This window comes from Lepisosteus oculatus, chromosome 7, assembly GCF_040954835.1.
Source record: "Lepisosteus oculatus isolate fLepOcu1 chromosome 7, fLepOcu1.hap2, whole genome shotgun sequence".
NCBI lineage: Eukaryota > Metazoa > Chordata > Actinopteri > Semionotiformes > Lepisosteidae > Lepisosteus > Lepisosteus oculatus.
This window is the reverse complement of record NC_090702.1, coordinates 53,311,068-53,383,156: the sequence shown is the minus strand read 5'-3', so window position 1 is coordinate 53,383,156 and position 72,089 is coordinate 53,311,068. Positions and strand designations below refer to the sequence as shown.

At 38.3% G+C, this 72,089-nt stretch overlaps 1 protein-coding gene across 4 annotated transcripts; it reads right to left on the bottom strand.

Annotated features, from left to right (window-relative positions):
* Positions 1 to 14,754: 14,754 nt before the first annotated feature.
* On the bottom strand, positions 14,755 to 54,277 carry LOC102698485 (carbohydrate sulfotransferase 1). Of its 4 annotated transcripts, XR_001478935.2 has the most exons (5): positions 54,114 to 54,276; positions 49,959 to 50,124; positions 40,482 to 43,219; positions 20,928 to 20,998; positions 14,755 to 17,934 (listed from the first exon to the last, which is right to left on the bottom strand). XR_001478935.2 is itself a non-coding variant. In XM_015352007.2 (3 exons), the coding sequence occupies exons 2-3, from the start codon at positions 50,095 to 50,097 to the stop codon at positions 42,096 to 42,098; spliced, it is 1,263 nt and encodes a 420-aa protein (XP_015207493.1). In that variant the 5' UTR covers positions 50,098 to 50,117; positions 54,114 to 54,277; the 3' UTR covers positions 34,924 to 42,095. The 4 variants fall into 4 exon arrangements, 2 of the variants coding, with proteins under 2 accessions (XP_015207493.1, XP_015207492.1); XR_001478937.2 differs by lacking the exon at positions 20,928 to 20,998; XM_015352007.2 differs by lacking the exons at positions 14,755 to 17,934; positions 20,928 to 20,998 and having other exon boundaries at positions 34,924 to 43,219; positions 49,959 to 50,117; positions 54,114 to 54,277.
* Between the last annotated feature and the right edge of the window lie 17,812 nt (positions 54,278 to 72,089).

Below are 72,089 nucleotides of genomic sequence, written 5' to 3'. Positions count from 1 at the left end.
GTTGGGGTTAAGGGCCTTGCTCAGGGGCCCAACGGAGTAGGATTCCTCTGCTGGCCTTGGGATTTGAACTCCTCTCTTGATACATCTCAAAATGCTTGAAATCAGGGCACAGCCAAAAACAGTAGACAGGTATAAACCCATTAATGTGGTCAAATCAATAGAAGTAAATGTTAGAACAGTGGTTCTCTAACTGTATTCTGCAGAACATTTGCAGGGGTTCCGTGAGCTCTCACAGGCTACAAGAAAAATAAAAATTTGCTATCCAGAAAAAAAAAGTGAGTTCTGATGGCTTTGCATGGCTCCAAGAAGTCATAAAAATTAGGCACATCTTCTGAAACATCATCTTCAAATTAGCTCTCTGAATACATTTCTGTACTGTCGCTGCTAGAGCCAGAAAGTACCTCAAAGGTGTCGGACGACAATTTCTGAATCATATTGGAAAGATGTGAATTGACATGAGCAATGATACAAAAATGACAGAGGATACCTTCACAACATTGGGAACATGAGCTTCAAATGCAAGCCTTTTTATCAAAGGTGACATCAGCTTTCCTGACTTGGTTTAAAGTACAACAGATGCATTACAGTCAACAGTCAAAGTAAGGCTGACACATTTGCAGAGCTGAGAAGGAGAGGCAGCCAGGATAACATCAGTAGTGCCATCCTTCTGTCACGGGAGCTGGTCCTGACTCCCGTGAAGTGTGGAAAAAGAGTGTAGTAAGGACCCCATGTGGATGGTATAATCCAGAAGTGGCTGGAGAAGGACAAAAGGGAAGACATGGCAAGGAATGGATGGGAGGACGAACAGGGGACAGTGACGGCAGTGATCTTGTGCTCAGGGGGCATGGTGATCTAGTCCAGAGGAAAGCTCAAAAAGGGGAATTAGGGCGCAGTCCAGGGTCCAGGTATTGGGAGATCCATCCATATGAACGCAGGGAAAAGGGATCTAGGAACATGGTAAAATCATAATGGCGCAAGGCGCTCCGAGCCCCGGATTCAGATGGTCAGGACACCTGGGGAAGAGGCCTTGCCCTCAGGCTTCTCCTGAGCCCTGTGGATAGGCGGGGCTTCAGACGTCAGTCTTCCAATGCTGAGCCCAGAATAGCGGAGACGCCAGGCTTAAATAGTAAAAACGTCATTAAGACACAGGTGTAGGAACTTAAACTAACGAGAATACAAAAAGGGTAGGAGCCCCCTCTAGAGGATGGAAGATGATTGTGACACCTTCTAGTGAGCCCTCAATTTTCTAACCTCTTTATCCAACACAGGTTTGCCAAGAGAGCTAGAGTCTATCCCAACAAGCACCAGGTGCAAGGCAGGATACAACCAGGACAACAAACCGGTCCATCACAGGGCACACAGACGCATACACACTATCACCATGGCCAATTGGTCCAGAAGCCAATTACCCTACCAGTACGTTTCTGGACTGTGGGAGAAAACCAAAGCACATGGCAAAAACCCGAGTGAACACATGGAGAACACACAAACTCCACAGATAGCACCCAGAGCCCCAGCATTGCGAGGCAGAAATACTGACAACTGCACATGTGACTAATTTTTTAGAAGCAAAATATGATGAAACTAGCTGACAGTAAGTCCAGGTGTGGATGTCAGAGAAATTCTATAAACAAAACAGACACAAAAACAAGTAGAACAAGTGACTTTTTACTTGTGCTCTCATCCAGGGAAAACCATTTACAAAAGAAATAGACAAAACAAAAATTAAAGTAAGAAAATGTATCTATCATCCAGGTGGGGCTACACACTGGTGGTGGTGGATGGGAGTCCCCATTACCTGTAAAAGTGCTATGTGTAGTGTCCAGAAAAGTGTTGTGTAAGGATTAAAATTAGTAGTATTCATACATACAGATGGCAAAGGTAAATGTAATAGAGTCTGTAAAAACCAATTGTGCTTTAATAATCTATGTACTGTATATGTATATGAAATGCCTTTGTTGGAATGACTTATGTAGAGTATGTGAAATAGAAGTGATATGTAAGATTTTGTGATGTATTTAGATGTACAGAAGTGCTGTATATCCATAAAAATTGTCCCCTAGGGGAAAAATGAAAGTTGCAGTTTCTCCATGGAATTCACTACTAGCAACTTCAGGAATGCCAAGCCTACAGTGCCCTGTACCCTGACACACAATGGTGGATCCAATAGAAGACATTGTGGATTCACAATAGGTAAAAACCCAACACAACAACAAAAGGTAACATCTTACAATTCTTAATAACAATACTAGTAAATAATAATACAGAAAATACTGTGTAAATGATCTTTGCTTTTTTGTGTGTTGACAGATGATGGTAAAGTGAGTGAATAGTGAATGAGAAAGACTTCATAAAAGTTCATGCACTGAGGGTGTGCCACGGCTATGTAGCCATTTGTCACAAGAAACAATGACTGATTGGAACAAATTGTTTTCTAGCAGTTTGATAAGATGGTATGATCAACAGTATTTAATCAGCAGTGATGTCTAGCAAGACAAGAATGGATAAAAAAATCACAGTCAGTAGTCATCAATGGATCATGAGTAACATATCTATATAAAATTTTACTCCAATCTTAACCCAGACTGAAAGGCTCATACGGTTTATTTGCAGGTATGTGAGCTTGTATCTGAACAGTAACAGCTCATTCTAGAACCTTTGCCAAAAATGATAACTAATATTAGTTTATCATTACTGAGTTAATATGCTCAGAGTTAAAAGGCTCTGACTTCAGCTTTTTTTCTGGAACTGATGTTACAATTTAATCTTATTGATTCATTTGTGATATGTAAAATCTCATAAACTTGAAATCCTTATGAAATCGGGCAACAGGTATTACAAAAGATCCTTGAGAAACTGAATTCTATTTGGAGAGAGAAGTTAGAAATGAGCTTCGGTGCCATCCTTTCAAAGGGTTTTTAAAGTGGGACAGGCAATGCTTTCACAGCTGTGTCAAGTATGACTACCAGCCCACTGCCTACCAGACATACAGGGTTTCTCTAAACTAAGGGAGGTGTAAAGGTGTAATTGTGATTATGCCAAGTTGCAGATAAAAAAAAAAAATCCAAACCTGTCTCAGTAATAAATTCGTTCAACAGTAATGCTGTGTTGGTCAGAGAGCAAATATTAAATAAAGCCACTTTGCCAGTCAGCAGTACTGCATAATAACACGTTGGGAAGACTGCACAAACATCTTAATTGAAGACCAGGGAGTTTAGGTAAATGAGGTCATCTGGTTATTAAAGATAAACTGGTTTTGTTCTAAATACACCTACGAAAAGAGTCCCTGTAAAGATATTTGGGTCAGCGCAGTAATGCCTAACAAATGGTCAACAGCATTTACAGAATATATACTGTAACGCTCACGGGTTCATGTGGGTATACGCCCTCGCCTCTGCCGCCTAAGTCTTGTATTGTATTGTATGTATTGTACTATTATTATATAATTCGTTACACTGTGGCTGTGTTGTGTGTGTTAAGCTGCTGTTGCACTGCAATTTCCCTCACGGGATCAATAAAGTATCTATCTATCTAAGGTCAGCCCCCCATCATCAGGGACTCAAACCTGGGCCTCCGGCGTCATTCGACAGGGACCCAGCCTCTTGAAGGGAAGGGAAATCTCCCGTCAGCCCGGGGGCTGCGGTCCCTGCTATCCACAGGGAAGGGCGGTGACGTCACCGCTCTGGAAAGCCTGCTCTAACAACCCACAATGGTGGCCGTACGCGTTACAATACCATTCTCTACATTGAAAATGCAACAGCTGAGACAGTCAGAAAGACAGAATCAGTGCTAAGCCCGAAAAATAGGTCTGTGAATATCTGATGTACAGGTATCCTGGGTAACACTGTGATACAGGCAACAGGTCCACTCTGATATCTAGACAGTACAGCCAGAAATAAGATAAATAATTTATCTTATGTGTCCCAGTGATCTAGCACATACTATATAGTGCAGAACACAATCTGTTGATTCTCAGTAATTTTGGATAGCAGTAATGATAACTATGAAGACGTTCAAGAACATCAGATACTGTAGCTATGTCAGCATGCATAGGCTGCAAAGGAACAAGTAAAGGTTTATTCCCTGCTGTTAACTGATAATTGATAATTGATAATTGATAATTATGAAACCAGCCAGTGGCCAACATTTTCCAATCTTTATTACTACTTTATAGCATCTAAACAAAATATTGGCTTTCTTTGTTGAGCTGCGAGATATTGACCCTAGACTCTTCTCTTTCTCACAACAGTGAGAGACCCTGATGCTCAATACAGAAAACCAAAATGTTTTTCAGTGACTCATTTCAGTATGCAAAACACAATGGAATATAGCGTTTCACTTCAGAATGAGAATTTAATCAATGCAAACAATGCCACAGAAGAAGTTTTCTTTTGCAGCAGTGTTACATTCCTCTAGCCTGAATTCCTCAGATCCTATGTCACTGTCACCATAGGCACCACATGTTCAACATGACTGAGCACAACACTGATTCAGCTGCTATCCCTTCCACCAGCTGAACTATGAACAAAACAGGAACTATGTCTTACCTGCACACTTGTGACTGCATGAGTCAGTGGCACTGTCACCTTCCAGACTGATCTCCTCAGATCTCAATCTAATCAATTTCACTTTGGGATCAATAAAGTATCTCTCTATGTAAACCTTTTTTTGGAAAACCGAAAGGTTGCTGCGCTAAATGATGTTTTTGGATCAGTAGGTGGCGATTTTCCATTCAATTTTTCAAAGCATTGTCCCATTAGGGACGATGAGGGTGAGGGAGGACAGTATGCTTCTGGAGCAGCTGTCTTTCAGATGAGGCCATAAACCGAAATGGAATGACAACTTAGTCATAAAGAATCACACAGCACAGTTCATAAGAGTAAACATGTGAGACCCACTAGACCCTGGTGTCTTGGCTAAAGTCCTCTCTGAGTTCAAACATTCTGTCTTTCTGTAAAGCTCCCCCTGAATTTACTTAATGAATACTAATACTAATAATTAATGCTAATAGTAGTAGATAATACTACTACTAATAATAATAGTAAATCATTATTAAAAACAATACTAAATAGCATGCAGAACACAACACTATGTACAGTACATGTTATTTTTGTAATCATCCTACTGTACCTTCTTTACAGCTCACACTTACGTTTAGCTACAGCTAATTGCAAACTCAAATTTCCCCATAGAATGCTGTAGGGAATAGTAGAGATAATCATGCCAATTAGGCTAAACTAAATTTGTTTCAGAAAGCTTTATCTCTGTAAACAGGAAGCTGGGGAATTGATACAGATTTGCATTGGTAATATGTGCTTTGCATGTAGTACTGTCCTGTAATGAGTTACAAGGAGAGGATAGTTCTTCCCTGAAAAAATAAAAACATTTTATAGTTATGTAGTTGTCTCTTTCTTCTCAGTGTGAAATTACACTCTGCTTGTTCCTTTGCAATTGACACACTGATGAAGCTTCCCATATCAATCTCTGTAAAGACTGATGCTGTTAAAAACTCACAGTCTGCATGAAAAAATTGTGTTCTTTGCAAACCAGCATCTTATAAGTACTATAATTGTTAGTAGAAATTAATCTTTAGTGTGGTTTGGTTACAGACTGGGACACCTGTGAAATTATCTTTGTGCTTGCATGGGATTTCTCTGGGTGTCCCAGCTAAAATCCCATTTCAAAGGCATCCTAAGGTAACGGCTGTTTGCAAATGGTCCCTGTGTGATTTAGTGTGCTATCTGCAATGCACTGACTCTGCGTGCAGGACAGTGTGTCGTGACCCCTACCCTGAATAAGCAGCTTTCCGATAATGTGTAGAATTAAACATTTCTATCTCTTTTTCTCCAGTGGGTTTGTTTGAAATCTTGAATATTCTTTGATTATCATATTTGTCTGTGGAATGGATAAACTGTTAAGTTCAATGTGTTTTCATATTTATAGACACTGCTTGAGGAAGTGAATCTTTCTGTTTGAACGGAGCTCTACCAGGTTCACATTTAAGGAATAATATTTGCATAATCCGATCATAATTTTCAGATTCATTTACATTTATTTAAATTTTTGAAAGTTAGCCTCAGTTCTTGTTTCTGTTTAACATATATGATGTGGAAAAAGTCTTATGAGCTTTTAATATTCAGGGTAGGCATGACAAAAAACAATATCATCAATGCCATATTAGCAAAGCATGAGTGTTCTTAGTTACGATCCAGTAAAGCCCTCTTTCCAGGTTTCTGGAATGAATCATAGCAAAACAACAGAGCACAATCTCACTTGTGCTTACAAGGTAAAAACTTTTTCCTTTCACATAAGCACTGACATAAAAGATCGTGGGCTGCAGTTTATTGCCTTACCATACTGTATATTGAATGGTCCAGCAGCAAACTCTTAATAAAGATGCTGTTTGTTTCTGCCAGTCCCATGAGGTAGAGACTATAGATCTATAAAACCCATTCCCAATTCCCATGGTTTTCAGCACACAGACATGCAAACTTTGTTGTGCTAGAGCTTATGTAATTCTGTCTGTAATAATCTGCAAATACATGTAAAACTTTGTATGCATGGCTTAATGTGATGTTTGTGCAAGGGTGCAATATTGAACATAATGTTCTCTGCTGCATCAGAGCAAATTCCATGTGCACTTTGTGTCACTGAATGTACACAGTAAAAATGTTTGCTGACATGTGATTTCTGCAGAAATGTTCAATGGCTTTTATTAAAAAAGCAATCTAAGACACACTGGCATAAGCGATCATTATAACAAAATGGTTTCATTTGGTGGTTTGGTTATAAATGTTGATTTGACCAATTTGTAATTCATGGTACAAGGGTGCTTGAGGAAATGCATACAGTATTAACACTTCAACCATAAACTTGAACTCTTCAATGTTCATATGGAATCTGCGATGTGTATGAGAAAGTACATGACTGGTGGCACAATGGTTCAATGGTGAGCATTGCTGCATCGCAGCGCGGGGGCCCTGGGTTCCATTCCTGGGGTGCTGTCTGCCTGGAGTTTGTATGGTCGTATTTGAATGAGTTTCCTCCCACAGTCCCAGAACATACTGATATGTAAATTGGCTTCTGAGAAACGTGGTCCTATTGGTGAGACCTATTGGTGTGCATGCTTGTGTCGGTATGTTGTCCTACCTCACTGCTCCCAAGTTTCAGGGGCGGAGCGGTGGCACTGTGGCTCAGGATCTGTGCCTGTGGCTGGAAGGTTACCAGTTCAAATCCTGCGGCCGGAAGAGGAATCCTACTCTGTTGGGCCCCTGACCAAGGCCCTTCACCCCAGCTGCTCCAGGGGCGCTGTACAATGGCTGACCCTGCGCTCTGACTCCAAGCTTCTGTCCCTGTCTGTGTGTCTCATGGAGAGCAAGCTGGGGTATGTGAAAAGACAAATTCCTAATGCAAGAAATTGTATATGGCCAATAAAGTGATCTGATCTGTTCAGGTGTATCCTGCCTTTCTGCCCATTGCTTCCAAGGACAGACTCCAGCTCCCCTGTGACCCTGTATTGGATAAATCAGTTAGAAAATGGATGGATGGCGTGTAATCCATGTGGATAAGGAATTTGTTTTCAGAAAATAAAAATGATTAAGATTGCAAGTTTCAAGTTGCTTGTTGATAAGACCAATGCACTTTATTATTGTGACAGAATATGAGGCAGGGTGATTGAGGGAGTACATTTCAGACCATGAGTTCCCCAATGCCTCTGCATGTGGATTGTTCTCCCTCCTTGTAACAGTGAAACTAAATTTCCCAGTAAGCAAATGTACTACTGATTAGCTCATATCTTGTGTGATGTGGCTGTTTGTTCGCTTTTTTAGCTAGCCTCTCTGATTATAAAAAGAGCACAATCTTTTTTCGGTTTGGTTGGTAGTTGGTTGGAAAGAATTATGAGGTAGTGGAGCCTTGTGTGCTGTACAAGGAAACATGTAGAGAACAAATAACAGAGAAAAGGGAGAGATTGGGAATCTGTGGTGCAATTGATTATTAGTAAAAGATGGAAGACAAAGGCTTACCCAGCCAGCTTATTAGTGTGACAGATTAATTAATGCTCCAAAGAAGGAGGTAGGTTTTGTTTTGTTTGAGTCTAATAGTAGCCTGACAAACATCATATGCTGGAAGTTTGAAAAGAAAAAAACTGTTAGGAGGAAACCATTTTTGAGGCTAGTTCCCCATTAAAGAATGCAAATAAAAGAGTCTGGCTAGTGAAGATGGCACAAATGTCACAGTATTCAGAATGTACCATAAAATATTCAGTGTTTTATTATTAGTCTAAAATTCTACTTATACTGTATATAGATAGAACATAGGAGGCCATTTGGACAATATGTTAGCAGCTAATAGATCCAAGAGCCAGGGTCTCAGCTTCAATAGCATGGCTGGGCAGCCTGTTGCACATTCCCACCACCCTTGGGAAAATAAGTGCTTGTTCTCAGTTTAAAATGCACTCCCATGTACCCTTTATTAAAAATGCAGTAGCGTCTTGTACACAATATCCTAAATTGAGAATGAATAACCCATTGTACAATTTTAGTGTTTTGTGTTTTTTATTGCTTCCTATTGCTTTATTGAGTAAATGGTTAAAGGATAACTCATTGTAAATACTTAACAGTCTCTTCAAAGATCAGTTCATTTTTTCTCACACCCGAAGAAGGCTCCATGGCTGAAACGTTGCGTTTTCTTTCTTCTTTTTTTCAGCATAGAATAAACCTATTACTTGTTCCTTTGCAGCCTATGCATGCTGACACAGGCACCCACCTGAACTACGTTTTTGTATGTACTGTATACTTAACGTTTCTGCTACCTGTGTGTAATACTCTGCAGTTGCTCATATTATGCCAGCAGCTGTATCACTCTGCAACTCACAACTGGCAGCCCACTGAAGCTAAGAAGGTGGGAGCCTGGTCAGTACCTGGATGAGAGACCTCCTGGGAAAAACTAAGGTTGCTGCTGAAAGAGGTGTTAATGGGGTCAACAGGGGGCGCTCACCTTGCGGTCTATGTGGGTCCTAATGCCGCAGTATAGTGACGGGGACACTATACCGTAAACAGGCACTGTCCTTCAGATGAGATGTAAAACTGAGGTCCTGACTCTCTGTGGTCATTAAAAATCCCAGGGCGTTTCTCGAAAAGAGTAGGGGTATAACTCCCTTTGAGTGGAGTGTCCAAATAATAATAATTATAATTATTAGTGTGAGCGGACACTCCACTCAAAGGGGTTATACCTGGGATTACATTAAACAGCTTCCTGGTGTTTGCCCAGACTTGAATTTTATCTAAATCTTTTTAAATTTTGTTTGCTGCTTCTGCAATATTTGATATTCCACCTAATTTGGTATCATCATAACAGACTAGTTTAACCAGGAATTTAAACAACTCATATAAATTAGGAAAAACTGTGGTTCTAGTACAGATCCCAGTGGTACTCCACTAAGTACATCACTCCAATTTGAGTATTCACCCCTATCAATACTCTATTTTCTATTTCTTAACCATTTCTCATGCAAAACACACATACTGTATTTCCCAAAGTACTTACCGCCTGTAATTTGAGAATTAAATTATTTTACACATGACCTTCTTCATACAGAATTCCTTTTTTCTCTAGAGCAGTAGGCATTATGGAAGGTTTGCATAAATGACTGTGTGGAGCTTGTAATGTCCTTAAAGAGTGCACTTTTTGTCAGACATAAATGAATTATAGATTTATCTGAAGAACGATTGGGGCCTGTATTGCTGTTTCTGACAGAGGGAGTCTTACTGAAAGGCAACCTCTCTTCTAAGGGTCTCAAAAGGTTCAGAGATGTTTAATATCCTAAATATACTGTATGGTGAATAATTAAAAACTTAAAAGGGTTTCCTGATCAAAACTCTTTAGACTAAACTGATCATTTAACATACACAGAAATTTGATTAAATCTCACTAAATTTAAATTAGTTTAATGTTTTTAGCTTTATAGTTCTGAACACAGACACTCAGGCTGATAAAAGAGCTTGTGTGGGGATGCTCTGACCAATATTCAAGATAATACATTTCTCCCTCTTATTATGAACTTATCTATTTATGATTATTTTTTGCTTCTGTCACTATTTGTAATTTAGAGAATGCAGAGTAGCGTGTTGTGAATTTAATTTGTCAGCAGGCATCTGATTGGAATAATAGTAGTGGTCATCAAGCCTGAGGGTTGTAAATTCCAATAGCAGGATAGATTATGCTCTTGAGTGATATACTTCTCACAAATTGCTCCAGCAAATGTCCCGAAAAGGGCACAATCTAGTTAATGTCTCTTCTTCATAAGAAGCTATTTTAAAAAATTAAATTGCTTCAATTGTTAAGGTCCTCTGCATTATAAAACAGAAAACATGGGAACATGCAACAACTGACACACAAATCTCATTTTAACAAGATGGTTTGATAACAATGCCACTTTCCTCCCATTTCATTCCCCTGGATCAACAATAGCCCTGGAATTCACCTTGCAATTCAATTGGAAAAGCAATACCTTATACTCATCCATTTCCTAACTTCCTCATCAATAAAGGGTCATGGGGGAGCCCGAACCTATCCAGGCAGGATATACTTTAGTCAAGACAAGCAGTCCATCCCAGAGCAGACACACTCACACCAGGGCCAATTAACCCTCCAGCATGTTAATGGACAGTGGGAGGAAACTGAAGCTCCTGGAGGAAACACGCAACCAGGTGTGGAGAAAATACAAACTCCACACAGATAGCACCCCAGGAATTGAACCCAGAAATGCTAACCACTGTGCCACAGTCCCCAGAAATATATTTGTGATACATGGAATTGTGTTTTTCTTTTTAAAATACTGCTTTTTTGCCTTTTAAAATATTTTGTTAATTTTATTCCTAATATGCTATAAAATGTATTTTGTAAAATAATATACAGTTTTTACATATATACATTTCATTGTTCTCAGACAACTGAGCATCAAAAGTAACTTATCATTTATAACTGCAAGAAATTCACACTAATTAGGGAAATTGCAATCTTTTTTGTGCACTGATATTTTATAGAACAGACATGACAGAAGTTATATGTCTGTTGATTAACATTCATCTTCAACAGCATTGATCAACAGGGAGATCTGCTGTGACCACATCTGTAACACAGTAATATCCGTGGCCAGGCGGAAAAAATACAAGTGGGACATCTGCAAGGCATGCTTTGCATCAGGTAAGTCTGCTCCTAACCCAGCAGACAATGTGCACAAGGCAGGATAACCAGGGCACACAGATACACAAGGTACTTTTAGATATTCCAGTTACCCAGTTATGCTAGACTGCATTTCATCGGGGAATGGGAGGAAACTGGAGCAGGGCCAAGGAGAGAACATGTGAGCTCCATTCTAAGTGAGAATTGAACCCAGGGCACAAGAACTGTGAGGTCGAAGTGATCACTACTAATCCAACTTCTTGTGTATTTAATGCATATGTTTTCCATATATTTTATTATTATTTTATATGTTCTACCGCTACTCACAGTGTAACATTCAGTTCATGTAAAGCACAGTTTTTGGAAGCATCCCAATATATATAATCTTGCCCAGGATCATTTGGATTTTGTCCCTGCCTCAATTCTACCTTGGCATTGTACCTGTCTCTCTGTCTGTGTCAGCATCTGAATTATTTTGTCATCCCCTGGACCAGAAAGAACATTTTTTAGAAAATTATTTGTAGGTTAAGTATCGTGCACTCCATTTGTGTTTGTTTTCGCTTTCTTTAGACACAAAGAGGGCATCCATTAATAATGCATTAATCAATCAATCTAGAGAGTATGGTGTCCGTTCCTCTACGCATTTGATTTTCTGCTCCTGTCTTAAAAATGACTTAGTGCAGACAAATGTGAGTCTCATTCATTATCCTTTGGACACAAGAGTCACTAGTCCTTGATTGATTAACTCCCAGGCAGATAAGTGTTCTACATAAACGTGTTCTATCTTCAAACATCATTGTACATTCAGCCCATGCAGTGTCACACTTGGTAATCCAGTAAAATTATCTTTGGTGTTTTCTGAAGCTAGGTGCAGGAGCAAATCATGAAATCCCATCATAACAGACTCTGTGATTATATTTATGGAATTCAATTATTCTGACATAGATAGATGAGCTAATTTGCATTTCAAAAACTCATAATTTATAAGTGTCAATAGGCATGTCATGGGGGAAGAGCTGGAGTGTTAGAGGTAAAAAAAGGCAAAATGTGAAGATGGTCAAATTTGTAATCAATATGTAATTTGAGGTTAAAAGCAGATCGTTTATGGGCAGTCTGCTGGTTTGGAAGTAACTGTGTCAGAAATGCCTTCTCATGTTTAAGCTAGAAAAGGCCTTTTCAAAATTTCAGTTTTTAGTTTGAAGGAGATGATGACAGTTAATTGTATTTCTTCTACGTATTGTTCTCCACTGCTGACAATTTTTATCATTGTACAGTAATTTGTACTTCAAAAGGCTTGAGAACATTCCTGACAGACACAATGCTCTGAATGCATTGCTCTCATATTCAGCAGCTATTTTGGTACAATGAACACATTCCCCAAATCCATTTTCTGTTTCCTAGCTATGTTGTCCAAAACAGGGGTGCAGGGGAGCCAGAGCCTATCCCAGAAAGGATACACCCTGGCCAGGACACTCCATATATACAGTACAGTATATAATACCCCACATATTTTATAAAACTTAATCTATTATACATTATTTTTTGTAGAGTGTATAAATGTGTTAATGATTGTAAAAATCACTTTAAACACTTTAAAAAAAGTTCTCTTCACTTTATAAACTCTTAATGTTAATAACAATCTACTAAAATAAATGCTGATAGAGCTGATGTGATTTTTTTTATTATTTTGCTGCATCATTTAGAACTTTTATTGCTGATGACTTTTCATATATCCAGCAAGTGTCTTGAAGCCCAGTTAGTGAGATGTTTAATGCATGTAATACTCAGCTCTGGTCCACTTTAAACATCATCAGGTGTTTGCGCAGTCATTAATTTTATTCACTTCGTATGTAATTTCATTTGTTGCTTCAGACATGTTTGCTGATCCTCCTGATCCTTTGTACCATCTGCAAACTGGACTAGTTAACTAACCCGGAATCTAAACCATTAATACAAATTAATATCTTTATATTTTAAATAAAAACTAAAAGGTGGCTTTCCAAACCAAAGGTTGCTGTACACACTGTTAAAAAATACACAGAACTACAGCAAAAGGTAAAGAAAGAAGAAAAAAAAGCAATCATCATAAATTAAGAAGGGCAGTGGTCCTGGTACAGAGCCGTGAAGTACTAGATATGTCACTCCAATCTGAGAATTCACCTCTGCTCTGTATCCTCGAATTTCTATTTAATAACTAGCTCTCAATTCAAGCACATGCATTACTTTTAATTCCTATCATCTGCAATGCGAAACCTATTTTTTATGACGTATACTTAGTTCATATCCATTACTGCTGTTTCTTGGTTCAAGAACTCTACTGGATTCATTAAACCACAGCAATGGAAATCCACACACCAGCTGGATGTTTTTCCAGTTGAGATCTCAATTATATCTTTGAACCCTTAAATGACATAATACGGTTGATGTGGACTTCGATTAAACATGTTGGAGGGATCCTTTTATCTAATGTCTTTGAAGATCTACAGCACTTGAGTAGAAAGAAAACTTGCAAAGGTTATACATAAGGAGCCTATTACTGTAATTCTATTTGAAATTAATTTAGTTAAAAAAATATCCGGGAGGTGTGTGTTTTCCCAAGACGAGTGTTGGGAATCCCTTCCATCCTGTCTTGTCAGATGTAATACAAAGAATTCCCCTGTTAGATTTTTAAATTAGTCCTTCATTTGACCAGATGATTGTACATAACCATCTGAATGTCACCCATTTGTAGAGCAGGGTGTTCTGAAAGTACTGACCACTCCTCTGTGTCAAACTCGGAATAATTATTGCCCTTTAATTGCTTGGTTTGGTTCTGTCCTCCTTTCTAATATTCTATTTTATCTTTTGAATCTAATTGTGCTTCCTTGATTCCTTTAACAGGGTACAGTTCTTTTTTAATCATTTTAAAATGTACTTTATTTCTTTTTATGTTTTTTTTCTTAATTGATGTATTAAACCATTTGGGCCGCTGTTTTCAAGAACATAATTAACTGACTCATGTGAGGAATCTTTTCTGTGATTCAGGCAGAAAATCTGATTGCTGGCCATTCATTCTGTCCTGAAATTGTAAGCCTTTGTGTTGGACTCTTCTTGTTCAGTGTTACATTTGTTTTTAAACATACTATGATGGTCACAATTCTCAAATGGTTTTCTAACCTGTTTTTTTGTTCTGTCTTGAATGTTTGGAAAGGAAAGCACCCTCTGGTATACATCGTGATTCGTGATTAACAGTGATTTAAATTAATTTTCATGTGCTGGCATCTGTGGAACATTTCTCATTCTATGTGAGGAAAAACCTCCTGGAATATTTTTTCTTTAGAAATGCATACGTACTGTAAGAGATATTACTACAATACTGAGCTAATTTTTTCATACTTTAAATCCAATTAATATTTTGTCAGTAATACCCTCATGGCCCATTATACGTAGAGGTGTGGGGTTTCTCCAGAAAAAAGAATGTTCAGTAGGAGAACATTTATTTTATGTGTTTTGTGGTGCAGTATAGTGGAGCAAAGTAATAAAACAGTTCTGAAAATGTTTATTAGACTTATTAGTCTTAATGGTCTGAACACATTCAATTAAAACTTTAACTGTAAACATGTCCTTCAGAATTAGTTTTACAGGGGTGTGCTTGTTAAAAATATACTTTAACTATCCCCCATCACCACAAAAAAGATTGTATTGACCCTTCTGAGAATGATAGTTAGTTAATTATTCCTTAATTTACTATGCTTGTTTCAGTGAGAAGACTAAATTAACACCTGGGGAGCTAAATCTTCTCTTAAGTAATTACCAGCAGTGCAGCTGAGCAAAAGAGTGCAAAGACCTTTGAAAAAATCAGCATGAGAGGTTATCTTCTTCTAAAGGTATTGATAACAGACCAGATTCAAACTGTTTTGTTTTATTTTTTGTGATAATTTGCCTCAAGAAGCCAAGAAAGATAAAAGACCAGGGCATTTCAATACATGAGCAGAAAAGGCTGTGAAAGGTTGAGTAACTGTCACACATGTTGTTCTTGCTTGTGGAGGAATCAGTATTTGTTCTTTGAATATCTTACAAGTGCATCCGCTTCCTAGACCTTTGCAAATCTGATCATTTTCTTTTCCATACAACCTTCAGAAGGAACACTGCTTTCCTACTATGGTGGAAAAACATGTCACTGCAGAACATTAAAAAAGTATGAAAAAAATTGTTGACTTGAGTAATAGACCTACGGTAATAAAATACAATTTACAAATTATAGTTGTATTTTGTTTTGAAAGAGTTAAATGCATTTTCTTACTTCAGCCTGAATAATATCAAAAGGGTGGACACAGCATTCTCGGTCATTTGCAAGCAAAGGCTGATTTGTTATAGAATTCACAATGGCTCTCTTGATTAAAAACCCAGAAAAGATTAGTAAGGACGTATGTTAAAAATGAAATCCATGCTTTAAAAATATCCAAAAATTACCTACACCAAAAATTCTCCTCACTGTTAGTGCATGGGTTATACAGTCATATCTTTTTTTGCTATTTTTCCAGTAAAGTATTTATCAGTTTGCTGCCTCTGAAGATGGGGAGCATGCAGAATTCATTGTGGAATTGCTGACAGTTCTGGTTCACCTTGATCTGTGCGAAAAACACTCCCCTTCTCCAGGTCTATTAAAATGTTGACAGAGATGGAAAGAAAGCTTTGCTATCCCCTCACAACCCCCCTTGCACATCCCAGCAGGGAGCTACGAGCTTCCCATGAATCTTTTATGAACGGGGTGGCTTCAAAGGCTGCAGCAACTGAAAGCCTCCTCTCGCTGATGATAATGAGCACTAAGGATGTATAGCTGTGATTTAGATGTACTATTCTCTGCACAACCTGCAGGGCAAGCCTTGGAGAATACACAGAAAAAACTATACATTACCGGACATTACAGCTGCAGCCAGCAGTTCTTAATAGAGTTTGGGAACTAAGGCGATACTTGTTGCAACAATGGTAGGAGAGTTCTGGACTCAGAAACAGAGGCATAATCAAAATTGCAGCATTTGTTTCTCTTTGGTGTTCGCTTGTGCTTTGTGTCCCTTTGTTTATCGTAACATCTGGGGCCAGCAGACTAACCCAGAGGCAACTGCACCCAGCGCAGTCCATTTCACATAGTCACTTTCATGTTCTATTAAACTTCTGCGAGGGCTCCAACTGTTCAGAGTAAACATTTCTTTGGTCTCTGATCAGAGGAAATAGAAGCTTTTGAAAAGTTACTTGCCGAATGCCAATCCACAGAAGAAGTTGCATTGCAAAACTTGAAACTTTTAACTGCTGAAAGGACAAAACATCTTCAGTTTCTGGAGCATGTTCCCAAAAATGTGTCTCCAAAGTCAAATACAAGAAACAGGTTAATAGAAAGAAAAAAAAATGGATTCTAAAAATATAGTCAATATTAATCCTCATTGGAATCCATGATCTCAACATTTGTTTAATATGAAATGCACAAGCAGCATCAAGATTATTAATTAATTTAAATATTTGTGTTTTTTGTTTTTAAGTAAGCATGCCCAGTTATGATTGTAACTTTCTTACAAAAGAAATTACAAACGGTGTGGTGCGTCTCAGAATCTGCGCCTGTGGCTGGAAGGTTACCAGATCGTATCCCGCGGCCGGCAGAGGAATCCTACTCCGTTGGGGCCCCTGAGCAAGGCCCTTCACCCCAACTGCTCCAGGGGTGCCGTATAAATGGCTGACCCTGCACTCTGAACCCAAGCTTCTCTTCCTGTCTGTGTTTCATTGAGAGCAAGCTGGGGTAGGCAAAAAGACAAAATCCTAATACCAGAAATTGTATATGGCCAATAAAAGTGACCTTAATAATCTTTCTTTTGCTTGGAAAGTTAAATGAGTCATTTCAGCTCTAACACAAACGCAGGGCTATGACATGAAGAGGCCAGGCAGTCTTGCACCCAATTCTTTTTTCTGCTCATGACTTGAATGAGCAGATACTAATAAACTTCCTAACCCAGAAAAACATTTGTCAACTGCTATTACTGGTCTTACTGGGCTCCTTGTTAGTAGGGCTTGCTGTGGGCAGCCCAAGGTCACAGATGAAGGCTTTTGGAGAGATCAAAGCTTACTTCTTCAAATTAAGAGTACATTTACATGCATTTTTAAGTTTAAATAAAATATAAGAATACAAAAATAATGCAATACAAAGTGATAAGCTGCAGTGGACAGTACAGTTAGATTCATTACCAAAATTAACTGACTGAGACACTCAGAAATAACTATATTAAGTGACATTGGAGGTTATTGATCTTCACATTTTCAACTGGTACAACATCTTGCCCCCAAACCAAATGAAACGTGGTCATGATAAACTGACATATAGTTTGGATGAAAAACAAATAATATCAACATTTGATATTAAAACATTTCATAGATCTGATGCAGACAAGGTGAAGAGTAATAAAGACGGGCTCCTTCCTTTGAATGGAGATGGTACCTCAGTGCTGTACAGAAAGTGTTCTTTTTAGATTTTACAGCTTTCATAAATGACAATATTTGTTTCATTTGTTAATAAAAACAGCTTACAGTACATGTCTCCGATGAACGAGACTGCCAAGCACATCTCTTGCACCTTGTCAGCTCAGTGAGAAGAGATCTCCGGCTCCTACAGTGCAATGCTGAAGCAGGTGTGAGCAAGTCAACACTGGCCTGTGGAGCTGTGGCCTCCGAGCTCCTCTGTCACTCCAGGAACCCCAGAGCAGGAAGAGAGGGTGCTGTTCACACCTGGTGGTACAGTAGGTAGGACAAGCAGAATTGAATACCAGCAACAATTTTACACAATTGCAAAAGGAGTAAAGACATTTTACATTTCCAAGCCATCACTGGGAGGTGTGGGGTGTATGAAATTAGAGGTGTTATACTTCTGAACACAAATCAATTCATATCCGAGTTGATTCTCAGTCCTGATTCTGCGATACACCCCCCAGAACCTGTCTGCTGGTTATCGTTCCAACAGAGCCCACCTCCGGTTACAGTCCATGGTTTTGAAAAATAATGTAAAAACTTAAGAAAGCTTACAAATGAGAGTCGGCCATTCGGCTCATTTATCTCCTTTGGTAGTTAATGGTGAATTAATCAGCAGCATGGGTTGGTAACGTGTTCCAGACGCCTACAACATAAAAAGTTACAAACAGGGGGAGGATATTTGGCCCATCTACAGTAGCTTGTTTGATAGCCAATTAATCCAAGGATCTCATCCAGCCATTTCTTAAAAAGAAGCCAAGCTTCAACAGCATGTCTAGGTAGCTTGTTCTAGACTCCCAGAAATAGAAGTGCCTTGCCTTATATTCTCAGTTTTAAATGCACCTACAGTACATGTAGCTTCCTGAAGCAATGCACCATTTTTTTAGTTTGTAATATACTGTAGCGCCTATTTAATTTTCTAAACCACAGAATTCTAGGACTAGAGCTTTCTTGTATCAAATCTACTGACCTAACATCTTGTTGTATTTGTCCAGCTATTAATCAAATTGATCTTCATTGTTGAGCTACTCAAACATTTCCCTGTCACACAGGAATCAGATTGGCTTAATTTCCAATTTAATGTGTTTTTATTGAGTTATGACGGTCAAAAACAGAACAAACAGAACAACAACACAGTAGAAAAGAGATGTTACAGTAGCTGTTCGTTTAACAACCTCAGGTCTTTTGTTTTAAGTTACATCAGAATCTAATCATATACTGTTTAGCTAACAGCAATGTTTGTTGCTGGCCAAGAGAGGTTTTCCACAGAGAAGAGAAACCTTTCAGGTACAGCTTTGAGTCAGGGGTCAAAACTTTATGGTTGGTGAATTCTTATTGTTTCTTAAAAGCTCTACAGCTACACAGCTGATCTAAATAAATAACTGCATAAACTGCACATGCTGAATATGGAATAATTGGATAAACCAATAAACATGCATGCAAACAGCATGGAATAAATCTATTACTTGTTCCTTTGCAGCCTACGTACAGTATGCTGACGCAGCTCCCCACCTGAACTGCATAATTGTTATACTTATAGTTACGTTCTGAGGCGTTTTTTGTATTTACTGCATAATGAAGCAAATACATTGAGTTAAGAAACATCCTAATACATATAAATCAAATGAATTTATTATTCTAATTATTTAATTGAATATTAAGGCTGAAACAAAATGCAGAGGAAACCATTGGGGCATTGGCATCGGGGAACTGAGCCTGAGAATCCTGTGGTTTAGACTGATTTCGATCCTGGCTGTCAAGATTTAAGCTGTCTTCACACTTCCCCTGTGCCTATAGGCACCTTCTGGTGTGGAAAAGATTACAGAACCTGCATTTGAATGCCTGTGAGTGCTTGCGCCTACTTTTTGAAGAAGTCTGAAGTCTCTGTTGTTTCTACTCCTTTTCAGCAAAGAAACCAAAGTGCTAAGCAGGTAATAATATTGTTAATTTTTGCTGAGGAAAGATATCACAGTGTTCACATTGTGTATTTGTAATGTATGGCATTAAAGAGTTGGGCCAGAGCAGATCTTATTATAATTGATATAAAGTACTGTATATTATAGCATTCAGTTTAGATATGAATTCACATTCTTTTTTTGAGTTGATTAAATATTTTTTCTTTTTCTAAAAACATACTGTTACAAATGGAGGTTACTAATATAGTGAAAACCAGGAACTGATTGAGCGGTTTAGTTAATAAATAAAATAAATATTCATGACACCCAATATTCTCCAGAATATACCCGAGCAGTTGGTATAGATAGAGGCAAGTGAATTGTTTATTCTCTGGCACAGCTTTGGTGAAAAGATTAATAATCTAGGCACACTTGGTTAAATAAATATTGATTTATTAATCTTCTATTCCCCTTATGTCCTCTCTCTTCTCCTTCCTGTGGTCTACATGTGATCTTATATAGTGTGTTTCTGACACACTATTGACAATCATTAACCCACAACTTCACCATATCTCCACCTCTGCAGCTGCCCCTGGGTCGCTCCTCACACTGCAGAGGGTCATTCTATCAGCCCTCAGCCGAGCAGCCCAAGCCAAATTTACTTTGAATAAAATGCTTGATAAACATTCTCAATAAACTTAATCCTTGGGTGTTGTTATTTTTATTTTTATAGCTCGTAAGAAAAACCAGACAAGAGATTAAGGAAAAATATAAAGTGTTCAACAAAATCAGTTCCTACTGTATGTTCTCACAGGCAGGCTGCACACAAGATACATTGTAGTCAAGAGGAGGACTGGAAGTGACTTTCAGTTTTGCACCACATCAGGCTTGAAATATCAGGTTAGATCATTGCAGGTTATTCAGGACTCTTGAAAAACTAGTGGTGTTTGGATGATAGTTTAGAACAGTGGATCGCGAACCTTATCCTGGGTAAGCCCTGTCTGTGTATGTCTGTTAGTTTTATCGGCTAATTTAGTATTTTTTTTATTTTAAATTTGTTTTCTGCTCTAAAGAAAAAAGCTGAATGAGATTTGAAATTGGTGTGAGCCTTGTTCCAATCTGAGAATCTCAGGACAGTCCTCATTCAGGTGTGCTAGTGCAACAGGGCTGAGTTCATCCCTCGGAAATCTGGACCGTATGGAACCCAATCCACTGGAGTGGCACAGGTACTCTATCGTAATGTCCAGACAGCAGCGCTGTGCATGCTCAGAGCCACAAGCAACTGAACCCAGTCGCCCTCATCACACTCGCTGAAATATAGCCAAACAGACTTAAGAAGAAAGAAAAACATTGACTCACTAGGAGAGTTATCCGATCCCTTGTCATTCCCACTTGTGTCTATTGGTCCGCAGGTGATGACTTATTTAGACCTGTTTAGTTAGAAATAATAAAGCAAGCTGAGGAGAGACTGCATAAGGTTGTGTGTTCTGAAGTCAACCGAAATAATTTGCTTTAACTAGACTTGATTGAGAATTAGATATGAAATAGAAAACAATGAGTGCAGATAAGGGGTTGATATTCAGACTGGGATGATGTACAGTAATTTGTGGAGTATAGCAGAGATCCATACTACTGTAGGACCACTGTTCTTCTGTATTTCTATCGATGCTTTAGATTCTGGAATAAATTAGTCAAGTTTGCAGGTGCTACTAAATTAGGAGTCAAAATTGAAGAAGTAGAAAGTAAAATTCCAAGGGATTTAAAGAAATTCAAGACTGGGCAGACACCCAATATTTGCCCAGTGCTAGGAAGAAAAAGTTTTCAGTGCGCATTTCGGTTCCAGCCTGGAAAGAAAGAAGTGAGTTTTATTAACTTCTAGCTGTTTTATATGCCTCTTATTTACTCCAGAAAGGTGGCTATGAGAGACTATGCTAACAGTACCTTTCTGTCTCATGGAATGTTTCTTGCTTGTAGTGTTAACTAATCATTCAGACAACCTGTACCTCATTTTGCCAGTTTTCAAAAGCAACATGTAGCCATCTTGGCTCAAGTTCATACCATTGCACCTGCATTTTGATCCAAAATGGTGGCTGTCTACCCATCTTAAGCCAGCTTTCATTATCTCACGATGACATTAAATGCCTACAGGTGCAGAGTATTACATACAAGTGGTAGAAATATAAATCATAAATACAAAATGGGAGCTAAAAAAACACATATATGTTTATATATAAATGCTGTGCTAAAAGAGGCTACTTATGAAAATGATTTAGATGTTTACATTGACATTTTTACATTTTCTAGACATTATGGAAAACTATAAAAAAGCAAAAAAGATGATAGAACACACACTGCTGTTGAAAGTATAGAGTTTAAAACAAGTTTTAAAGAGTAAAGTCTAATTTTGAATACTGTGTACACTTCTTGTCACCATGTTATAGAAAAACTCTTACTGCTCTGGAATTCGTCCAGAAAAGAGCAACCAGATGTATTCCGAACCTAAGGGAATGGCCTGCACTGAAATTTGGAAACTGTGTGGAAGTGCATTTAAATCTGGGAGCAGGAGGCATGTCTTTAACCAAAGGGTTGTGGGAGTCAGGAACAAGTTACCCACCCATATTGTCCAAGATGATATCCTGGCTTCTTTCTAGAAACAACTGTATGATCAACTGTACGATCATTTTTATGATCTTAATAGAGCTCAAAGGAAGAGCTGTCTTTGACTCATTTGAGGGATATTAGTCTCAAAATTACTTTGTATCAGAATTTGGTAAAACATGTCATATGCTTTAAGGTAATGTCCTCATTCCCCCTCACTCTGAATTTTAATGAGATTCTTCGATCAATTAGTTAATAACTACCAAATTGGCTAGATGGGCTGAATGACCTTTCATTTGTAACCTCTTATTTTTCTGATTTAAGCAATTTAGTTTTTTCTTCTGGCTGAGTTTTCAGGGTTACTGTCAGTATGAAAAACAAGCAAGCTTTCACAACGTACTGCAAAATGTAATAATGCCAAAACAGATCTGTCTTCTGAAACAAAAAAAGACGGTTTGGAAAAAATGAAGATGATTTACTTACATTTCAGTTCTCATTGAAATTACCAGTATATTTTCTACCTATGCTCATCAGCTAACACGTATATTATACTGTATAACAACACAAGGCACTTTACCAGGGAAATCGATACCTACAGTAACATTAAACAGTGAATTCATTATAATATACAGCCACTCATGTTAGCACATAAACATTTGTTATTACATTTTATTAATAATTTTTTAACAAACAATCAGGCATTCCAAGCTATTATTACTCAAAGAGGACACTGCTTCAACACATTCCTGTCTGTTAATAAGGAAATCATAATCCCCTGTAAAAAAGCACCACTTCCACTCCTATGTGTTCATTCTGGCTTACTGTTGACCAGAGCTCATTAACAATTGTCCATTATAAAGTGGAAAAAGATTAAAATATAGTTGCCACCTCCCTGAATCTTGTGAACCACTCATTTATACAGCCCATATTGGACTAAGAGAGCACAGACATGAGAAATATAAATGTATTAGTTAAGGGATATTGTAGCTCCACTACAAAATGTAGGGGATTTCTAAGATTTAGAAAAAAAAGGCTTTGAAATTCACCTCATGAAAGTCTATCTTTTGATATAATACTGTGTATTGTAGCACTCAAGAAATGGAAGAAACATAGCTGAGAACCTGCAGCTGTGATAGAGAGCAGGTCCTTGAGAACAGTATAGTGGTGTGTTGGTAAATGCAGCCACCAAAAAGCTTTTGTGTTCGTAGGTTTGATGCCAGACTGGACACCTTTTCAAGTTTCCACATTCTCTCTAGGTCTTTGTGTGTTTTCCTCTGGGTGCACTGCTTTCTTCACACTTTCCAAAGACATGTTGGCTAAGATACTTGGTGCGCATTAATCCCTATGAGAGAACCCTTCCACAGGTTGTACCCATGCACAGAGCAAAAGGAAAGACTGCATCCTGGAACCCCAGGGGCTAGCTGGAAGTCAGGGTGCAATCCTACCTTTTGCTCTGTGTCTCCAGGTTGCTGTGATTCAGACCAGGAATTAGTGGTTTTCACATAATGGATGGATGGGACATGATGGCAGAAAAAATCTCTCCACACAGCAGGAAAGCTGAATGAGATTAAATAATATTATGTAAGCTTTTGATAAATGTTTTACTCTTCGTGGGACTGCCTCTGATATCTGGTAAAGTCCAAGGAGGGATGAGTGTTGCAAAGCAATCAGCTGGATGTTTTTTTTTTGCTTGGAGCCATGTAGTACAACAAAGTGTTGAGATATCAAGTAGTATAAATGAGAATCTTGTCTGAGAAACTGATGCGCATGTAATCAATCTCAAGAGCACTTCCCGTCTTCCAATATCAAGTCAGCATGTTCCCCTGCTCCTCTGACGCATGTAAATGAGCCGCTGTGTGCCTTTACAATTCATTAGATCTGTGACAGACACTCAGAGTGGTTGACACCAACACTGTTACGAAGACTTCAAGCCTCTGAAATATCCCTGACTGTTTTGTTATTTTCCAAGCACAAGCTGGATGCTTTGATACACATTTTTTATTGTTACCATCATTATTCTCAGGAGGAAGAAAAGCTGCATTAGGCTGTGGGGAATGCTGTTATAGAAAAAAAGCAGAAGCTTCCTTTCATCCTACCTAAAACAATCTTCCTAAAGACTAGCAAAGGAATGGATAAAAGCCCCAAAGAGCCTACTTCACTGTATTTACATTTCCAATTCGAACAATCAAAATTCAAAAACTGATTTGTAGCTACACATTATAGACCTAAGTTATTTTAGAAGGGTTAATTTATTTATGCTTTGTGAAAGAGCCTTTCTGCTCAATTGAGTCATGTGACAGGTTATGGAATCTTCTTTCAAGCTTTGCACAAGCACATAAACACTTGATCAAACTTATCAGCAACAGAGAAGACATCTAATTGGTCCTATGAAGTGAAGCCTGTATCTTTACAACGGCCTAAATCTCTACTACATGAGGCCAAATATGATGCTCCATCTCAAGTACTTTAGTTGCCTCCATCCTGCATCAGGTTTCATTAGTGACAAATGGAGCTAATTCATTGCATGAAGCACCATTACACATCTGTTAAAATGAACATTTGTTCTTAACCTGGTGTTTTCTTGTGAAAAGGTCTTAGCAGTATGGGCAAGTCTTTGTGATTTAATTGTGTCAGCGGTGTGTGGTGTCTTTTTGCTGTTGAGATGGAATTAATGAAGACTCTACACTAGAATGTCAATAATGTACATGATGATGGTTACAAATGAGAGAGGGCCGTTTGGTCCATCATGGCTTCAGATTGTGTGCTGAAATTTCCAAAAGCTTTGGGAAACCATTATTTTGACAGTCAATCAAAACCCAGTGTACTGCACCAATTTCCATACTCCATACAATTAACTACTGTTCAATCATCCATTATGGAAAAGCAACAGCCGGTGGCTGGTTGCAGCCACCTGGAGCTGATCCCGGATGCATAGGCCACAAAGACACTCCTGGATGGGATGCTAATCCATTGCAGGGCACTCCCACACATGTACACTCCTATACCTGTATGATAGGAGATACCAACTAACCTAGCCAGAGCACCCAGAGAAAACCTAAGCGAACATAGGAAGAATATGCAAGCTCCACAGGAGGCATCCCAGTCTGGAATCGAGCCCACTACATCGGAGGTGTGACTCTAATACCCATGTCACTTGGCTGTCAACAATTATTCAGTTCTACTCAATTCTTGGAGTTTTTTTTTTCTTTGGCAGGCTCAAGGGGTGTTTAGCAGTTGTACCCTCCCTGTGTAATGGAACAGAGATGATCTGTTAAAAGTATTTACACTACAGGAAAAGCTGTAGCAAACTTCATGGTGTTATGTCTTCATTTTTAATCAATCCAAAATTCAACTTTGAGCCTCATGCGTGGCATTTTTCCAAAACCCTTTCATCTGCTGGGTTTCCTGATCTGTTATACAGACATCCTCGGAATGGAATATATAAATATAGTCCTCATAAAGCTCATTCAGGTTTGACTGCGTGTGATCAGAGCTAGGCTCTGAAGTCATAGTGACTGAAATTGTTTTTACATTTCTGAAGGTGCTCTACATCTGTCTCATGTGGTATTACACGGATCCATGCTCCCAGAGATTAGAGATCCAGATTAGAGATTAGGGTTCAGACAGTTTGTCTCGTTAGTTGTCAGTAAACCAAGTGTTAAGAGGAAATAAATTAGTACTTTTTGACTTCAAAGAAACTAACATCTATTAGAGGTCACCTTGAGGTTGCCTTCAGGTGGTATATTAACAACTGACTTTAAAGCAGATTTAAGATTGGGTACAGATTCATGTCACAAAAGGGAGTTTTGCTTTTCAATGTAAACTGTATGATGTCATCTACCTATATAAATATGAATGGAAAACTGCCCATTTTTATTTTGTTTTCTCATACAGTATGTTCTGAGAAATAAGGCTTCTTTAGACATCAAAAGTTTCCTTTGACTATCTTTTCACCTTGAGTTGTTGGAGTGTAATTTCTGCTCCTCACAAGGAACCTTTTTCTTTACACAAGCCTTCACTTTAAAGCTCCAGCTTGTGAAGAGCTCGGCATGTCCAGTTTAGTCACTGATTAAGCTTATTCAGGTCATTAACAGCAGAAGAGCTGGAAGGAAGATCTAACAGTATGTTAGATACGACAAGAACCCTGGCAGAAAACATCTGCCAAACTAGACAAGAATTTAATCTATGTCTCTTTTACTGCACGGGTTTAATGCCAGTATCTGCCACTTGTGATAAATTCCCCCCTGTTGTTGCTACCAAGATATCTGTGAAAATACAGATAATTTGGGAATTTGTATAATACTTTCCAGTTCTTTCGAAATTAAGGAAAGCTTCATTGCTATGGTTACTGTTCACTTCTGGGAAAAGCAGAAGAGGCTGTGACCTGATCTGTAGCAAACAAGGTTAACATTGCACAAGCTCCCACAGCAGAATAAGCAAAAATACAATCCCTCACCTCTGCAAACAGAGCAGCTGAAACCCAGAGGCGTGATGGAAAATGTGCTCTTCTCATTGTGTACTGCACTTTTGTTGTTATTTTTAAATGTTTACAATGCTACCACATTTCTGTCCATGGATTTGATATTACTGAATCTTTCACAAAGATTGTGGACTGAGATGATAGACATCAATGCTGTTTTGTAGCTCTTATGTAATAAAAACGATATGGCATTCAGGCTGCATAACAAATCTGTTTCATGGGGTCAGGTTGCTCTTCAATACTGTAGGAGGCAGGGCATCTTTGATTAGAATAAATGTGATGTTATTACCAGGTCCCCGAATTAGTGTGCTCCAGTATCCCCACTGTAAAGCTCACCATGTATCTACTCTGCCATGTCTGACTTCCTGAAAGAAAAGTGATGAGAATGGAGTTAATATTCTGTGTCATTTAAATTATGGCTTTGTTAGCTTTGAAATATAGGCAATTTGTTTCGGCTTAGGCCATTAAGCTATAAATAGTTACTTTCCTTATAAAATATAGACAGTGTTCAGAATTCAATTTTATGATACCTATTACTTTAAATTGTAATATGGTTAATTACCTCTTGCATTATCTCAGCAATTTAGCAATTACCATATGCCCCCCTTGCAATCAGATCCGTACTAAATGAGCCGTACTGGATGGGATCAATTAAGCATTTAATTACTCTAATAATATTAATTTATGCTTCTTCTTTTGCTTCTGTTAAAAGAGAAGCACAATCTTTAACCCATTAAATGTGTGTAGAAATGTAATTTTGCTAGAGATCATTACCGATGAGTACACAATGTAATTAGTACAATCAACAATGTGGCAACTTTAAGGAACTATGAGTAGTGCAATATACAGTATTTAAAATGTTAGATGCTAAAATCCCCATGGGAAGCAAATTCATTTAAGTGTTTTATTGTATATAGGGCCAAGAGATTTCATTACTTAACATTATTTTTTATGTGCCTTTTGAAAAAACAATTAAAGAATTACATGAAAATTTAGAACTAAATATATTCTTTAACCAAGTGGGATTTTCATACTTCTAAATTTTACTGAATATTTTGTATTGCTTGAGAATAAACTGCACATCAAACATCTGTATCTGTATAATCCCATGACACTTACAGATTGGTCTGCATGCACCTAATCACAGAGGCTGGCTCAGCAAAATGTTTTAATAGAAGGCTTGCTGTAGCTTATCCAAGTGTTCATGGTTTTAACTGCCCATTCCCAGATATACAGCTCACATAACATAAGGCTTATTTAGCGAAAATTGCAAAACCTAACAAACCTGAAACCATTATGTGAACCATTATGTGAATTCACTTTACAATACTTAGTTCAGTGATCTTCCTTCCTGGTCCTAGAAGATTGTAGTTCATCGGCTTTTATAGGTACTGTAACCTAGAACCCTCAATACGTAATGACTTAAAAGCAATGGTAATAAAGACTAATTAAGTGAAGAATTGCTTCAGATAAAGTAATTAAGAGTTCAACGTGGAATGAAATCCAAAAGACTTTAAAGACCAGGACTGAATAGCAGTAAAGGCCAGACCTCTCATGATTCCTTATGCTTATATAGCGCTTTTCTGAACACTCCACTCAAAGCTCTTTACAGGTAATGGGGATCCCCTCCTCCACCAGTGTGCAGCCCCACCTGGATGATGAGACAGAAGTCAAAGTGCACCAGTACGCTCCTCACACACTAGCTATCAGTGGGGAGGAGAGCAGAGTGATGAAGCCAGTTTAGAGATAGGGATTATTAGGAGGCCATGATTGGTAAAGGCCAATGGGAAATTTGGTCAGGACACCGGGGTAACACCCCTACTCTTTTCAAGAAATGCCCTGGGATTTTTAATGACCATGGAGAGTCTGGTGCTCACATTGTGGCCACAAGATTAGAAATCGTATACAGGTACAGTGCCTAAATGACTCACACTTTAATCAACATGGAACTATCTTCATGAATGGCCCCAATTCATTTTCCCTCTGACAGTTCTGAACATAACAACCTTTATGGTTCTATGTTCATAGCTGGTCCCTGATCCTTGGTCATTTATGGTCATAACTGTTAATCATAACTTTAACTGTGTTTTCTAGTGTAAGCTAAGAATCTTTGACATCCGAATGAATAATGACATAGAGATATCATTATTTGTTATGTTGTTAATTTTTTCTAACTGTGTAGTCCTGTAGCTTCTTACTAAACATGTAAACTGAAACTGTATGGCTGTTATTTTTGCGGGACAACCCATTAGCTAATGATCCAGGAACTTCAAACATCTGCTGTGGAAATCTATTTTTCTCCCCGTTGTTTGTTCACAGAGGGTTTTATCTTGTATCTCTATGTCGTGCCTTCTCCATGACCTCAATAGAGCTATTAGATTGATAATGCAATTAGAGTCATGTTTAGATATTTTTCAGTGTTGTTTTTTAAAGAGTTACCCCAGAGAGGAGTGGGTCAAGCTCACAAGGGCAGCATGGATCTGTTTTTTAATTCCATCTCTGATTTTAATGACTTCATTGAGCTAAATATTTGGACACAAATGCAAAGACCCCTTTCTATTCGATCGTTATCAGTAGCGCATTAAAAAAGACCTGTGAAGCTGGTCACTAACCATAATGTGACTCTAAACTTCTGTCTGTGGCTAGAAAGGCTCCTACTGTATATCATTTTTCAAATTGGTCCAAAGCACTTCATCATCACAATACAGATCTGGGCCTTCTCAGCAAACCGATCTTGGATCTGAATCAGAACATTACATGTGCCAACAGTCTACGAGCATTCATGCATAAGTCCTGAAGACTCTGAGAGCCCTGGATTTCTAAAAATATATACATTTAGAAATGTTAGAAGGGAAGTGTTGGAAAGGCCTTTTAACAGAAAAATGCGCTTTGTGGTTTCCTATTTTTTAGCCTCTCCAGATAAATCTAGACTGAACATTTGTCAGATGAAAGGAATATTACATTCTGGATGGCTGTTTTCTCCCAGTTGATTAGATTTACTTCCTTGAGGTACTACAAATTCTGCCCGCTTCTTTAAAGGAAAGAAAACTTGCAAAATCAATAACCCAGCAGAAATGTTTGCTTCCCGTTCTGAGCAGTTACTTTATTTATTGCACACTGAAAATGTCTTCAGGTTTCTGTTAGTGTCTTTTGGCTAATAGTCAGACAACCTTATTTAATGTGAAACCTTTAATATTTGACAAGTGAATGCAGAATAATTGACCAATAACAAAAATAATACAAAACACATTACTAACTAATTACATTGAAAGTATGTTTGAGACAATGTAATAACATGCATAGTACCCTGTATTTGCACTGCACTTCATTTTTACTGTTTTATTGTTTGTTTTGTTGTCTATTGGTGAAAATGCATTGAATTTACATAACTGCAGCTCATGGCTTTTGCTGCTAATGGCTCTATCTTCAGATGAGTCCACTCTTCACTAGTTGTTGCAGAGTTGATGTGCATAGGGCAGGCTGATCAGTCCCTTTTCTGCTTCTTTCCACCAACGGCTGGTACTTGCTTCCTCCTCCCTTGGGGCCGTCAGCTCCATCATGCTGATGCTGATGCTTTTTTCATTTATGTGCATTTCATCCTCCAGCTGGCTCACCAGTGATCTAATGTAAGGACTTACTGTATATAATAATTGCTTACATCTATATAGCGCTTTTCTGGACACTCCACTCAAAGTGCTTCACAGGTAATGGGGATCTCCTCCACACCCACCAATGTGCAGCCCCACACACCAGCTCTCAGTGGGGAGGAGAGCAGAGTGATGAAGCAAGTTCAAAGATAGGGATTATTAGGAGGCCATGACTGGTAAAGGCCAGAGGGGAAATTGGCCAGGACGCCGGGGTTACACCCCTACTGTTTTCAAGAAACGATAAGAACCACGGAGAGTCAGGACCTCGGTTTTACGTCTCATCAGAAGAATGGCGCCTTTTTACAGTATAGTGTCCCCATCAGTATTATGGGGCATTTGGACCCACATTTCTCCAATTTCCCTCACGGGATCAATGAAGTATCTATTGATCTATAAACAGCAGGGTGAGTGCCCCCTGCTGGCCTCACTAACACCTCTTCCAGCAGCAGCCTTAGCTTTTCCCAGGAGTCTCCCACCCAGGTATTGACACCTGCTGAGCTCCAGTGTTCTGCCAGGTGTGAGTTGCGGGGTGAAATGCTGGCTTCCCGCAGTGTGTGCAGCTTGGATCTTCTCGTAGCCCCCAGGTAATGTGGTTTGTTGGACGCCGTGGAGCAGGAATCATATCCTGTTGGTCTTGACTGACCACATGTCAGCCCTCGTGATCTTCTTCCCTTTGATTCCTTCCCTCAGTGTCCATCCCCCTTGTTGCCTCTACCCAACTGCTCATGCAAACCTTTCCTCTTCTGCCATGCCAGAACTTCAATATCATGTTCTGAACTCCAGGTCTCTTCTGTCCCTTGGTTTAGCATTCCCCCAGCTCTTCCTTTGGACACAGCCAATTCCTAGCTTTTCTGTGGCCACTGTCCGCACAATATCTTTGTGCCATAACCTGGACTCCACTTCTTTGACTGCCCCTGCGGCTGACCTTTTCTGCCTGTGCGAACCTTTTTCCGATGGTTCTTATTGTGTCACCTTCACAGTCCTATTATTCTTACAAGTCCTTACTGATCCTCACTAATTACATCCTTACTCATGACCCGATTCATTGCCCAAATGAACCAATAAGCTCCTGCACTACAACAGTGCAAATATTCAGAGGAGATACAGTGTTGAAGGGCACACGGAAACCTGCTGTGCGATGGCCTTTAAAGACCAGAGCTGGCCACCCAAGCCGTAAATTAAAAAGAGACACCATGCAGTGAATGCAAGACTGTTTGAAGAGCATCTTAATAAGGCTCATGGAATATTAAGGTAATAATCGGACACATAAGTACGGAATGTCCTCCTCTCGTTTTCTGGAGGTCTTGAGGCACCCAGTTGGGAAAATAGGTGATCTTCCCAGCTATAGTCTAGAAGAGTTTACTCACATATAAAGTATCACATGGTACCATTAGCTAAATAAAATAATTCCACTTACTAACATGAAAGGGGGGTACATCCCCTGTAGCAAAATGGTACTTCTAACAAAACACCAACACTATCTTAATCAGCTATATTCTCTTTATAGAAGCATCTGTTACTTTAATAGTAGAGGTTGTGATAAACCATAAATGATTATTACATCTGTTGTTGTTTCTTCCTTATTTGAACAACTGCATACATATACAGTAGTATTATTTCCGAGAGAGATTGTGCGGCTGTTTTTGCACAGAATTATGCAGTCATTGTGAACTGCCAGGCAGCAGTTTGTTACTGTAGTGCTAGTTACTATACATGTTTTGTCACTGTTGATTTAAACTTCGCAAACAGAATAAGAGTGCTACATGTGCATTAGTACAGAATGTCAGCTGGTCCCCAATAAGAGAGAAATGTCATTGAAGTTAAAAAAAACCCAAGCAAGGCATTGACTGAACCTGAAGACTGATCACATTTGGGCTAAATCAAATGTCTTACAGTTTATATATCAAAATACCTTTTTACTCATAGTATACACATGCATATTTAAAACACTTCTGTGTTTATTCAGTAAATGCTTAAAACTGGTATGAAATACTACTGGTGTCACCAGCTGTATAGGGCTGGAAAAATTACAACTGTAAATAGAATAAAAATGTACGTACAATATTTTTCAACTGACATCTTGGGAAATGTAGTCCTTGCTTTTGGGTATGACTTGGGTGTACCTGTTTCATGTTTGAACAGAAAGCTAGACTGAATCATCCTAGACATTTTAAATAAAAAACATAATCCACTTTCACAGTTTAATCTTAGTTTTTGATGCACAACTATATGTGATTTAAAGCGAGATTTTTTTCCCCATATTATTGCACATGTGCTGAGAAAACAGAAAGCTCTTCTGGTCTTCAGAGAGTCCCGGTATGAAATATGCTGAGGCTGGTGTTCACAGAATTTCAATACCATTTACTGATTTTTGTTACCTAGTAAAAATCATGTCTAGTAATGTTAAGCCAGTAGTATTTACCAAAATTAAAACATATACTGTAGCTCATAAGATACTGAATAAATGACTACATTTAACAGCTGTCTTTATTTCATTTTTCAGCTTTTCTTTTGTATTTTATTTTTTTTAGAAGAAATCTTGATCGGATTGTTCTAAAATCAGTGTTTACAGAATTTTACATTGTATTTTATGTCAAGTAAACTAACACGATCAAGATTCAGATGTTTTCTTGAAGGAAAAATGATTATAATTCTGAAAAAAAGTCTGAAAAATGTGCTGGCATTACCATTCTTTTCACAAGAAGGCCCTGTTCCAGCTGTCTGTGATATTGGAAATCTAACTTAAAATGTATTTTACTGAATTTTGAATCATTTGGACAGAAGACTCCATCAAGTTTGTGCCCTATTACTTCCAGCAAGACTGCAGCCTGGTAACAAACTACAAGAAAATCATTTCAATGTATGAGTCACTTTCAGTTTTAGAGACATACAGACCGTCCGTATTCAGCTTTTAAAAAAATGTAACTACAGTGCAGTAAACATGTTGTTGTGCTTTTCTAGATAGCATGATTTTTGTACTGTAAATACTTCATACTGTATTTCCTTTCATTATTAATATAATATATTTTCTACATCCCAGAGTTACTGTATCAGGTTTGTACTTTTCCACATAAATTATAAAGGATGCAGAACCTTTGCACAAAGCAATTTCAAAGATTTTCAATGTTTTTTTAAATTTTATGAATCATTATTTTTACTTCCTAAAAGTGTCCTTGTCTATTGACAGAAGTTTTATTTGTGCATGGACGCATGCATACAGCAGATTGGAGCACTGATTGGATTGATGTTTCCGCCAAAGAAAAAACAAAGAACACATGCAAACTATTCAATGGACACAACTGAAAATATTCAGAGAGAAAAATAAATGAGGACATCTCATGAAAGCGTAAATGTTTTTGTTTTTGGGACTCATATTTATAAGATGAGTCAAAAACAGCTTTTTAACAGAGAATGTGACCTAATGGGTGGAGCGATGGCTCTGTGGCTAAGGATCTTTGCCTGTGGCTGGAAGGTTGCTGGTTCAAATCCTGCAGCTGGCAGAGGAATCCTACTCTGTTGGGCCCCTGAGCAAGGACCTTAACCCCAACTGCTCCAGGGGCACTATACAATAGCTGACCCTGTGCTCTGACCCCAGGCTCTCTCCCTGTCTGTGTGTCTCATGGAGAGCAAGCTGGGGTATGTGAAAAGACAAATTCCTAATGCAAGAAATTGTATAGGATTAATAAAGTGATGTTAATGCAATCACTTGCAAAGGCAGTTAGCTGGACTCTTCCTTTGAACTCTGGTTACAAATGAGAGAAGGCCATTTGGTTTGGCTTGATAGTTAGTAACTAAGAGAATTGTATTACTGTAATAGTACAGTAATTGATGGAAAGAATCTCATCAGGCCATTTATTGGAGGTAGGCAGGGTTTTGGCTTCAACAACAAGGTTGTTACAATAGTAATTCTAGTACTATCAAGTCATAAACTTAGTTTTTTACAATGATAAATTGGTAAAATACAATTGCCAGTTATTTTCTAGACTACCGGAGGAACTAAAACAACATTATTCATGTGTGACTATCCCAAAGCCGTCAAACAGAAATCTGATTTATTTTGTTCTCTGGTTTGGTTCCAAGTTAGAATGAAAGTGAATACAGACTGAAGTGAGTGGATTGAAAAGAATAAAAAAACTCAACTAGAATCGCTGAGAAAAATAAACCTGCCATCACAGGCAGATTTCTCATGTAAACTCATCAATCAATCAAAAGACACAAATGCAAGCAAGCTCTTTTGAAACAATAAACTGGCCCTCACTGCAGTTACTCAGAAACAGATTGAAAACTTTTTTCCCCACAAACGTTGACAACAGGGAATGAGGTGGAATAAGAGGTTAATTATGTACCTTTTGGAAACAGTCTGGGGTGAAGTGGACAAAATTCCAGATTAATTTTAAAATTGAATCCCCAAGGAATGATTGCCTATGTTATCCACAAAGCAGCAACTGTATACACAGAAAGATCTGAGCCATATTAAAGAGCATACTGTTTACCCTACCATCTTTATAAGACGAAGTTGATTTGCTTATGGAATTGTGCCAGTTAATTAATAACACACTAGATCACATTTGGTCTACTGTAAATAATGTTTATTAACAAAATATTGAATATACAAATATTTTATAGATCATTTTTTTAGACAGTATAAAATCAAGACAAATACTGGCACGTCAACATAAAAAAGAAGTAGCAAACCTTACTGCGCTTGAACTGTAAGATGACCAGGGGAAGGGTCATTCATAACCAGTATTTCCGGAACGAAACACTTAATATACAGTACTTAATATAGACCTGAGCAAGATGGCCGCTAAGGAGAATCAGCTGACCCGTTGTTGGAGAAAGCATATTCAGCGATACGAGACACAGGTGAGCTACATCAGGAAACAAAACATAAATGCCCCAGAAGCGGTGAGCCAGCACGGAAGCTGACAAGGTAAATGCATTTTGGAGGAAGAGGGTGATTAGGATTGTGGTTAAAAGGATTAAGGAATAACGGACTACGGTTTGTAGGTTGCGACTTGGATACGGTGCGGATTTGTGTGGACATATGGACTTTGGAATTTGGATTGTTTAATCGATACAGGAAACGGATTACGGATTGGAATCGGAAAACAAATGGACAAAGTAACGGAGAAGAACTTTTCGCTAGGGTGGGAATTCCTAAAGAGATCTTAACCAACCAAGGAACTCTTTTTATGTCAAAAGTAATGCGAGACTTATGTAAGCTATTGGGTATACATCAGATCTGAACCTTGGTCTATCACCCTCAAACCGACGGGCTAGTCGAACGTTTTAATAAGACCCTGAAAAGCATGCTGAGGAAGGCCATGCAAAAGGATGGTAAAAATTGGAATCAGCTGCTCCCGTATCTCATGTTCGCCGTTCGAGAAGTACCTTGGGCCTTGAACGGATTTTCCCCATTTTAATTCCTATACTCTCAGAAACCACGGGGCCTATTAGACTTGGCCAAAGAATCTTGGGAGCATCATTGAACACATGGAGCAGATGAGAGAAAGAATAAACATTATTGTTCCCATTGTGAAGGAAAACCTGGAGAAAGCCCAGGCTCAACAAAAACAGATGTATAATAGGGGAGCTATTGTGAGAGAATTTCAGCCTGGGGACAAAGTATTGGTCTTAGTTCCAACCCCAGAATGAGGTGGTGGAAAAAGTGGGTCCGGTTAACTACAAGGTCAAGCAACATGACAAAAGACGGCAGCATCAAATCTACCATGTAAATTTATTGAAGAAATGGCATGGTACAGAAGTCCTGCTCTCCCACTTCTCCCCTGACCCTATGGAAGAAGAAACAGGTGCTGTAGCCATGGGATACCTGGCTCCAGCTCAGAAGCAGGAATTACAAGAATTCCTAGGGAAAACAAAGATGTTTTTTCCCGGACACCTGGTCAAACACTTCTTATACGACATAAGATTATCACAGAACCAGGGAAGAGGGTAAGACTACCCCCCTGTCGAATACCGGAAGCCAAAAGAAAATTAATTAAAACATTGGGCAAAATGCTAGATATGAGAATAGCCCGATAGTTTTGATACCAAAGCCAGATGGAACTATTCGGTTTTGTAACAATTTCAAAAAGTTGAAATGAAATCTCGCTGTTTGATGCATACCCTATGCCCCGTATAGAAGAACTAATCGAGCTATTAGGTAACGCCCAATATATCAGTACACTTGATCTTACGAAAGGATATTGGCAAGTGCCGCTGGCTGAAGAAGATAAAGCCAAGACCACTTTTGCCATACCTGAGAGGCTGTACCAGTATCGGGTCCTACCATTTGGTTTACATGGTGCTCCAGCTACGTTTCAATGGTTAATGGACCGAATATTGAGACCTAATCGTCTATTACGTTTTGCGGCTGCCTACTTGGATGACGTCGTAATTCATAGCACGAAATAGGAACAACATCTACAACACCTGGAAGCAGTGACTGGAGCTCTGTGAGAAGCAGGATTAACAGCCAATCCAAAGAAATGTTGTTTAGGGGCCCGGGAAGCCAATTATCTTGGTTATACGATTGGGAGAGGATTGATCATGCCACAAGACTGGAAGGTGCAGTTAATTAAAAACCGTCCCAAACCTTCTGCGAAGAGGCAAATACGAACATTTTTGGGACTTGCGAGTTATCGCCGTTTCATTCCAGGGTTTGCTTCCATTGCCGCCCCTCTACATGATTTAACAAAGACAAGTTGTCCTGAAAAAATAAAATGGACCGAATTGGAAGAGAGGGCCTTTCAAGTCTTAAAAACAACTCTCTCTTCTCAACCAGTCTTATAGGTACCGAACTTAAATAAACCTTTCATGGTACAAACTGATGCTTCTGACACTGGAATTGGAGCCATACTCACACAAGAAATTGATGGTCTGGAGCATCCTGTTGTATGTATTAGTCGTAAGTTAAATCCCGCAGAAAAACACTATTCTACGATAGAAAAAGAATGTCTAGCAATAAAATGGGCCCTTGACTATTTAAGGTATTATTTATTAGGAAGACAGTTTATATTGTATACAGATGATGCATCATAACCTACAAAATATGGACAAAAATAATCGAATTACGGGATGGAGTCTTTGTCTTCAAAGGTTTCAATTCCGAACAGTATATAGACCCGCAAGGAAACAAGGGAATGTACTGTAGATGCCCTCTCCTGAATGCACTGCTTATTTTTATCTAGACTGCCTGAGGACGGGGCTGATCTCAGGGGGAGGGAATGTAAGATTACCAGGGGAAGGGTCATTCATAACCAGTATTTCCGGAAAAAAACACTTAATATACTTAATATAGACCTGAGCAAGATGGCCGCCAAGGAGAATAAGCTGACCTGTTGTTGGAGAAAGTCTATTCAGCGATACAATGAGACACAGGTGAGCTACATCAGGAAACAAAATATAAATGCCCCAGAAGCGGTGAGCCAGCGTGGAAGCTGACAAGGTGAATGGTTTTTGGAGGAAGAGGAGGATTACGATTGTGGATAAGGACTAACGGACTACGGTTTACGGATTATGGACTACAGTTTGTGGGTTGCGATTTGGATAGGGCACGGATTTGTGTGGACATACGGACTTTGGAATTTGGATTGTTTAAGGATACAGGAAATGGATTACGGATTGGAATCGGAATACAAATGGACAAAGTAGCGGAGAAGACCAGTGTGGTGTGAGTAACATCCCTTTTACACCTGCTTTTTCCCTGGTGACACCACAGAACACATTTTGCATTTTTAATTATACAGCCTCTCTTTCAGTCCATTTACTTTCATCATGTGGTTGTGTCTTGCGCTATATGCTGTAGTAGAAACCAGGCTTAAAACAGTGTTATTTAAGTGTTCATCCAGATGTTTTATTCTGATCCAGCGCAATGACAACAGGCATTGGAAAAACAAGCTAAAAGACTTGTCATTAGATTTTCTTCTGTCATATTGTTGCCTTTGGGTCCTGACACAAGCTTGTTCCATTGACTTGGAATGAGTGCCTCTCCCTTTTGTGGAAGACTCAGGCTCCCCTGGCAGAAATCTGAAAGCTTCTGAAGTGGCATAGCGATGCCAACATTCTTTATTTTCTTCACTGAAGTGGTGGAACATCTATTTGCATTTTCCCACTGAAGAACATCTTCAGGGTTACAGACTGTGGATTATTTTTTGTCCCAGACTCTTCTTTTAAAGCAATATTTCATTTTCCCCCAAATAAAATATAAAGTAAATAAGCAAAAATATAAATAAATAAAATGAGTGTCTTAACATTCAGATTGTTATCTGGGAAAATGGAATCTGCAATCGTTCTGGCTTCCTTATTCAGTCAGAGATCAAATAAACAGCTGAAGCCAATTTCTGTGAAAGATGAAGTCATGAACTGACAAGGAACCAGCTTTGATCCTGTCATTCAATATCAGGTGAGACAAACCTTTTCTGACTGACTTTCCTTCAGTGTAGCTGTAAATTTAATCTGGCAATCTATCACAAAAAATATACTGTAAACTAAATGGTAAAACAAATGGACACTTTTTGATCATTTTGAGAATACAATTCCCCAATGTCTATTAAGTATGCATAAGTTACTCTTCTTAAATCTGTTTTGCACGTCCATCATATTTTCACATTGAAAATATGGTTAAAGATTCAGAGTATGGGGAATGCAGTGACATTTCAGAGGTATATAATCACTGTTTTCTAGACATGCCTAGGTTATTTCATACAGTGAACACACATCTCATTGGATTGAGATCTCTCCCTTCTGCCTGCTCCCCATTCTCCATTAATACCATACATATTGCCAGATGGGCAAGGCTACTCATATTAGTGAGTCAAAATTCCATACGACTGATTTGATCAGGGAGCAAGTAATGCAGCTACAGAACAGGGAGCAGCTGTCTGGTAAAGGTACTTGGGAAAAACACAATCCCTTTGGGCATCAGTTACAGATACCCTGCTCACTTCTTATCATCCGAGTGAGAAAGGTTAAAAAATATTTCATTGAATCAGACTCCAGAAAATCACATGGACAGGCAGTGCCTTCACGCAATGAATCTGGCTGATGCTTTCATCCAAAGCACCTTACAGTTATATGTAAATACCCATTTACATAGCTGGGTATTTCACTGGAGCAGTTGGAGGGAAGCACGTCACTCAAGGGAACAACAACTGTGTCTCACCTGGGATTTGAGCCCATAACCATCCAGCTAGAACCCTACCAACTTCTCCACAAATATTTGTTATGATGGTTTTTCTATTATGTAAGCATGTAATATTTAGGACATAAATAAAGTGATATATTTTAAAGCAGACATAAAACAAGATTGAATAAACAAGCATTTCTGATTTTTGGATGTTTGAATGTTATACTCTTGGCTATTGTACTTTGCAAGTTAAGGATGTTTAGGTAAATGCTTTACAATATATATTTAGAAGGTAATTCATGCAAGGTTGTACTGTATATAGATTACATGTAGACTAAAAATAAGGTGTATGAGCATAGCATACTTACATTTAATGATATATCTCATTTTAGGGTCTACATAGATAAATTAACTACATACAGTAGATAAACTCATAAATAACAATAATGTGATTTGTGATCACATAGCATAAGTGTGAAGAAAGACTCTCCATTTTTGAAAAAATGAAAAGTATGATACATTATGTGAACATTATTAAATGAGACACTATCAAGGACCTGAAAAAAAATACAAAATGCAAAGTGTTTCTTTTTAAAACCATATCTTTCCATCTCTTAGACAAATTCAACTGTCTGATTCAAAAGACAGGACCTTCAACAGCACAGATCCCAACTCCTTTACTAAACAACAGCCAACAAGTGAAAAGGGTGATTTCTTAACCTATACATGAGCCAAGCCACCAACACTATTCCATTCAGATTATACACATTCATACAGGCTAGTAAAGTTACAAAAATACAGAGGGGTTCCAGAAAACAGAAGGCCCTTCAACCCATCTAGCTTGTTTGGTTTCTGTTAAGACACTAATCCCAAGATCTTATCCAACTACTTCTTAAAATAATTCAGGGCATCAGGTTTAACAGCATGGCTTGGTACCTCATTAAAGACTCTCACAACCCTTTGCATGAAAAAGTGCCTCCTGTTCTCGCTAGGAGAAAGTAAGCTCTTCAAAATTTTTTTGTGTATATTTGCAACAGTGAATAAAGGCAAGCACACACCGTGGACAGGGGTGTCAGATGAATGGGCACACCGGTATGGGAAACATGAGCACAACCGTTCCAGAGCAGGAACAGGACAAGCACCATCGCTCTCATGGCAGAAATGGCCTCCCGGGAAGCATGCTGAGTCTGGAAAATAAAGGGAAAACACTGGTGTGTACAGCTACAGGGGTTCACAGCCCCTGATCTCCAGTTTTACATTTCGTTTTAAAAAGAGATGCTAAATTAAAAGGAACACAAATACATAACAATTAAAACATCCCAAGAAGACTACAGTATACAGTATATAACCTCGTATTTATACAGTACACACGTATAACTATATGGAGAAAGACCTGCCGTATTCAGAAGAGCACCCTAATCCATAAAAGTGTTTTATTATTATTATTTCCTATAATATGTCAGCACTCCAGGTAGACTGAACACCCTCTGGAGCAGGTCCTGCTTAGTCCACAAGACCACCCTACTGCTATGTGGGTGTTTATTTCCAGGCGTCAGACCGAAGAACACAAAACGGTGATTTGCTCCATCCTGCCCATTAGGTTGCTGGGAACATATTGAGCAGAAGATCCCGTTGAGCTGTTTCACGTAAGATCTGAAGGAATCACTGTTATTAACATGGGTGGCCAGCTTCTTCCAGGTAGGCACTGCCCTTTTAAATCAATGACCTTGTATGGAGTTGTGTCATACAGTATATTGTACACATTATGCGTCTCGTATGTCAAGGCTGCTCATTAGAATATGACGGGCCTCAGCATGTATTTTGCCGAGTCAAAAAGTTCCCCAAAAAACTAAAAGACCATTTTTTTTGCTGCATCCCTTTTTCTTTAGCAGGCATCTACTGTACATTTACGACAGAAAGGCAATTATAGCAGCAAGTATTATTAACACAATCCTTTTTATTTGTGCACTGAATGACAGGAAGTTCAGTGCCTGTATTTCTTAATGTCTGGGTATGCTTTTAATGCACTCTGTGTAGATTTTTTCAATCTCTTCTGACTTTCTTGCATTATTTTATTATAATATTTTCATACTGGATATTTCAGTTCTAATTTGCACAGATTATTATAGCTACTGTCTGACACTACAATACATTAAATTATTACCAGTAATGGTGCAAACTGCACTTTCTTTGCTTTTTAATGTATGGTGTATGGTTAAGTATGGTTTATTTATACATTAGCTTTAAATTTAAGAATCCCAAAATGTTAGTGTAACACCTCAGCTCAAGATAATAAAATGTTCTTGTGAGATATATACACACACATACTCATTTTGATTTTGGGTTATTGGAAACTACATAATACTGGCAGTTGACTCAGCAGAACCTATGATATGTAAACTTACAAATATTTTTTTATATTGTTTATGTCTACAGTCACCTGAGATTCGCACTGCTGTAAGTGATCTGTTGCACAGCATTCAGAATTAGTTTGATATTGGAAAAATCAACAGTACTTTTCAATATTCAGTGTACTGTGATAAAATTATTATTAGAAAAATACACAGTTCATCAGGTCTTATGATCACACAAACCCATCAGGCAAATACAAAAATCCATATTGTGTTAAAGTCCTTACATACCACATTATGATCTTTTAAACAACACCATCATCACAAAAATGGCAAAAAATTTCTTGGCTCAACTAAACTGTTGGACATATTTCTCAGGTCAGTCACTGAATTCACAGGTTTGTACCCTAACAGATATAAAGTGTTATTGCAAACAGTTTGGACTGTCTGAACAATATCAAAAGCCAGATTTAATCTCCAGCTTTCAGCGGTAGCTTTGGAATTTCTCGTTGTTGAAAATTTATAATTCCCTTCTGGGATTGCGCTTCTGTTGGTGTTGTGCATTATCCAAGTGCGAACTTTTTCATCCATCTCCAGGCCGATAAACTTGTAAATTTCTTTGGCTTTCTCTTCTGGATTTTTAGCCAAGTCCTCATACCTAACCAGCAAGTACTTCCCTCTCAGCCAGGAGGGTTTCTGAAAGCCAGTCTCAGCTGAGTCCGACAGATCTTGGCACGTCCTGGTGATCTGGGAGAGGTCAATGTAATGCGGTCTCCTGCCAGTGGCGTTCCATATTTTCCAAGCGCGGAACTGGTCCATGAAAGCGACCATCCTTGACGCCAGGATTCCCCGAGGGTCTCGCACCAAGTGTACAATCTTCAGGTTCAGCCTTGGATCCTCCGAGAGGATCTTCAGGTCCTTGATTTCGGGGATCCGAACTGTTTTAATAGCCATAGACCCTCTTTTCTGGCACGCTCTAGCAGCCAGGGTGAGGTTGAGCGTCCGACACTTCTTAGAACACCAGATTTCATCCGGCTCTTCGGTGTCGGGGAGTTCCTTACACACTGGATGAGAGCACAAGGCACTGCTGGAACTCCTCCTGAAGAATGAGCCCGTGACGTGGTCCCTGGGCTCCGGTTTGATGTAATTCTCCAAAAAGTAGAAATCGCAGTTGTAGAGGTTGTGGAGCAGGTCTCTGTACGCGCCCAGCAAGGCGCGGCGGTCCAGGATTTTCCGAAGCCGCGTGCTGGAGTTGGTGAACGCCTGCTGAACGTGGTAGAGCGGCTCGAACAGGTAGAAGATGTCAGGGTGCTGGTTGAACAGCTGCCCGGTGAAGGACGATCCACTTCTAGTGGTCGCGAAAAGGATGATGTGGTTCCTGCCGTGAAAGTGGGAGGTTCCGGGAGGCTGAATTCCATCGTCGCAGAGCGATCTCCATCCATACTCTGCGGGGAAGAATGAGAGAGCAACAACAGTTTGGCCAAGTCTGATTAGGTACTCCAGTAGAAGTGATCTCAAATGTCATTTCAGAAACAGGCGTAGGCCTAAAACAAGTGTTCCTAGGAGATATTCAAGAATCTTTATTCATTGGAATTATTTTAGAAGTCGGGAAAATGAAAAAGAGCAGATCTGTTTGGCCGAACAAGGCTCAACAAGGAAAGGATGGCAAACAAATGCGACTGTCAAAGTGAGTTTCTGCATTTCCAAACACCCTGGACTGCAATGCACCTTAGTGAGTTTGCATTGTGTATTTGATTACAGTGCCGAACTGTACCACTGACAAACAGTTAAATCCCACAATGCCACAGTAAGTGGTGTTCAGGAGTCAGGACGTGCTCTTCCCTATGGAAGAGAATTTCCAGACCAATCCTCACATGTGGTGAGTATTAACACTTTGCTTAAATTTTTGCTTCTTCTTTGAATGAGACATTACATGTTCCTGACTACTTACTGTACTCATTAGTCCAGTGGCATAGTTCATACGATAGAGTGGTTAACCCCAGCATTTTGGCTACATTCCTCTCTGGGCTCGCACATTCTGGCCACATTAAAGATCTCCAATAATTGAACTGGCAAAACAATTCCTCAGCCTTTCACCTGATCTAGTTCAGGTGGGTAGGTTTGTCAGCATGCGTAGGCTGCAAAGGAACAAGTAATAGGTTTATTCCATGCTGAAAAGAGAAGAAAGAAAACACAACGTTTTGGCCGTGGAGCCTTCTTTAGGTGTGGTTCCCCTTCCCCTGATCTGCTGTGTAGCAGGGATGCTGGTACAGAATGCCTCTTGTGTGTCACTCCAGTAGGGCTGCACCTCAGCATTAGTTCAGGTGGGTCCCTTCCCATATCTAAAGGGTTATGAGATCCTCAGGGATGCAAAATGCTATTCAGATGTACACAAAGGTAGCATTAGCAGTACATTCAGCATTCAGTGAGTAACCACAGCTGTAAACATACTGTAGAGATTTACTTACATTGTCTTACAATGAGAGATGTTCCTGTTTACAGGTCTGTGTGAATAAAATATTAAAATATTTCCTATAGTTAAAAACATAAAAAGGAATCCCTGTTGGTTAGAGACTATATACACTGTTATTTAGGGATATTGACTCAGCTATTGCTTATTATTTTATGGTAACAAGTTAATAAGTGTGTTGTGCTAATTAAAGTTACACAAAGTAATTAGAATGATGAACATCCCATTTTCGCAAATTATTTTATATTACAATATGACAAATGTTCAATTAAAAATATGTATAGCCTCATAATAATCTGTTCACATTTTGCATTCCTTGAAATTTGCTAAATCTTTCACACTGCTGTTGCATCCTCCATCCTAGCTTGGTGCCCATTCTTTTGAATTAGATTGCTGAAATTTAAGCGCCGTTCCTTGCTCGACACTCTGTCTCCTCTTACTTCATGGGTTATCTAAAATATAAACAGGAGCACTTTTCAAGATCCGCCACTGCCTGATTGGAAACTCACTGATGGCATTCAATGAGTAACAGAAAACTGATGCCTTGGATATCCAGTTAAATATATAATATATATAAAATATTATATCAAAATATGATATAATAATATTATATAATAAAATAATATATAATTTATTATATGATAAAATATAATTTTATATATATATTTTTAACGGAACATGTTCCCCACATTGTTTGGGAGACATAAATGACGTTCAACATAAAAACCGAAGACATACTGTTCTTAACCTCTACTATCTCAGCTGTTCCCATTTTGTATGTTTCATTTGTTTTTTGCTGCCCAAAAGCAATATTCTACACTTGTCTAAAGAACATCTACCCTGGCCCTTCCTGTGCTTTGCATGATGTGAAAAAGAGCACAGGCCACCTCCTTTCCGTTTTTGACACTTATGACTGGCTCCAAGACAGAGCAGGTGTTTAACCAGACTTGAACGTGATCTAAATCTTTTTAAATTGCATTTGCTGCTGCTACAGTATATGCTTATCCTCCTAGTCTGATATAATCTATGAATTTGAAAGTTGTATTAACTGTACCAAAATCTCCAGTGAATCATTGATATAAATTTGGAAGAGCAGTGGTTCTAGTACAGATTCCTGTGGTACTCCACTAATCATATCACCACAATTTTTCCCTTTATCTTTACCTTCTGATTTTAATTTACGAACCAATTTTCATTCCAAACACCTTTTTCCCTGAACCCCTAAGGGGAATAAGGGAACAACAGGAATTATAACATCCCCCTTTTGAAGTGTGATGTACTGCACAAGGTTGTATGAGCATGAATTAACCAATAGTACTTTAAACTGAAAGATTTTTTAACAATTTACTATACTATTTTTAATAATGGTACCATATTTATATTATTGTTGTAACACTAAAAGGTAAAAGTCCACAGTCACTTTAGCACAAAAACCATAAAGAACTCAACTTCTCACAATTGTGCACATGTTTCAAGTTAGGTTGTGCCTGGGAATTCAGGTATCACAACATTCAGGTTAATCACTATTAACATTTTCTCACTTCTATTCTATGCTTCTCACTTCATAAGCCTATAGGGAGTTATTTTATTGCTTTTTGTGTTTTTGAAGTCTACTTTCACGGCAGTAGTCCTGTCCATCAATCTAGTGTCTCTAAAATATTATACCTTCTCTGTGTAACACTGTGATAAACTGTTACAAATGGCAGTAAGAAAAGAAACAACTGGAATTGTTTATGCTGTGATAAAAACAAGGGGATGACACAGATCAGTGGATAAGCCTCTAGACATGTAACTGCTAGGTTGTGGGTTCAAGTACTTGCTACAGACACAGCTGTTAGATCCTAGGAAAAGTACTTTACTCCAGTTATCAACGTCCACCCAACTGTAAAATAGGGCGTCAGCAGTGTCTCATCCAGGGGGGAGTCACATTCTCTCAGATCGCTTGATACAATGGAGACCAGGATGAGCTCTGGTGCAGTGAGCCCATGTGCTCAAGTGTGGACATTACCTTTTCCAACAGAAACAGAATGCCCTTACAAATGTGAGATTGTGTAATGTAGCAGCTTTATTTCTGAATGCAGAGATGGCAAATGTTTTTAATAGCAGATACAAAGCCAAAAAGTGCTCCAGCTAGTTCCTCCATATTGTTCATACGGATCAGCCTTTCAATAATGTTGCGACTGTCTATGCCAGGGTCAATGAAGCTACAAAACCTGACAGGATTGGTAGATAGTAGCTGGCTCTCTTCCTCCTGGACCAATGCCCCATTACAGTGACAGGTGACACCTTATGAATGAGGTGTTCCACTGAGGTCTGTCTCCTTTGTCTTTATACCGTAAATCCCCATGGCATTGTTTGTAATAGTAAACAAGTTAACATGTGTCCTGGCTAAATTGAATTTTGGGTTTGGACAATCTGGCTTCCTTAAGGTTCCCTTCAATTTAACTGGTGAAGCAATGTCACACTTCTCTACCTGCTCTCCTGTTTAGTCAGCTGCTGGCACAAAATGGCCACAGTATGTCACCCAAGAGGACACTGCTCTTCAGGATAGCAGAAGTGGATCCTCTTGTATGTGTGAAGTACTGTTCTCTGGGATCTTTTGGAATAAAAGGCACAATACAATTGCAAGGCTTTTTTATTTTTATTAACTGTCATTTTCAAGGCTACATGCATACCAGTGAATCTCTCTCTAATTTACTAGACAGTTATTAGACCCCTCTTTGTTTGGATTCCTGAAAATGTTTTAGAGTTAATATTATTATAAATGCATACAAATGGCTGTCTTATGTTATCAAATGGCTAAAGTTAACATATTACATTTATTGCGGCGCCTTTTATTTGTACAGCCCCACTAATGCGAAATGCCTGTGAAACATGAGGGCAGCACAAACTGAACAAAAGAGTCTATGGCACAGGCATGGGCAGCAGTGCAGTGCAGACAGAAAAAAAAATCATTCAAGCAGAAAAGAGAAATGAATATGTTTGGTTGGGTCTTTGTAATGTACAGTAAATTGGCTTTGAAAGTGTTGTAGGATTTTAGGTGGAGATCAAGAAAATTGACCAAGATCTTCACCACAGGCAGAAAGGTCTGGGGAGCATGAGGACAAGAACCTTTGATGGGCAAGCTCTTTTATGAAACCTTATTGTTTAATTTGATGCATGGATGAGACACAGTGCCCTAGGAACTGGAAACAGTATACCGAGTGATGGGGTCCATTAGAGCATTTGAATTAACAGCAGGTTTTTAAAAACCAAACATGTCACTGCAGATAGATACAGACAGATGTTAAAGAACCCTGCTGTCTGCAGAGTGATTATCAAATCAAATCCCGATTCTGCATTTCAAGAACCTAGAATTAATCAGCAAACATTGCTATAATTCTTTTAAGACCTGGTCTTAACACGCTGCACTCTTTTGCAGCATTTACATATTCACCGATATCTGTCTGCTGCCATTTCTTCACTGAATTCATTCCTCTTTCAATGAATAATGCAACGTGTTTTCCCCAACAGCTGCATACAACATTCATTTTGTTTCCTTTTTATCCTGCATATTCTCCTTTATAAAAGATGTTGGGACACATGAGTCAGTAAATTAACTGTTTATACCAGATGTACTTTGAAACTCCAGAGCATCTGAATGGAGAAATTAATATTGTGGAATCCCATAATTTAAAATACAATTTCTAACAAATTCTAAGAATCATCTTTTTGTTTTTTTAATTCTTTCAAGTAATACCTGGGATAGAAAATTGTTACACAGAAATTGCAAACACTGCTTTATGAACAAAAAACTCTAGTAGAGAGCAAATTAAATTCAAATACATTTAGATACAAATTCAGAACCAACTCCTGGCAGATGACATTTAATGTAGACAAGTGCATGCAGGTAGTAAAAACAACTATAAATACAAAATGGAAAACACCAAGCTAGAAAAGGCTACTTATAAAAAAGGCTCAGATGTTTCTTTTAGACAATGTAGGAAAATAATTAAAAGGCAAACAGAACATGAAGACAAATAGTTTAAAAAGTGAAGAATTGAAATCAAGGGTTATGTCAAAATTGTACAACACACTACAAGGTAACATGTTACAAGTGTTAAAACCCTCAAAAGCACCGACAAAGTCAACTCAGATTTCTGCAGAACAAAACAGGAACCAGAAGACATACTGTACGTGGAAACTATATGGCAATGCTTTTAGAACCAAGAACAGGGCGCACTTCATTTCCCCAGGGGCTTTGGGAGTCTGGAACAAGCTACCCAGCTGTGTTGTTGAAGCCGATACCCTGGCTTCTTTCAAGAAATAGCTCGATAAGATCCTTGGATCAATTAACTACTAACTGCGAAACAGGCTAAACACCAAGATCATTTTTACTGGAGTTGATTTGTTATTGTCTTTTTAGGATAGGAGCAATATGGAGTTCACAAGCGCTTATCAAATCCCCTCTGCGCATGGTAACACATTACCCAATGATGTTTGCCCTCTGCTGGCCATTTGCATGTACACAGTTTAGCCACATTCAAACACTTGATATCCCATGTTGGATTTTTTTTCATTGACATTAGGCATAAATCTATTTTCATTCGAAATTGCTAGCTCTACACTTAAATGGTTTACTCTCTCATTCACTAATGTTGTTAAAAAAAACTTAACATCAAAGGAGGGAATTGTTACTAGTACCTTGCTGCACCACATACTTACATACTTTCAATAAACCCCATTAGTTAAAGATTTGCATAATTGAACAAAAACTCAGATGGAGAAAAAGTACAGAAAAATAAACCTTTTTCTAAAAACAGTTTGAAACCCCTGATTAGTACTCAAAATAAAGCTATGTGTTCTAAAGTACCTGACAGCTTCATTTGTTTATTTTCGTTTGCAAAAGGGGTGAAGGTAACACTTTTTTCCCCTACAAAAAGGAGGGGTTTTGAATGAGGCCCAATGTTTACAATCAGTGCTTGTGGCTGAATAGCCTTTGAACAGAGCCTTTTGATTCCTGGGCTGGTGACTAACAAGCTGGGGTGCAAAGGTTTTTCATCTGTACCCCTGCATCCCTGCTCCAGTTACACAATATCAAATCCCAAATGACAATCGTAAGAGGTCAATATTTGTTTAATTTAATATGACCAATACTATATCATTTTACGGTTACAACCCTGTGGGCCATTAAAAGGCAGAACTCTTTCTTCCCCTAGATTGCAACCTAAGCACTGTTATGCTGGGATCTTTTATAGAATTAGTTTCTTTATAACATTAAGGGCTGTTCTCACAGGTGTAGACCAATCGAATTATGTGCACTCTGGAGACATATCCATTTCAACCAATACACTGCTGTAATATACAAAGCAAGCACAATATGTACTGTCATTTTCCTGTAATAACTTCAGTTTGATGTAAAATTGTACAGTACCAAGCTTGCGCCCATACAATGTCACACAGAGTTTCGGAGGTCATCATGCTGTACGAGCCATATGTGGTTATTAGGCACAAGGTTAGTTTGATTAAAAAAGTGGGGGAAACACTTAAGCTCAACCCCTCTCGTGTGCATAGTGGTGCTGAGCTTTAATCAGGGTTTCTGAACCCGGGGAAGGATGAGAGGAAAGGTACAAAATAAGTGCAAAAAAAAAAAAACCCATGCTCAAATAGAGAATAAGGAGCATCTTCCGCCCTAAGGAGGAAAAGGGCGAGCTCCGAGCAGACACTGCCTTTACCTTTGAGATCCCTGTGGGGGCAGAGGTCGCCGCCCGGGCAGGGTGAGGGGAGCGAGGCCCTCAGGGACCGGATGGCTGTGTACTGGATCCCAAGGGAGGCACACACCAGGAGCACCACCGTCTTCCAGGAGCACTCCATCCCACCAGCCTCCCGACAATCTACATCCTTGGGAATGAAAAATTACAAGACAACCAGAAAAGAAGATGTGCAGCATGTAGGCCCGACAAAAAGTCCCTGGATTACTTTTAAGGCACTTCAAGGAAGACTTTAATATACATAGGTCATTGGCATCAAAGTGGAACTCGGATTAGACGCAATTTAAGAGATAAGATTACTTTATTGGCCACATACTGTACAGTTTCTTGCATTAGGAATTCATCTTTTCACATACCCCAGCTTCCTCTCGATGAGATACACAGACAGGGAGAGAGAGAAGCTGGGGGTCAGAGCTCAGGGTCAGCCATTGTACAGGAACCCTGGAGTTGGGGTTTAAGTGCCTTGTTCAGGAGCCCAACAAAGCAGAATTCCTCTGTTGGCCACGGGATTTGAACAGGCAACCTTCCAACCACAGGCACAGATCCTTAGCCACAGAGCCACCACTCCGCCCCATATAGACATTCAGTCAGTTGAGCTACTTTAATCCACTGTCGGCATCTGTCACAGCTGCTTATGGACGATACAGCTTCTTAATTGTGATTGATTTAATGAACATTTAAAAATTTCCTGTTGCTCAGAATTAAGACAAGTTTTAAGTTATAAAGGATGAGAAGTACCTAAAATGAGGACATTTGCACCCGTTTTTTAATTTTACAGTGGAACCAAACTTTGGCTCCCTTCTGGCACTTGGGGTGAAAATCCTCTAGAATCCTTTACCCCTTAACAGAAAGGTGTAATTAGATGCGTCTCTCTCTATTCTCAATCACTAAAGAAAGAACTGTATCCAGTCGAGATGCCTGCAAAGTCCAACCAATCAATAGTGCACAAGCGTGGCAAGTCATCATAATAATGCCAATGACAGAGGGAGATAATTGAAAAACAGCTAATTATGACAAATGACATGATGAACCAAGTCTCAACACTAAACAGAATGCATGCAATAAACTAATATGCTTCTACAACATACAGTATGAAGCTCAAATGCAGAGAAAACTGAAAATAGGATTACCTGCACAGTACAATGCTGAAAACTTCTACAACTATTATAATGAGTCTCCTTCAGCAACGATATTTGTATAAAACGTTGTTTATGTATCAGTGTCACAAAAAGGGAAATGTTTCAACACCACAGCTGGAAAGACTGCGGATGAAAACTGCTACAAAATCCTACAGAGAGCTCCCAGAAGCAGCTATTGTTCTAATCCTGTTGAAGAGGTGGACAAGTTTGGTTTTTCATTCTCAATTGTTGTTCAGTGTGTTTTTATTGTTTAAATTATAAATTACATCTTCTTCATCTAAAAAACAAACTCAAGTGGTTTATAGATTCAGACAAGTGTAATTTAACAACCTTTTTTTCCCAGTCAGAGAAGATACTGTAAATTCTTGGGAATCTCTTATTTGTATTTTCTGTAAGTGACAATGAAAAAGTTCAATTATTTCTGGTGTAAATAAAATATATAGTAGATGGCATAGGAAACAAAAGGTGTGATTACAGCATAAAGAAAAATACTGTAAGTATTTCAACAACGTTTTGCAAACAGTCAGGGTATATACTGTATCACATTGGTATTTGGATACACAGAGCTGTGAACTTTTTCACTACAAAAAGTAACCTGAAGCTACAATTTGTACAACATTTTCTGTTTCTGGATCATCTTTCAACACATTAAAACAATAAGATAATAACCCTCAATAGAATGTATATCAATACAGTACCCTGAACCTTGAAGGTTTATTAGAGCCATTTGCAATATCCCTAGGCTCAATACACAATTTTGGATATGAAACAATATTCTACTGATAAGAACACCTTCCCACCAGAATAAGGCTCATAGACAGCTGCTATAAATGAGAAGGATGTTGAATACATACATAGAGTAGAGTCAATACAACTAAAGATAACCATTTTCTCAGTCTAAACAACTGAGGAATCTGAGAGTAAAACATAAATCCAGGGGTTGCAGTCTTCTGAGAACCCAGGTTCTGGGTTAATTTGCTCTGAGGATGTGTGAGGCAGGGTGTGGGGACCTAGCTGTGTAATGCAGTGTATAAATGGAACTTTGCTTATGTGGTTGATCCATAAGGAAATGAGCTAGAAAGAGTACAGCTCATTTCACAATATTACCCAGCAGCCTTGGGCAAAATCGACACTGTTCTCTGCTGTAACTGAACCATTGACCTAGAAGTTATAGGCATTGTGCGCCTTTACCGCGGCAGTGTCCTTTTAAGACTAATGAAAGATATAGTTATAAACAACGTATATACAGTACAGCAGCACAAAGAACTTACATTTTGAGAAAATATATTTACAATGCGGAAACAGAGAAATTGAAAAACACACTAATAAAACACAACCAGCAGAGCAACGGAAAAGTGCTATAACACAATATTTGCATTAAAAATTACATTAAGTCCGTCAAAGAGTGACTGAAGTCTTGATTTAAACAGTCATTGCACTGAATTCCACTCTGGGCATCATAAAGCTAAGCCTCCCCTTTTATTTTCAGTCTGTGCTTTCCGTCTATCAGCATACTATATACTGTAGTAGGTACCCCTGGTGCAGTCTTTCAGTATATGCGAAATCAGAGCTGCTCTGTGATTATCATCTCAATTCAGGTAACCTCCCAGGCGTGAAAATGCCGCTCTGCCACGTGAATATGAGGGAGCTCGCCTCTTGTATTGCTTTTCTACAGCCCCGCGGAAAACCCTCGCCTGAGAATCGGAGATCCTCAAGTCACATCGGTTGTACTTTTGGGAGAACCGAAATTAAACGTATCAGACAGTACAATACAATGCGTAGCCAAACGCTGCTTATACATTGTAAAAAGTTGTATTTTTTATTTAAAAAACAAACAAACATTTGGATGCCTTTTTACGGAACGAGAGAGGAAAAAAAGGTGTTAATAGCGCTCGTGCGACCAAAACTAAAATAAAACAGCACTTTCTATTTCAACTTCTGTTGTATCATAGCAACAGGCATTAGACTTTAAAAGCTAAATCTGCTTTCAAAGATCAATGTAGGATCTGTCCAGTTCTATTTAGAAACTTAGGCAGTCGTGCGCTATACTTTACATACCTGAGAACGTTTTTTTCATCTTTAAATTACAAAATTCCAAAATTATAAATATTCGGAGTTGCCAGCTGGTTTTCTACCAAAGGTCTTTTAAATGATCAAGCAATGTCTTGCCAACAAATACTAAACTAAGATTTTGGCACCTGTACCCTAAACCGCAAAGATGAAAATGCCTTTGGGTATTAAATCAATTGGTTTTGTAATAGTGCATTCTAAATATGCAGCTCAATTACATACTATTCTACATCTTATCAATGTACATAATCGATTTGTTATTTAACGTCTAGCTAAAATTCAAAACAGTGTTTTAGCTAGAAATCAAAATAAAGGAAAACCATAACGCAACAGGGAGAATGTGTTAAAGCATTACTTGCAGTAACTTATTTTGATGATTATGTTGCTGTACTAACAATGTTTAGTCTATAAAATCATGCACTTAATATGATGAATTGATCATGTGTCTATACACATAGTTCAACTGTATTAATTTTATTCTTGATAGAGCCCCCCCCAGTACCAATAGTTACTGTTCGCGGAATACAAAGTTTATGTTCACAAAGGACAGGCTTTTTATTGCAAATATTTTAAAAGATGCAGAAAGCTACCGCTGAAATTCAGTCCGAATTCAGTCTCACCTTTTTCCGGGATTCCCTGAGTAAATGAAACCATAACATCTGGCAAAGCAAGTCTCCGATAATTAATGCAAGCTAATTTGAAAGTAAAGTATTCTATATGAATACTATTTGCTAAGTTTGCTGTGCTGTAGGATAAAAAAAAACATACACACATTCTAAAGTATTGCGATTAGTGGTACAGTACATAACCAAGCTGAAGGAAAGGTAACGGGAAGGAGAATGTTGGCATTTTTAACAATATTCTGCATCATATACTAATCGTAATGGATAAAAAAAAATGCGTCTCTCACCTTTCTCTTTTGTTTATTTCATCCAAAATCTAGCGTCTACTTCAACAATCTCGGGAAAATCACATCTTGCTTCCTCGGCTAGCTAAGTTGTTTAAATACTCCTCCGTACAGAGCACTGGCAGGAATGTCCAATAGCGGGGAAGAATCGACAGTCCAATTGGAAAGAAAGGGAGGCGCAGACCTCAGAAGATCCAGACAGGGCAGGAGCTACAGGACACCGAGCGAGCGGGCGGGCGTGTCCGCGATTCGTGCAGCGCTTTTGTGTTTGATGCAATTGCTTTAATATTTGGTGGTGTGATATCACAAACAGAGGCCAAGTCAATTGAAGCGTTCATTTTTATTTTTTCCCGGAAACACATTTTGAGCCAAAATCACAAATTGCGCAACGAGGAGAAAAGTGTGAGGTGTCTCACTATACAGCAGATCTGTCCCAGAGCTGAAGTCACTGAACTTTGAGTGCACTGTGTTTAACAGGTAACACTTCGCTTGTTACCGAATTACAGTAACGCACCTTAGTCCTTAGTCCTTATGTAGCTTCAGCGTCCCCCTTACCCATTCGTGGCGAATCTTGCACATTCAGAAGAAAAATTGAATTCGCCGCCAAGGCTTGTGAAAAATGCTATAAACATTTGTAAAACAATGTCGTAAACCAATTAAATTCCGATACAGAAGTAAATAAGGATGCCTGTTATTGATATTTTAAATGCATTATTTAGCACAAGGGTCAATGTCAATAAGCTTAAAAAGCTTAAAAAGTTTCGTTGTTTTTTCAATTTGTTTTTCATTCATATCACTCATTATGATCATCGCATTAATCAATCACAGGCTCGCATCTGTATGACAATGTTATCTGCAGTGTGAGGGATCTCTATAACGATGCAGTCCATCTTTTTTTTTTTTGGTGTAAAGGACAGCCGAATCGACTACAGTCCTTAAAGGAAAACAGGAATATTAACTTTAGTAAAAATTGTGTCACAGAAGCCTAACGTTCTTGTTCTATTTGCTAGCATCTTATTGATTAAAAGGACTACATAAAGGTGATTCTCACAGGGCTTCACTGTATCCATGTAGAAATCGCATATATCTGGAAAATTCGTTTTCTACGCCCACCTCTGTCCCTGTTTATAAATCCTGTCTTCCAGTACTAAATCTAGCTGAAGCGCGTTTCCAAAATTAAACCCGTCTTTGTCTGCGTGTGTGGACTGGAGCTGAAACTAAAGGCTAACGTTTTGGATCAGACCAGAGCAGTTTAAGTGACATTTTCTGGACATTCTTCTGTGTCTACTAAAACCTAGGTCTAGAACAAGCTACAAAACCATGTTGAAGATACTGTAGATACTTTATTGATCCCGTGAGGGAAATTGCAGATGAAGATGTATTGAAGACGATATCGCGTCTTTTTGATGAGATTCTTGGATCAATTAGCTACTGGCAAGCAGATGGATTAGATGGGAAAATGGTGTCCTCTTGTTTGTAACCTTATTTATGTTCTCATTTGATTCAGATATTAAAATGTTTGGAGGATATTTTTCTATGTTTTGTGGATGAAAACTAAATCTAGCTGTTTTTTATCGAATGTACCAAAAACAAACACTGTTGTCAGATTATATAAATGCATACACCAAACTCCCAGTAGTTTTATTTATGTCTGCCTCTTCGTTTAAACTAACCTGCTCATTTTGCACAGTGGCTATTGTAGAAATGCATCATTTCAAGTACAAAGCCAAGTGAACTGGAAAGCGATTAAGCAATTCCAGATCTCCACTGCCACAGGAAGTTTTCTCCAGAGAAAATAGCAGTTCCTTCTGTCTTCTGTCACACCTGAGTTGGTAGAAAGTCTTCATTTCAACAGAAGAATCCTGCCATGCAAGCCACATAGGAATTATTTAATTTCATCCACCTGCATGCTGATAAAGAAAACAAAATCTATTTCAGGTGGCTGCAATAATGAGATCTTGTTGGTAAAACAAGAAATATGTTTACTCGGAGATCTTGAGCAATACAGTCGTTTATTGTACTTATGGGGTTAACCTACATATCCTTGCAAAAGTGTTCAGACCTTTCCACAGTGTTCATATTTTGTTGATTTAAAGCTTACAGTTGTGAGAGTTTGAATTAGCAATTAATATTTTTGTGTACTCCAACTACTCCACGTATTTAAAGCAAAATTAATTTAGGTGCTCAAAATTACATTTTCAAGCCACACAATCACTGTAGTTGACTGGCCTCTGTCTGTGTACCTTTCATGATTTCAGAATAAACACACTTGTCTCTGCTAGGTGCCTTGGTCAGATGGTGAATTTCAAGTAAAGGCTCAACCTCGATGAAGAAAGAGTGCTTAAAGCTTTCTACAACATCCAACCAAAATTACCTGGCCAAACCACACGGAGCTGGTTAAGTACCTAATCTTTCAGGTTGGTGCTTTCTCCCAGCTTAATCAGGAATGCCAAGGCGTGTGTCTTGTTTTTGGCAGACTGGCATCTGAATTTCAGAAGTTTGGAAGGACAATCTGCTGAGGTTGGTTGACACTCAAATCTCCCAGAACGCAGCGAGTCAGTGTTCACATTTGGCCCTTTTAGCAGCTGAGATCAAAGGTCATCCTTCAATCTGTCTCAGGAAGCAATGAAATTAAATTGGATTCAGTAGAAAATCTACTGTTCACTACATAAAAAAATATTAATTTGAAATTGAAAGTATAGGTCAACTATTTTAATAAAAAGCATAATTGTGACTACTAAAGAAGTCAGATATTTCTGTCATGCAGTGGTAGCATTAACACATATACTTGCTGTTATTTACATCCATCCATTTTCTAACTGTTTCTCCCAACACAGGGTCACAGGGAAGCTTAGCTTAAGGCTAAGCAGGTGAGAGCCTGGTCACTCAGTACCTGGATGGGAGACTCCTGGGAAAAACTAAGGTTCCGGGGACGGGGACTCTAAACTGTAAAAAGGTGCTGTCCTTCAAATGACATGTAAAACCAAGGTTTGGACTCTCTGCGGTCATTTATAATCCCAGGAAGTTTCTCGAAAACCCCCGCATCCTGAACAAATTTCCCCTATGGGCTTTATCAATTGTGGCCTCCTAATTATCCCCATCTCTGAACTGGCTTCATCACTCTGCTCTCCTCCCCACTGAGAGCTGGTGTGTGGGGAGTGTACTGGAGCACTCTGGCTGCCTTTGCATCATCCAGGTGGGGCTACACACTGGTAGTGGTGGAGGTGAGTCCCCATTAATAATAATTATAATTGCTTACACATATATAGCACTTTTCTAGACACTCCACTCAAAGTGCTTTACAGGTAACAGGGATCCCCTCCACCACCACCAGTGTGCAGCCCCACCTGGATGATGCGACAGCAGCTGTAGTGCGCCACAATGCTCACCACACATCAGCTATCAGTGGGGAGGAGAGCAGAGTGATGCAGCCACTTCAGAGAAGGGGATTAGGAGGCCACGATTGATAAAGGACATAGGGGAAGTCTCCCATCCAGGCCTCCACACCTGTGGAGTGTCCAGTAAAGCACTATAGAAGTGTAAGGATTATTATTTTTGTTGTTGTTAGTTGGCATCACAAAATGACCATCATCACATTTATTTCTATTCTGTTTATGCCTTTAAAGAGAGTTCTGACCCTTTTCTCTTTTCCCCACACAACTCCTATTAAATACACACTGCTACCTGTGATTTTAAGTCAGAAATGGCTTTTACACTGCCTAATCAGCTACTGTATGTGGTGTGCTTGACCAGTTGAAGACTGCAAGTTTAGGTAAATTAATCTCACAGTGGATGCTTCACATCAAGGTCATTGCTGAAAAAAAAAATCCTAAAAGTACAAGGCACATTAACAATCATAGAATATAATATCTACCTCTCTACCCTGGCCCATAATACCAGAGCATTCCGAAACACCTGTTCTACAATCTCACGCTGATTGCCTTTGGTAAACTTGGTCATACTGTTTTTTGAATTAGAATTCGTACTGTTAGTGTGACTTTTATATTGTTGAGGTGTTCAATAGGTAGAATTTATTTCTCACAGTCCCAAGTATTTTTCTTATTCACAGAAATGTGCAATGACATACTGTATATACAGTATACTGTATTTTTAAATTGTATTTGGCAAAAAAGATTGTAAAACCACATTGAAAGTCCACATTTTAATTTTTAGACTCAAATTAAATAATTCCATATTGCAAGTTGTAAGAGGAACAAGACTCTTCAACAATCAGATCCTCAGTAATCAATATTTGTAATCTGGAATGATAAATGCTGGAATTAAGATCAATGCTATGTTAAAAGATGAAAGGTTGATTTGGAGTAAGGGAAGCAAAACTGTTCTGGAATAAAGAGCTTTTTTATCGTAAATCTGTGTGTTGATAAAATCATGATAAGTTACATTGTTATTTGTTGAGATATGAAAGAATTACCTTTGTTCAGACCATTAAACCTTCTATATCCAGAAGGCAGCTACTTTGCTGAATGTCCTGTCCTGACCTATATTTGGAGGAGGTATAATATTGCTGTGGATTTTTACTGGTCATAACTGTTATTGTATAACAGTTTTATTTCTGAACTTGAAGTGGTCAAGTCAGAAATTCAATACTGAAAACAATCCAGTGACTGTGAGTGCTGAGTTGTTGAAGCCTAAGCAAACTTAAACTGAGAAGTGTTTTCCTTAAGATAACCTTCATACGCTTGGTGGTCAGTACAATCTTAGGCTGATGGAGTGTGTTTGAAGGAGCTGAAAATGTTGGCTTCAGCACTTATCCCAGCAAAGACAAATATACATTATCCTAACTTACTGTGTATACATGAAAGGAAACTTGTCTTTGTTGTTTACATATATAGAGCAGCAACAGCAGACAAAGGTCTGTTAAACATTTTAAAATGAGCCCTTAAAATAAAAGCATGAACTGTTGATGCTGTCTTTTCTCCAATTACTTACTCCACACTGCTAATATTGTAAAACGTTCTGACAAAATGAATTACTCTAAATGTTTTCTAGGAATTAGATACATTTTGTCTTGTGTGCAAGAATGGTACAGTATGTCTACAGTTTCAGAGGTGCAAACCAGTAAACAGAGTCAATGTCAAACAATATACTGTATTTTCTTTGAACTGAAGGCTAAACACGGTCATCTATGCACTGAAAGTATTGTTGCTTTTCATTTTATTAGGTAACAGATAATATTGCAAATAGTGTGGACATTTATAGCTCAACTGCTCTAAAAGGGCACATCTTTCCATCTGGATAGCTTGATTAACATAGTACAATTTTCCAGCTGCATCATCCAGCTGTAATTATAATTTTGCCATTGCTCTACCGATTGGCCAAATGTCATGAGCTGTGATGTTGCTGTAATGCAGATGAAATTTCCCCCTGGGTCTATTTATTCATAACACTTGGCTGGTTATATTTACTTAACACAAAATAAGATTGTTTAAGAATCATGACTTTGGTCATACAATGGATTTTCAGTAAATACATACTCTCAGCTGTTAAGTAATCCCAGGTATGTTTACAGTTGAATATAGACATGGTTTTAATAAACATATCCTGTGTTCAGGACAAATCACCATCTTTTTCTTGAGTTATTTCAGACTATACAACATACTTTGAATTAATTTTAAAATGTTCAAAAATGCAAATAAAAAGCAACAGCACAAGATGGAAGTTCGTAATTGACATTCAGGAGGGATATTGACAACCAAGCTACTTTCATCCTAACAGCTCTAAATCATAGTCATTTCCTGCATCATTTCTCCAAAGCTATACAGTATGTTACGAATTTCCTTTTCTTTTCTCATTTTGCCCCATGCATCCCTCCTTCACCCCATGTCCATCTCTCCAGCTGCCCCATGGTCCCTCTTCTCTCTACAGGTGGTCCCAGCCTCCTCATCCCCTTGTCAGGGGGCTGGACCTCAGCCAAACTGGTTAAGACTAAAAAGGTGTCTTCGTCCTGTCAGTGTAGGACATTCCTCTAAGATCCAGGGTGTATCTGGCTGCTGTTCCTTGGACTGATTCCAGAGCAACTATAGATTTTCTGTGATGTGGGGACAACAACGACAGATTATTCTAAGTGAACATAATAGTACATTGTTTCGGCCGTGGAGCCTTCTTCAGACACCAGAAGAAGGCTCCACGGCCGAAACATTGTGTTTTCTTTCTTCTCTTTTCAGCATGGAATAAACCTATTACTTGTTCCTTTGCAGCCTATGCATGCTGACACAGCTACCCACCTGAACTACTGTATAATAGTACATTATACAATTTTAACATATAAACCTTTGATATTAATTCTATGCTTTTAAGTATATAGCCTAACATTTTGTTTGCCTTGCATATTGCTTCCTTATATCGTCTTCTAGAAGATGTAAGTGATGTGTCAACTGACCATGTTTTGTGATAATACTAAAATGTAGAACTAAAGTGCCTGTTCAGAAGAGAACCCCTACAGAACAATACTCAAAGTTGCCTGAATGTCTAGTTTTACTAGGATTTACTAGTGCATTGTACAATTTTAAAATAACATCCCTTGATTAAAATTACACTTATAAGGATATATAGTTTTTAACTTTCTCTTACATTTTGTTTGATTCCCCACAGAGGCATCTAAAAGATGAAAATGAGGTGTCAGCATATGAGCTACTGTAAGTGTAATTTCTGTGTGTGCTACTTGAATGTGATGCTCAGTGCTTACTGTGTACATCAAATATCATCTTTCAATTGTTTGCCAATTTAAATTTACAGCATTTTGTTTGTCCTCTTACTTTGGTGTTATCTTCAAACTTGACTAGTTTACTAACTATACCGAAATCTAAAGCACTGATAAAATAAGAAGAGCAGAGGAACCTAATACAGATCCCAGTGGTACTCTGCAAATCACAATCAAAACAGAATCACAAAACAATAGCTATGATTTGTGAATTTTGTGTGGGTAGTTGTAGTGCTCACATCATATTAACATTACATCATATTAATTTAAAAGGCACACAGAATTTAAGATATAAATTATAAATTTAAAGGCCACAGAGCTAATTTTAGTTAAAGCATCAAACTGACTTTCACATTTCCGCCTGCAAGAACATCAGCACTTGTGCAGCTAGAGCTCAAAGGACTGCTACCATCCCATTTACAAACTTATTGTGTTGCACCTGGCTGTTTTGGAGCTAGCTCAATCTACTGGATTCACATAAAGGTGATGACAAGTTAATTCATAGTCTTCCACCCTCTGAAGAAGCCACCTGTCTTTTATTTAAATCAAAGAATTGGAGAAAGCATTCTTGGAAAAAGAGTAACCACAAAAGGACAAGTATAACACACGGGCTGTATGATTCTGAAATGGCTAAACGTGTTTGAAGTTGTGCCTCATCTAAGCATTAAATCCTTTGGACTTTCTTGCTCTTAAAGGTTTTATTGCTAGTGCAATGTATCGTTTTCTTCAGAAAGGTAGAAATGAGTGTAAGCAGACTCTTTTTTCAGAAAATGGAGCACAAATGCATAAAACAGCAAGATATTTAAAAGCAGGAGGAAATAAATAACATAATGGAAATAATCATGTTTGCTGCAAAAAGGTTGTTAATATTAAATGTTTTCAGTCAATTTCTGTAACATTCTGTAGCACCAGGTGCTATATCCCTCCAGTGAGGTTGTAAATGTTAAATGCAGGAACACATTTAGTAAAATCCTTTATTTGAATGCCTAAAGGACTAGCTTGCAAAAAGGTAGAGTTTCATTTTAATAGTCAAATTGGAGATTGCCTCAAATATAAGACTATTTTTTTAAAAGATGTAAATACTTTGTTTCGTTGTTCATAAATGTCAGTTTTCAAAGTATATTATATTTTTGTAACCAAATTAACCTTTCTCAAAGATGTCATTATCAAAACCTCATATCAAGTTTGCACTAACCCCACACCTAACTCTATCTTCATCAATCACACAAGCCCCAGCTTTTCATTCATAATGTAAAAGAAAAATATACAATTTGACCACTGTAGAAGAAGAGAAAGGAGAAGAATAATACCATTTTGTTATTTTGATTTGATTTTGTTGTTTTGATATTTTGATTTGCTGTGGAATTGTAAAATAATTCTTATATAAAACCTACACAATATTCTAAATAACTTAACAGTTGCTTACAGTATTTTGGTCACATTGTTAGTTCACTCACATGAACTAATAATCTAAAACAACACATAATGCTACTTTCTTATCAATCAGAAAACTATTGTAAACATACTAGGGGCTTAGAAGTAACAACTGATCTTTCATTTGCTGTTTTATCTTTTGATTCAGAAGATTTTGAATTTTGAAAAGATTTTGAAAAAGAAAAATGATGCAGTCCATCCATTTTATTTGATATGTATATAATAAATAAAAATGATAAATTTCCCTGACATGCTTGCTTGAAAAAGCAATGCAAAATGTAGCAATTGTTTCTAAGATTTTTGCAATGCTCTCCATATTCACGATCTGTTCATTCCACATTGCTAGTTCCACTCTAGCCTGAATCTGGCAGTGCTGCAGATGATTAGTGACCACATGGCCATTGTTGGCAGCGCTGGTTGTTAGTTGCTGTTTATCTGTAGTGGAGAAAATACTGGTTCCCGGCTGAGAGTCACGTCTGGCTGCTGTGCTTTAGATGAGGGGAGACTTGTGTATTGATATGTAAAAAAGTGGTGCACTCGGGGTTCCATCATCGTTGAAGATGGTGTGTAATGTTAACTGAAGCTTTTTAGTCTTGAACAGAGAAGACTATAAGAGGACTTGATGCAAATATTTAAAATATTTTGAATAAATCAATCCAGCAGATGTCTTCAGAATGAACCAGAGGGCACAAGTGGAAATTATTAGAGGTGCATTTAAGCACTAGAACAGCAGGTCCTTCTATACCCAAAGGGTTGTGGGAGTGTGGAACAAGCTACCCAGCCATGTTGTTGAAGCTGATACCCTGGATTAATTCAGGAAATGGCTGGATGAGATCCCTGGAACAATTAACTACAATACTAGCTAACAAACTGGCCAGATGTCTCATTTCTAACATTTCTTTTGTGTTTATGTGAAATGAAAGTCTTTAGGGCGAGTGTTATTTCAGTATTATTAAAAGAACCAAATCTGAAATATGAATCTTATTCTTACTGTATTGACCTTAACCACGTATTTTCATATTGCCCTATTACTTTTGGAATTACTGTCTCATTACTGTTCTTCATTTCTTCAAAAGACAAATGAAAGGATCCCGAGTCATTATGAATGTGATCATGCCCATGGGCAAATTAAAGAAAAAGATTAGATGGTGTTTGTTTCATTCACTGTCTCTTGAACAAAAATTAGTTAATTCAACCTTTTTCTGTCCATTTGTAAAGATTGGGAAAAAAACATAAGCTGTTTCAGTCATTGAAACGCAGAACAGAGTAAAATTCAACAGTGAGCAAGAAAAAAGTGGGATTTTAACCAAGGTGACCCTGAAATGAAAAGATGTGTAAGAGAAAGCTCTTATTTCAGGTTCTATGAAAATAACACATTAGAACATCCTAAACAGGCTTTGAATTTAATGTATGTCCACAGGAGCAGTTTACAGTGGTTTTCAACAGGAGATTAATATTCTCCCAGTAAAGCATGAATTAATCAGGTGTTCTTAATTGCTAAATGAATTGTTGTACTTACACATATCCAGAATATTTAGTAAAATAATGCTCAGGAAAAACTAAATTAATAATAAAACCAAACAACAAATCATGACACAACACGCACACAGAAAACAGAAAAAAAACCAATGCAAATTAAACTCCACCAGAATTACAAATGTCTACCAATCTGGAACCAGTTCTGAGCTGAGAAACAGCTTGTGAAGGAGTGGAATACTAATTGAAAGCTTATCTTCCCCCTGCACTATCCATCATAATTACAATCAGATCTGTGAGAAGTCTCACCTTGCGCAGAGAACCATTCTTTATGCTCTATTTGATTACATAAAATATAGAATTAGGCATTTTTCTGATGGCTGGAGGATTTATCCTGGTGTTGTTTCTTTGAGCTGCTCATCACATTGATTTGTTGAGCCCATTACTCTTGCAGCATAATAGCATCAGGGATGTATCTCTCGCTGGAGGAGCTGGTGAGAGGGCAGCTTGCAGTGTTAATGGGGCCAATTACAGACTATGAAGCTCTCAGCTGATGGGATCTCTGGCAGGGGAACGGGGGACGTGAAATGGCTCTAATGATGTTAGAGAGAAAGGCAGATGGATCAGGAGAAAGTCAAACCCAAAGACACCATGGTGTAAGTAGTAAGATAGTCGCCTCAGTGGGGAAGCTGGAGACACAATGTAATTGGGACGCAGTAAAATAAAAGGGAATTTGAAACTTACTTTCTTTATTCCAGTAACAAACTGTGAATTAAATATTAAACAGACCTTTTGGATTAAAAAGCAGTGATAGACATCAAACGTTAATAGTGGTCACTTAGTTTGTGTGGGTATTTGATCCTTAAACAAAAGTTAAGGTAGTAAGCCTACTTTGACCAAACTAATGTATAGATGACTATGTAGTTTATATAGTTACACTATATACAGTTTTTATATATATGTATGTATAGTTATATGGTAGTATATAGTTTTATAAATTAAGTGTGTAACAGTCTGTGGAATTGAAAGAATGAGAGGTTAAATGCACAAGATCAAAGTTTATGAAATACAGAGAGAAATTATTAGATTATCCAGTATACATTAATTTTTCCCCTATAGGAACTTCCTAGAATTAATTTATACTGTGAATCTGCTCACATGTAGGGTAGTTTTAGTGGCATAGACTGTTTAAATCTACTCATTAGGTTAGACTGAACATTTCACAAGGAATAACAACACCCAAGAATTAAATGTGTTTGAGTATTTAGGTACAGTGAGATTTGGTTTAAAAAGATTAGATTACGAGGGGACCTGATACAAATATTCCAAAGTATTTCAAGCATTACAAAGTGAACACAATGGACATGAAACAGAGAACACAAGTAGAATTGTGCATAGTATGAATTATGAGGAAGTACTTTTAAAACTGAGAACAGGAGAGTGGAACAAACTACCCAGCCATGTTGTTGAAACTGCTACCCTTCTGACTTCTTTCAGGAAACGGCCAGGAAATTCTTGCATCAATTAACTACTGGCAATCAAGTATTGATCAACTAAATGGCTTCCCCTTGTCTATAACTTTTGTATTACCCTATCCGTCAAATGTATGCAACAAATAATGTTACACACCACAGAGGTATTAAGGATACCTACAGTATGTGGATTATTCTAGTATATTGTGTATAGCTCAATGTAAAGCCATTGAGTATTCTGAATATTCCAAAAGCCATACAGTTCAATACAGAAAAAGCAGAACTGTGCTGTGTACAGTAGGCCTCATGCACTGATTCTGCATCTTTCTTTGAGCAAAAGACTTGTGTAAAGCTGCCCAAATGTAGTAAAGAAATTGCAGTTAAGAGATTAATGGTCAGTCTAGGAGACCAGCTCAGTATATCAAAGGTTTGGCCTCATACAGTATTTTTCTCTTTACCAAAGACTAATCAGAATCTATCGTGAGTGGGAGGCATCTTCTACAAGCAGGACTTCCAATACTTCAGATCTTCTTCTTGAAAGAAAGTAAGGTTGCCAGGTAATTATGATCTGAAGACACTGAGTTTCAACTTAGTAAAAGAGAGGTATGTTCTTATATTTGTGAAAATATTTATTTCCTTGTTTGAGGTAGCCACCAGTTAAAAGAGACCGATTTAGAAAACAGTTTTGTCCTGGATAGAGCATTTTATTTTACAAATAGAATTTCTTTCTTTATACTAAAATAATATTCCATTTATACCATACTGGGATGATTTTTCTCTCAATGGGAAACCTAAGAGGCAAGGTCTTGCTTCTGTAAACATCTTGGCCTAGGTAACTACACTCACTTGTAAGTAATAGTCCACATGTGCACTTTTGTTTAGTATATGGTCTTTGTAAATAGACATTTATATCTTCTAGGTTTTACCTGTTTAGCTGTGTTTTTACTCCAAAATGATGATGTGTCAGGAACAAAGCATCCATGTAACCAGAATAGACACTCACAGACTGCTGGGATGTTTTCTTGTCTAATGGCATCTGGTTGTGTCAGGGCTCAATTTCTAAACCTTTATTTTACTTATTATATGATAACTGTCACACCCTCTGCAGCCAGAGGGTGCTCCTTCTCTGTCCTGTCTCTCATTTCCGGTTCTTTGCTCTCCTTCCAGTGTTTCTCTCTCTCTGGGGCTATATATTTCCGGGTCTTTCATTCTGCCTTCGCTCAGCATTGAAGTTCGGATGTCCTGAGACCCGCCTAGCACCAGGTCACCCCACATCCGCTACCTGAGGGCAATGGTTTCTATACGCCATTTCCTGAACAGCTGAGCCTGGGCTAACCCCCGTCTCGCCGCTACGCATAGGGTCTTTTTCGCTCTCCTGTCATTCCACGCTTCGTCCCTTCCGAAATCCGTGACAATTACGTCATGAGGAATCACTCAATAATAAAATACATTAAGGAATGTTTACTGAGGAGACGAAGCATAAGAAGTATTGGAGACATACAGTTAAGAGCATAGGAGACAAAAGCTAAGCAAGGAGCAGCAGCATGGGTGGAAATGGAGGAGGGATGCAGAATGAGCAAGTGAGAGGGGCTAAATGTGGTATTTCTAGTTTTTCAGGACGTAAGCACCTGGAGAATTACAAGTTAAAGTAACAGTGGTAAAGAAGACCTTGGTTGCTGATATACTATAAAACAGTTCAAGTAGGCAGCTGCGTCAGCATGCGTAGGCTGCATAGTGAAGGCTTATTCCCTGCTGGAAAGAGAAGAAAAGAAAGAAGCATTTCGGCCGTGGAGCCTTCTTTGAGTGTCTTCTAAAACGTTCACTGAACGGTAGTTAAAATCTCCTTGTGTTACAGTCGACAGCTAGTTACAGTACGTCCTGCACGAGATACTGATATTTGTAACCGTTACACTGGAGCTCTTTTCAGGTCCATAGTTTTTAGCAAACACCCTTTTATTATGTCCATTGTAGCTGTAGTGGCTCCATTTCCTGCTATATGCAATAGAGATGTGTGTTTTGCACTTGCCACAGAACACGTGAAAAGAGGTGTTGATCATTTTAAATCTTATTACACTCCTCGCTGCCTTTGTCAATAAACTAGCCTCACCGGAGAGCTCCCTCGTCACTTGGGCAACAGGTTTAATAAAACTGGACATCAGTGTTTATTGATGATTGGAAAAAAAGATTGCTCTTCATTTACTGTCACTTTGTGCCTCTTGGGTTTATAAGATCTTTTTGTCTCAATTTTTTGTTTAACACTCAGTTAAAAACTGCTTATGAAATATTTTCATAGTTATTTAGCATTTTTAAATCATTTTCAACTCTTTTTTCTGAACTCTTTTTTCAGTGCTGTAAAATTCCAGGAAGCACTTATACGTAGCACAGTTACAAAGCCCTGTAAAGAGCACTGGACATGGTCAGCTCTAGGCCTCCAGGACCTCAAGCTAGAATAACTTTGCAGTAGAGCCAGTTACTTGTAAAATCTGCATTTTAGTTGCAACGGATATCAGTAAACTGAATGTTAGCATACTGTACATACTTAAAAGTGTAGAATTGTTAACAAGGGGGGGGGGGGTTGTGATAACATTGTATAATGAGGTTGTAAAGCCTCTTTTGAAATACTGTGTACAATTCTGGAAACCGCATTACAGTTGGCCAGAGTGACAAGACATATTTCTGGGTCTAAAGAAACATCCTACACTGGCATACTTTGTTTTTTTACTCTTGAACAGTGACAACATGAAGAACCCTGATGTACTTACTGAACATACAACCTAACAGACTTCTTCAGAATGAACACTGAAACACAACTGGGGGAGATAAGTGGACGCTACAGTTTCCAGTATAAAACAAAGTAAAGGAGGTTCTCCTCACACAAAGGGTTGCGGAAATCTGGTACTTTATTTCAGAAGCTGATACACTGACACTTTCAAGAAACAGCCGAATGAGATCCTAGGATCAGTTAGTAGCCACAAAATACACTGGATGACCCAAAATCTTTGCTCTTGATTCAGACTTAATTATGTTCTTAATTTGTACTGCTCATGCCTCTTGTTTTTTCCTAATACATATATTTTTAACAGCATTTTTTATGGTCTTCTTCAATATCTTTTATATACAGTACAATTAAATATCTTTTACAGCCAATAATTCTAATGATGCTGATACTCTGGTCTATTCTGTTATTCTAAGAACCTTCATTTTATTAGACATAAATGAAAACAATATTTGACCTTTTATTAATTTACAATGCATTTGCTGTGAAAAAAGGAGATGCTGTGTGTTCTGTGTGCAAAAAAATTAATGTATAGATAAAACCAGAAATGGGCAGGAAGGATTTATGCTCAACAGAAATAATCGAAACTGAAAACAGGGAATGCAATTGCTTTGACAAAATGTTGTTTTTTTTTCTGCTACAGATTTAGGTTAAAAAGAGCTAAAGTTAGAACAGCCATCTGGTATATGACACTTTCAGCCATCAGCCAGGAGCTAAAGAGGTTAGGACACAGTGCCTGGCAGCATGAACACAGGTTTCTGCTGTCAATAAGGGAGGGAAAAATACATCTGAAAAACATTTTCCATGTGTGTAGGTGGTTATTTTCAGTAAAGTCTTCGTTTTTACAACAAAAGGATCATTTTAGATGAGAGGGGATTGATACATAACTGTTGTATTTATTGTGAGCATGCATTTGGCTTTGATCAAGAAGAGAATTTACTGTACATCCAATAATTCCAATTCCAACCCCAGAGAGCCAGTGTGTCTGCAGGTTCTACAATAGCAGCACCCGAAAAGCTGGGAAAAGTTGGAAAATTGGTGCAATTAAGCCAATAATGCCCTAATCCAATCATGCAGAGCTGAGATGGAATGAACACAAGAAGACACACTGGCCTTCCAGTACAGGGATTGGAGTCACCTGCTAAATAACATTGAAGAGATTGTATCCATAATTCCCACATTCTGCTTCTAATATTCCATATACCATGAAGTATAAGCACTACTATATTATGCTTTGGATTTAGTATGAATAGTACTCTAATGGCACAAAAGTTAACACAGGATTGTGTTGAAGGGACAAACGAAAGATTTGTCATTTGTCAAGATTGACTCATGTCCCTGGTCACTACAGAATGTTTGTGTTAATCAGTGTGAACTCCATTCTTAATAGATATCAATCAATACTGTGTGCTGGGTTCCTGTATTTTTACAATTTAACTAGAATAAAAAAATAATATGTTTGGAAATTAATTTACAAACCTACAGTTGCAAGTCAGAACCAATGATTCAAGGGGTGTTTTTTGAAGACTGGATCTCAGATAAATGCCACTCCAGGGAAAGCTTTTATCATTGTTTAATACCCAGGAAGCTCAGTTCTATGGCTCAAAGGTTTGCTTTCCACAAATTTGTGATACAGAGCACACACTTAAAGTAGATTCAGCAATTTCAAGCTGATTATCTTTTCTGTCAGTGTTGTACATATTTGATTGCATAAATTAAACTAAATTGTTATTTATTATTGCTTCTTTACCATTAATTTGCCACTAAAAAGGGAAATATATATTTACAGACTATTTAACTATTTTTGTCTTGCTCTGGTCACCACTCTGAGATTAGATCTTCATTGCCAATTGCAAAGTTCTTTGGAAGTGATCATATCTACAAGTTTAATTTTATACTGCACTGTTGATCTTCAGGCGTGAATGTAAATTTGACTGAAAATAACGATAACGAACTTAATTATAAGACATGTAGGCAGCTAATTATTGCAGGATGCCGAAAGGTGTGAATCTACGATAACTTCTTAGAAAATAAGAATAGTTTGCACTGCTCCTTAATGTACAGTATTTCTGTCTGAATTCACGTTCCTTGAATTCTCAATCAAGCATATCTAAACTAATTTCCACAATCTAGATTTGTGATTCATACCCAGTGAAACATTATACAAAGACGTTTTGCATCCTGCTAGGTTCATAGTCTTGCTTTTGTATTTCAAGAGGTGGCATCCTATGAACTGTAGAATTTATTAATCATGCCACAAATTGAAAAGATAGGATATCTTCAAGAGATTAAATTGGTGATGCTTTTTACATTGGTGTACTTTTCACATAATGAATAAAATATATGCGCATTTACTGCAGATGTAAGGGAGTAGAGATCCAGTCTTCCACTGAATTACGAACAGGGTTGTAACGGGTTTGTTGTGAAGGGGAGTGTCCAGGGCAGGGCGGGAAAAGTACCACTATAGGTTTCCTGGTAGGGGTGGGAAGAAAATATAATTGGTATTAGTGATTGTACTATATAAGTGACTTTGGGGGTGGGTGTTAATTGTAATAGTTGCAGTTATTGTCCCTGTGATAGAGGTTGGAGGATACATTTCTATATTATGCCCTTAGTGGAAATTGGACCCCGCTGCCAAATTAGTGGTACGTGCGGGACAGGTGTTAAAAGAGCTTGTTTCCTGCCCTGTCCCGCCCGGGAGTGCTCTCCTGGTAAGATCATTGTCTCTGTTGTATGCTGATTTGGTTATGTATGTCCATTATTAATATTTTTGGTTATAAGAAGTTTATGAAGTGAAAGCGGTAGGCATGTGAGATGGGAGTGGTCAATTGTTTGTTTTGTCATGTATGGTGTTTTTACTTTGTGTGTTGTGTTTCTGTGTGGTTTCTTAGGTTAATCGTTACAAAAAAAAAGAACCTTTGGATGGACCCGTTTCACATACACCTTATTTTTCTCCGTAGGTATGTTTGCTTTGTTTTTTTTTATTTTTCAATCATCAGTACACAACGAGACATATGTGAAAAGACGTTTCTGGTGTTTTTGTGTTAGTGAGTAGTTCTGTGTCTGTAGTTGTATCTGTAATTAATGCTTCTTTTACTGTATGTATTGTTTCTCTCCGTCCCGCACGGGAGCGCTCTCCTGGTTAAGCGTTATAAAAAGAAGAACCTTTGGATGGACCCCTTTCACATGTGCTTTGTTTTTCTCTGTAGCGCTCTCCTGCTGGTCCGGGTTACTCATTTACACTACAACACAACGCGGAGCACGGACGGCGATTGTGGTGGGTTTACGTCTGCTACACATAATCGGAAAAAACTGTATAGTAGGGTGGGATGTACAGTATTTGCAGTGGAGACACATGCTAATAGTTCATTTGTTCTTTGGCCAAGCCTTCGCAGATTTGGAAAACTTATAGCAGGTCCCGTCCTTTTCTGGGTTCTGTGTCTCGTCGTCTTTATTCTGAAGACGGCCCCACTAAGATTTAAAAACGAGGAGCAGACAAAATAAATTCAAATGTAAAAAATAATCAAAGTAAGCAGAATACTTCCTTGGCTTGTATTGAGTAACGGGACCATTTCTGCTTCGTCTTCACTGTTTCTTCTTCACTGATGCACAAATAAGGGTGGAACAGCTGTCCGTGCAGCTGAATTTGACTTTGAGCTACAGTAGACGGGTCAAACGGCCTACTCTGGTTTGCAGCCATCAGGTTCCTTTCTCATCCTCATTTATTACAGAAAAGTTGCACTTCGCAAGAGAAGTGTGCGGGTCACCTCCGCCTGGCGGAGACAGGATCGACACTACTTCCTCAAGGGATGGCAGATGAAAAACAAGGACATTGTAGCATATGTCTTTCCTTATCAATCAAAAATCTAAGTGGCACCATATGTTGGGAAGCCCAGAGTAATCCACATACCACAGTTTCAATCACAGGTTTAAAGAGAAATGATTTACAGTTATGCAAATTGTGGGCAACAAAGTCTAATCACCTTCCCAAAGCAACAAGCAATTATGGAGCCTACTGGTGGGCCGTCTGTTTGGTTTTAATGCCTTTTAACTCTGGGACTAACAGCTCATAGTCAAAAGTAAAACGTTTGGCTTGTTTT

Bases quoted from the DNA above. Each gene is read 5' to 3' on its own strand.
- LOC102698485 (XM_015352007.2), bottom strand. From the start codon at position 50,097: ATGGAGTGCTCCTGGAAGACGGTGGTGCTCCTGGTGTGTGCCTCCCTT. The intron at 43,220-49,958 runs GTAAAGGCAGTG...TCTTCCCCGCAG, and splicing joins CCCCCACAGGGATCTCAAAG to AGTATGGATGGAGATCGCTC.